The 70,591-nt window shown below is 47.9% G+C and overlaps 2 protein-coding genes across 14 annotated transcripts in view; both read left to right on the forward strand.

Annotated features, from left to right (window-relative positions):
• The first annotated feature begins 3,305 nt into the window (after positions 1-3,305).
• Positions 3,306-32,953, forward strand: RFT1 (RFT1 homolog). 6 transcript variants are annotated; one of them, XM_036430865.2, is made up of 13 exons: positions 3,306-3,449; positions 7,452-7,537; positions 9,833-9,949; positions 11,756-11,945; positions 12,510-12,611; positions 16,425-16,562; positions 21,823-21,901; positions 23,079-23,129; positions 24,061-24,191; positions 25,864-26,008; positions 28,889-28,994; positions 32,016-32,265; positions 32,547-32,953. In XM_036430865.2, exons 1-13 carry the CDS (start codon positions 3,387-3,389, stop codon positions 32,712-32,714), a joined length of 1,626 nt encoding a protein of 541 aa, XP_036286758.1. In that variant the 5' UTR covers positions 3,306-3,386; the 3' UTR covers positions 32,715-32,953. The 6 variants fall into 6 exon arrangements, with proteins under 6 accessions (XP_036286758.1, XP_036286759.1, XP_036286760.1 ...); XM_036430866.2 differs by lacking the exon at positions 12,510-12,611; XM_045579054.1 differs by lacking the exon at positions 7,452-7,537 and having other exon boundaries at positions 3,337-3,449; positions 9,833-9,993.
• A 24,451-nt stretch (positions 32,954-57,404) lies between these two features.
• The window catches only part of SFMBT1 (Scm like with four mbt domains 1), an 82,922-nt gene continuing 69,735 nt past the window's right edge, over positions 57,405-70,591 (forward strand). For 7 of the 8 annotated variants that reach the window (XM_045579060.1, XM_045579058.1, XM_036430874.2 and 4 more), the window contains exon 1: positions 57,961-58,211. The gene's annotated coding sequence lies outside the window, so the exon portion shown is untranslated. Of the gene's footprint in view, positions 57,515-57,960; positions 58,212-70,591 lie in introns of those variants that run through there. The other variant, XM_045579057.1, reaches the window with a different exon arrangement.

Genomic DNA, 70,591 nt, shown 5'->3' on the forward strand with positions numbered 1-70,591 from the left:
GCACCAATTATGGTCTGGCATCCTCCAAGGATCACTTGCTCCCCAAACCAGGTGACCTCGGGGGCAAAGAACCTTCTTATTTGTCTTTCTTCCTTTCCAAGTTCTTCATTATTCATTTTATCTGTGCATCCAGTCATTCAATATTGAAATGTCAACTGGGTGTCAGGCACTGGGGCTCGCCAGGATTGGCAAACCTTCTCTGTAAAAGGCCAGATAGTAAATATTTTCAGTGTTGTGGAGCAAACTACCTGCTGTTGTAGCAAGACAGTCGCTGTAGACAGTGTACACACAAATGGGTGGATGTGGCCACGTGCTAATAAAACTTTATTTGTGGACACAGAAATGTAAAATGTAAAACTATTCTTAGCTCATAGGTCATACACAGCAGGCCACAGCTCGTGCGTCATGAAATATTCTTCTTTTGATATTTTTCTCCCAACCCTTTGAAACTGTAAAACTATTCTTATCTCACAGGTCATACATTGCAGGCCACAGTTAGTGGGCCTTAGCTCAGCCCTGAGCTTAGCCCTCCACACAAAGACTATGCCCCATTGCGGCCAACACTGTTAACAGAGGCGAGGCCATTGGAGAGGCTCAGTGTAGCTGAGCCACTGCAGCCTCGCAGGCCCTCCCACTCGGAGCCACATATGTCCTCTGGGGTTTAGATATGGAGACACTTAGCCAAGTGTCCTTCAGGCCCAGGAGCATTTTGAAGACAGGAACATCACGCTTTTAGCATTTGCGGTCAGAAAGCACGGCGGTACACATGCCAGCTTGACCACTCCCAGCCTGAACGGCTTTGGGGGAATAACGTAGCATCTCCATGCCTCAGTTTCCTCATTTGTAGTATCTACCTCATGGGTTGTTGAAAGAATGATGGAGTCCAGACAGTGCTGATGTGGGGCCAGTGGTCCATGCTCATGGGCTCTAATCACAATTCCTTCTCCCCCATCAATCCCAGTATCCAGCCTGGCTCACAAAGTTCCTGCTCAGTCTCTCCTTGCTAAGTCTTAAGGTTCAGAAGGAGAGAAAAAGATCCCTGACTCCTTGCCCAGGAGCCCCTCATGGTCTGTACCTCGGTTCTGGGCCAGGCGGCTTTACCCTTCAGACATAGCTTGGAGCATTTCCCTTTGGCTTCTTGGTTCCCAAAGAAACGATTCTTTTGTCCCTCCCAGCCCAGCCCACTGGGATGCCCAGGGTTAGGAGCATGTGGACATGAAAAGCTCGTGGCTGGTTCTGTTCCAGGGATGAGCTGTGGAGGAGGCAGTTGCTTGGCTGGGGATAAAGGCAACAGGAGCCTACCTCACCTACCAGTCCAAGATCCATGGGCTGGGCAGGCTGCCATGTCAAGGCCTAGGGCATCTCAGCCCTTAGGTTGAGTACCTCGACCCTGCAACACTTTGCTCTCCTTTCCAAGTACACTCCTCTCCCCGGAGGGTGCCAGGTTTGCTCTGTTTTCCAGAACACCACCCCTTCCTACCCTCCAAGAGCCTCTGTTACCTTCTGTGGTTTTATTCTTTCATAGCACTTATCATTATGTGAAATTTTATTGTTTGTTGTTAGGGTCCCTCCCTCCCCCCACCCCAGTGTCCCTTCCACTACAATTTAAGCTCCTTAAGGGCCAGACTTTTTATCTACTTTAATTCTTATAATTACCCTCACAGATAATATCCCCTAGTTAATAGTTAAGCACATTGAGGTCACCCAGTTAGTAAGTAGCAGAACGAGAATTTAGGGCCTTTCTGACAGTCAAAAGCTCACATTCTATGCCTCCATAATAAGACAGAGCTAATCTGGCAAGAGGGGGATAGGAGGATACATGGGCCTTGAGCTCCATCATCTGTTTCCAGCAGCAGTAGGAGTTAGGAGCTATTTATGGGAGTCCTAGGAACCTTCTCTGCTATCTTGCAGAAAGAAAAGCCAGGTGGACTTTCACTCGTGCCTTCTTGTTTAGACAGAGGAACATAGGCTAGTCTCTTCATTGCAATGCAGGTAGTGCTAAAAGCTACAAAGGGTTACAAAGTGCTTTATAGGTTCTGGCCTAGTCTGCTCAGGCACCTGCAACAGAATACCATAGACTGAGTGGCTTAAGCAACTGGAACTTATTTCTTGCAGTTCTGGGGGCTGGGAAGTTCTAGATAAAGTACTGGCTAATTCAGTTTCTGGTGAGAGCACTCTTCCTGTTTTGAAGCTGGTTGCCTTCTTGCTGTCATCCTCGTCTGATGGAGAGCGAGTTCACCTCTCTTTTGTCTCTTCTTATAAGGGCACTAACCCCATTCATTGAGGACACCACCCTCATGATATAATTATCTCCCAAAGGCCCCACCTCCCAAAACCATCACACTGGGAATTAGGGCTTCAACATATGAATTTGGGGAGCACACACATCCTGTCCACAGCAGGAACTGACAGTGGTTCTCAGAAAAGTCAGGGCAATGGGGCCTGAGTGGGTGGGTGGGGGGCACCATCAAGGAAGGCACTTTGGGCAGAGAGGGAAGCAGGAGTCAAGACCAACAAGACAGGGCCTGCTTGAGAAACAGTAAGGGTTCCTGATGGCTACAGCCTAGTGTGTGTTGGGAAAGGGCAGTGATTATATTATGTAAGGTAGGCTGGGGGCAAATCACAGGAGGCCTAAGATAGTGGGGAAGACTGGGTTTCCAGAGTCTGCATAGCAGATAAGAAACCAACAGAACAGCTGACTGTGTGTGTTGGGTGCCTTACATTTCAGGAAGCTTTCTCCATCCATTCTGCTCTGGTAGCATTCGGGCAAGAAAGGCAAGTTTAAGGATCTGGAGCCTGGATCTGCTCCATCCAGGGACAAGGCGTGTAGATAGGAACAAGTCACTTCACACCTCAGGGTCTCTCACTAGACTCATCAAAAAACAAGGCCCAATTCTCTCCACAAAACCACTCTTGTGAAAACGCTGTATTTAACTTCTGGTCTTCAGTTCGTTCTCTGTTAAGTTGGATAGATTCCCGTCCAGCCTAACTCAGGGGCCGTGGCTGCAATTTTGTAGGCAAAGGCCCAAAGGCCAGAATCTTCTTAATGAAGTTAGGGGACTCAGTGTTCTGTGGGTGGTGAGGGGAGAGCCTCAGCGAAAGGGCTTTAGCTGCTCGACAACGTTTCTTCGTTGACGCTACTTAGCTTATTTGGTACAGACAGGGGTAGGCAGAGAAAGCACAAAGCGAGGCAAGCACAAAAGGGAGAGGAGACCGGCGCGGGAACATGACGCGCCCCAGCCCGCCCACTTACAGGGCCGGCACTTCCCGCGCCCCGCCTTCCGACCCTAAGCCACCAATCAGCGGGCGAGCCGCTCCGTGACGCTATCTTCTCGCGACGAAACGGCACGGCAGCGTTTCCTGGTTGACAGCCCGGGTGCCTGGCTATGGGCAGTCAGGAGGTGCTGGGCCAGGCGGCCCGGCTGGCCTCCTCGGGTCTCCTCCTGCAGGTACTCTCTGCCCGGCCGCCCCCACGCTGCCCCGGGCTGACTCAGTCCCGCTGCCGAGGGGCTGGACCGGAGGTGGTGGCGGCGGAGATGGGGCTCCTGGGCTCGGAGTTGGGAGCCAGCGTTCTCCAGGCTGGGAGCGTGTAAACAAGCCACTTTCGTTTTGAGAAATGCAGTTCCCGTATAGCAGCAGCAGGAGAAAGATCAGGTCGCCGGCGTGTTTGTGGTGCTGTATAATCTGAATGTGTTTTAAGGCAAGGGGTTCATTTTTCTCCATGCTTCACCCCTTACCCTCAAACACATTCCTCAAATCCTCTGAGTCGCCAGAGACAGTATGGCACCTGGGCTCAGGCAGGCCTGGACTGAAATCCTGCTTCTGCCAAGTTCTTGCTGAATGAGCCAGGACAAGTGACTTCACTTACTAAGCCTCAGCTCTTCATTTGGAAAACGGGGGTTATAATAGTAATAACAACAACAACAACAACAACAATAATAATAATAATAATAGTACCTAGCCCATAAGGTTGCTATTAGGCTAAATTGAAGTTATTCAGATAATTGCACTTAACACGTTATTCTTTGTAAGCCTTTAGTAAATGTTGGTGTGTCTACCTTCTGCCTCTGTGACCTGGAACCAATCATTTCCTTTTCTTGGGCCTAATATTTATCATCTGTCAGATAATATATGTGCCAGATTAAAACCTAGGAGCTGGTCATTCTAAGTCAAGCGGCTCAATTTCTGTCTGTCTCACTTGAGCCATTCAATCCTTTCTCATAAAAGTCCTGAACCCACCTTCCCCCTTCTTTTAGAGTAGGGGTGTCGAACTCAATCAGAGAAGGGGCCAAAATCTAGAATCCAGCCTAAATCGCGGGCCGAATGGTTTACTGAACAGTCATAAACTGTCATTGTGATGGAAACGCAGCGGAGTGCAGTGATGACAGCGCGGTGCAGGCCACATTGCAAGGCCTGGCGGGACGGATTTGGCCCGCGGGCCTTGTGTTTGACACATGTGTTTTAGAGAGTCAGTGTTTCACGTGGAGGCTAGGAGAAAACAGGTAGTCTTGGGCCGAAGTTTGGGTCTTGTCACTTGCTAGATGCCCACCCTTGGGAAGTTTGCTTGACTTCTTCAAGCATCAGTTTCCTCATCTTAAATGAGGACAATAATGCAACCTCCTCGATCATTAGGGAGATTAGATGGAATGTCTGTTGTATGCCTGACACGTTGTAAGTACTTAATAACTTAATTATTTTTGTTATGGTTTAGAACTTTTTAAATGGACATCGTGACTTTGGGCAAGTCAACTTTGCTCTGAGTCTTAACTTGCTTTCGGTGCATTTATTCACCCAGTTGCTCTTAAGAGTCAAATAATTAACAGAGAAGAAAGAGCTTTTTTAAAACTGTAAATTCCTTTACAAAGTGGAGACTTCCTCAGAAGGGCCTCTATGTGAGCAAATCCTGGGTAGAATGAGCAACTTTAGAGCTTCATTAGCTCAAACTTTTGTCCAGTTAAGCCGGGACCGGTTTGGCTCAATGGATAGAGCATCGGCTTGGGGACTGAAGGGTCCCGGGTTCGATTCCGGTCAAGGGCATGTACCTTGGTTTCAGGCAGATCCCCAGGAGGGGGTGTGCAAGAGGCAGCTGATCGATGACTTTCTCTCATCGATGTTTCTAACTCTCTGTCTCTCTCCCTTCCTCTCTGTACAAAATCAATAAAATAATTTAAAAAATATATATATATATATACACACACACACACACAAACTTTTGTCCAGTTAAGAGATAAGGAAAAGCCTGAGGCATTTTTAGGTATGTTAGATAAGGATAACTTTGACTTTGAAGTTAATATAAACTGTGTATGTAGTTTTTTTTTTTTTTAATAGCCATAGTCTTTAGATACCTTAGTGTTTTAATTCAGTCTTGTATGTTTATTTTCAATTTACAAGGCATACACTTGAGGCAGCCTTGCAATTATATTGTAATCTGCAAGAATTTGAGTTTATTCTCCGTCATAACTCTGAGCTGGCCATAGTGAAAGTATTAATGCCTTTTATTTGTATGCATTTTTCAAAAATGCTTTTACCTACACAGTCTTGTTTGATCCTTGTTATCAACCCTATGGGATAGGCAGAGAAGGAAATTGGGCTGGATGCTTTTTTCCATTAACAGCTCTCTAAATTGGCTTCAAACTTCTAAAACAGTATGGAGTTGGTGTGTATGGAGGCTGGTGGCAGAGCGCAGTGAGGGGCGACCAAACATCTGAGCAGCAGGCTGTGTGGGCGACCAGGCTGGTGGGAAGGGCTGTGAGGGGCAACCAAATGACTGAACAGCAGACTGTGTGGGATGATCAGGTCGGCAGGGGGAACTGTAGGGATGACCATGCCGACGGGGGTAAGTTAGGGGCAATCAGGTAGGCAGGCAGTTGAGCAGTTAGGAACCAGTGGTCCCAGATTTTGAGAGGGATGTCCTCAGAATCAGGATTAAACTGGCAGTTGGACATCCCCCAAGGGGTCCAGGTTTGGAGAAGGTGAAGGCTGCACTGAGGGGATCCCCCTGCTGTGCACAAATTTTGTGCACCGGGCCTTTAGTTAATTAATAATACAGGAATAAACTTCTGTGTACTCACAACTGTAAACCTACTTTTGTCTACCCTTGTACGAACCTGCATGTTTCTTAGAAGAGCTGCAGCCGAAACCGGTTTGGCTCAGTGGTAGAGCGTCGGTCTGCGGACTGAAGGGTCCCAGGTTCGATTCCGGTCAGTGGCATGTGTGTTGGTTGCGGGCACATCCCCAGTAGGAGGTGTGCAAGAGGCAGCTGGTCGATGTTTCTCTCTCATCGACGTTTCTAGCTCTCTATCTCTCTCCCTTCCTCTCTGTAAAAAATCAATAAAATATATTTAAAAATTTTAAAAAAGAAGAGCTGCAGAGCTTTCAGCAGACTCACAAAAGGCCACATTTGACTTCACAAATGTTAAGGTTGTGATACCGGCTTTGGAGACCTTGCCGCTCTGTGACACTTCGGAGCTAGATTGCGCTCTCCCTTTAGGCCTTACGTTTGCCCGGGGATCTTCGGACTTCTGTGGCTCGTTGGCTTACTTGGATTTACTAAGATTGCAGCTGTTCCTGGGTAACTCGGAGAGCGCTTGACAGAGAAGCGATTTGTCTTTTGGTCTCAAGTGCACTTGAGTTCCACCTGTGGTGCTGCTGGGACACAGCGGAAGTCAGTGAGTGAGGCCTGCCCCCCAGCCGCATCCCCATTTAGTAACCTCGTTTAATTGCAGCCTGTTCTTCTCTGTCTCACGGGAATAATTCTTTACTAAGGTGGTTTTCTTGGGTTGATATAGTCCTTCCAAATGGCGTTAGCTAGACTCTTGTCTCTCCCAACCACCCCTCCCCCTTATAAATGATCTTACTGAGTTGTCATTTAAAAGGTATTTTAACTCCTCTCTGGAAGGTGGCAAATAGTCAGCAAATAAATACAGCCTTTTCTGTTTTCTAATTGAAAACTGAAGTTCCAAGGGATTGAGTGTCATTATCAGAATCCCCAGATACTAGTAGGCACAGAGAAGAAAGAGAAATTAGACACCATTATTGCTAGTGAGTGTGCTCTACCCTGCAGGCTCCCACTTGCAGAGCACTTGCTGTTTCTCTCCAGGCTGGAAGGAGGGGCAATGGGAAGCACTAACTGAAATTCTCTTTCCGCCTCCTGGAGCGCCTGACTTTGTACCCAAGGGAATCCCCTGAGTGGGTAGAGGCCTCCCTCTTCTCATCAGTAAACTAGGGTTTACTGAGGGCCCTTTGACCACTGCCTAGGTGTGCCAGGAGATGCCAAGGAATGCCACTGTGGGAAGAAACACAGACAGGATGAGTGTTCTGGAAAGGGTCTCCATGGCAAGGGGGCTGCGTGTCATTACGTTAGGAAGAGCAGCCGCATTCTTTTCATCTCAGCAAAGTGAACCCTCCCAACCTAATTCATTCTTACGTCTTTTTTTCTTCTTTTTCTGTAGGTGTTGTTTCGATTGATCACCTTTGCCTTGAATGCATTTATTCTTCGCTTTCTGTCCAAGGAAATCGTTGGCATAGTGAATGTAAGGTAAGAAAGGGATGCACCCTGGCACCGTCCACAGCTCACATCCCTTGTCAGGTTTTCCTCTGTGCCTGCCTGCCTGTCACCCTCGGATCTTAGACGCAAGGAAGTTTACTGGAGTCGCAGGGTTTTTAGCAGTGGCTGAGGAGGAGCGTGCTGCTGGGGGAATGAGCGGGGGATGTTGCTCTTAATGGACCCATGGAGTGTTTTCCATTAGCAGCCTCCAAATGCACATTTCCCAGCCAGCTTCTTCCTGTTTGCCTGCTCTGAGAACCCAGCATAGGAGTGGGAGTAATTCACTGCAAAACCCCTTCTCAGGTATAATTCCGTGTTCTTGTCCTGCTGACGGCAAAGGAAGCAGGCATCCTCCAGATCATGAGGCTGTTCTTTGTAATCACACGGTCACCTTCCTTCCCTCAGTGGTTATTTTCTCTCACGGTGAATTGTATAATGGAAAATGGTAGCTGGGATAAGGGCTTGAGTCTTGTCATTCATTTCATGGCGGCTCTTAGCTGACTTGCTTTGTCTTTTTAGACTTTGTGTTTCTTCCCGTCTCCTCCTTTCTGTTTGAGGACATCCCACACATAGTCTGTATTCACAAATGACACAAAAGTATCTGAAGTGATGTGAGTGTGCAGAATAGCTCAGCTTCTCAGGTGTGTCTTCATGTCCTGATAAGACGGTATGTTCCCAGACAGCATTTCACATCTCATATTTACCAAACATATGCTCTTGGCTCTGTCCTCAAGGCTTAGTGAAGGTTCTCAAGCAATGACAGGCAAACTAATCGTCTGGGGAGCTTTGCACCAGGTAGGGCTGAGGAGGGCCCAGGAATCTGCATTTCAACAAGCTCCTCAGGTGATTGTGGAAGTAGGGCGGAACCATGCTTTGAGAAATACGTGTTTTTTAAAAATCTTTATTGTTCAGATTATTACAGATGTTCCTCTTTTTTCCCCCTATAGCTCCCCTCCACCAGGTTCCTACCCTACCCTCTGCCCTTACCTCCCCATCACTATCCTCATCCATAGGTGTACAATTTTTGTCCAGTCTCTTCCCATATCCCCCATGCCCCTTTCCCCCTGAGAATTGTCAGTCCACTCCCTTTCTATGCCCCTGATTCTATTCTACTCACCAGTTAATACTGTTCATCAGGTTTTTTATTCCCTTGGTTTTTAGATTCACTTGTTGATAGATATGTATTTGTTTGTTTGTTTTCCTTTATTGATTCTGTGAGAGGAAGGGAGAGGGATAGAGAGTTAGAAACATCCATGAGAGAGAAACATCGACCAGCTGCCTCCTGCACACTCCCCACCTGGGATGTGCCTGCAACCAAGGTACATGCCCTTGACCGGAATCGAACCCGGGACCCTTCAGTCTGCAGGCTGACGCTCTATCCACTGAGCCAAACCAGTTTCGGCTAGATATATGTATTTGTTGTTCATAATTTTTATCTTTACCTTGTAAGGAATACGGTTTTAAAAGCAGGAAGGAAAAGACCAAATCCTCTTAGGTGCTCAGACTTGAAAGCAGTTTGGGCCTCTCCCCGTCTGTTCTCCTCCAGATTGGCAGGTCCCTGCGTGGATAGCCCTTGTCTGGCCTGCCCCCTGCTTAACGTATGGTTGTCTCCTCATCCGCAGTGTTGGACAGAAGCCCTGGGGAGCAGGATGACCCTTGGACAGCCTCAGAAACCGTAGCCTGGGCTATCCCCACTCAGGCTGCATGTGGGCACGGCCTGCTGAGGAAGGGAAACCTCAGCTACTCCTCACTAAGGTGCAGGAGGGTCCGCCTTGGTGCTGCCGGCCTAGGGGGTGCACAGGCAAGCTTGCTAACCTGGCTGCAGTGGCCGCTGCCATCGCTGCCAGCCTCTTTGCCGTCCTGCGATTCTTGGCCAGAGCCTCCACTCAGTAGAGCCTCAGCTTCTCCCACAAGGGCCGTTGGGTCCCCGGTCTCAGAGTGGCCAAGAGGTCCCCTTGCTGGGTGGGGTCATATCTTGTCCTTTTCCTTATGGTCAGAGCCACACCTCTGCTTATAGCCACAAAGCCCGCGCGCTTTGGAGGCCACTGGGGCAGTTCCTACCCCAGGCATAACCTTGCAGGCACACATGCGGGTATTCCAGAATTGGATCCTCACTTCGTTGTCTGAGTGGGTGAGACAGTGAGAAGTCCTGTGAAAACTGTCTTCCTCATCACCACCAGTGACATATGACCAACACTTTTTTCATCCCAGTTGCTGGTAAAAATCTCAGAAATTCTCTCTATAAAAAAACTAGAGACCTTATGACGATCTGCGTTCCCTTCACAGGCTGACGCTGCTTTACTCGACCACCATCTTCCTGGCCAGAGAGGCCTTCCGGAGAGCGTGTCTGAGCGGGAGCACCCAGCGAGACTGGCGCCAGACCATCAACCTCCTGTGGCTAACGTGAGTTGTGCTTTGCTTGTCAGGAGACAGTTTCAAAGGCAAAGGTAACAGATATCACAAGTTAAACAGCAGTAGTTTGACGGTTAAACAGCCAAAGCCTTGGTTTTGCAGTGGGTTTCTGGGGACCTGGCACCTGCTGTTTTCCTTCCGGTGACCTGGAGCCAGGAAGAGACTCCAGGCAGGGGCTTCTGGGCCAGATTTCCAGCCCTGGCTCTACCCTTTCTGGAGGCTGTTTCTGCTGTTCCTGATCCCCAATTTGCCCCCCACAGCCACCCCCCCAAGCCTGGGCCATCTTTTTTATTCCTGATCTTTCCCCCCTGTGGTATTTTCTGAGTTTTTAACAACCACTTAGCCTTAGTATTTTTTGAAAGCCTCTTAGGAGTTTCATTATATCGTTCTTCAATTTTGTTATGTTGATTCCAGTTCTGAGCCTTTTAGAATTTTCTTGAAGATCAAGTACATTAGCGAACAATGGTAATAGCTTTTCTGCAGTTAAATCCCTGCAGGGAGGGCTGGTGGTTGAGGTTGTTTCCCAATGCTGCTCTTGCATAACTCCCGTTGCCTCATGGAAAAGACTATCATAAGGCTGGTAGGTTTTCATTTTGTTAGCGGAATGACCTAACTACCCAGTCATATGTGAGCGCCCTGTGGTACCCACGGGAAGGGATACTGCGCGCTGCACTAGTGGTCATTTGGGTGTCAGTGCCAGCCGTATACTGTCTTGTAGGAACAACAGGCACACACTTTGGGCGAATTTTGCTTTTGGAGTCACTGTAACACAGTGGATAGATAGGAGTGTAGCCTGGCATTAGATCAGAATTGGGCCCTGCTTCCGCCCTGCACTAGCTGTTCACAGTTTTGTTCACCTTAGTTGTCTCATTATTTAAGAAAGATACTGATAGGCCCTAACTGGTTTGGCTCAGTAGATAGAGCATCGGCCTGCAGACTGAAGGGTCCCAAGTTTGATTCTGGTCAAGGGCATGTACCTTGCTTGCAGCCACATCCCTAGTAAGGGTTGTGCAGGAGGCAGTTGATCAATGTTTTTCTTTTATCCATCAATGTTTCTAACTCTCTATCTCTCTCCCTTCCACTCTGTAAAAAAAATATATTTTTTTAAAGAAGAGAGCGATAATGATAGGATCACTATGAGATCAGTGAGACAAAGGGGGTGAATCATAATACCTGGCATGTAGTAAGTGTCTTAATAAGAATTGGCTTTTTTTATGCTTATAACTATATTTCTTTTCTGTTCAGTGCTACTATTTTTGTTTGTTTGTTTGTTAATCCTCATCTGAGGATATATATATATATTTAAAATATATTTCTTTATTGATTTTAGAGAGGAAGGGAGAAGGAGAGAGAGATAGAAACATCAATGATTAGAGAGAATCATTGATCGGCTGCCTCCTGCATGACCCCCACTGGGGATTGAGCCTGCAACCCAGGCTTGTGTCCTTGGCTGGAATCGAACCTTGGACTCTTGAGTCGGCAGGCTGATGCTCTATCCACTGAGCCAAGTTGGCTAGGACACCTGAGGATATTTTTTTTCCATTAATTGAGTGGAAGGGAGGGAGGAGATAGAGAGAAAAACATAAATTGATTGCCTCCTTCATGCTCCCTGATGGGTTAGGGATTGAACCTGCAATCCAGGTATGTGCCCTTGACCTGGAATCAAACCTGAGACCCTTTGGTGCTTGGGCCAATGCTCTGACCACTGAGAACACCAACCAGGACAGCATCACTATTGTAAAATATATTTATGTTTTTATGCTTAGCCTATTAAAAAACATTTCCCCCCATTTTTAGAGTCCCTCTGGGTGTGTTTTGGTCCTTGTTCCTGGGCTGGGTCTGGTTACGGTTGCTTGAAGTGCCTGATCCTAATGTCGTCCCCCACTATGGAACTGGAGTGGTGGTGTTTGGTCTCTCAGCTGTGGTGGAACTTCTGGGAGAGCCCTTCTGGGTCTTGGCACAAGCACAGATGTTTGTCAAGCTCAAGGTCAGTATGCCTTCTGCTGTGAATGGGAAATGCAAAGAATAAGGGAAAGAATGTTTTTTGTTTTTTTAAAAAAATACCTTTATAGTAGAGAATGATATTTTTCAGACTTGCATCTCGAAAGGTACTATCATAAATTTAGTTCATTCACTTGAAATTTGGCAGGAAGGCTGAGCTGAAGTTTACTTCTATTATGCTATTAATGAAAAAACAGGTTTATTAATCAGGAAGGTTTTTGTTTAGATAAGAATTTAAGAGGACTCTAAAGGTTTTCCAGTTAATTATATTTTTAGTTATATACTTATATTACCTTTTTACCTTTTAAAATATATAACTTGATATGTACAAAAGAATGTCTATAACATACATGTAAATCTTAAAGCATGATAACATACTGGAGATCCCTGAACCTGCCACCCATTGCAGTTAGGACATTACCAAAACTATCTATGTCCAGCCACATGCCTCAGCCCCGTTGGCCCAGATTTTCTGTTTGTCATTTCTTTGCATCTTTTAAAATAGTTTTTAATAATGTTTTAAGTAACACTCTTCACCACGTGTTTGCAGGTGATTGCTGAGAGCCTGTCGGTAATCCTCAAGAGTGTACTGACAGCTTCGCTCGTGCTGTGGCTGCCTCACTGGGGGCTGTACATTTTCTCTTTGGCCCAGGTAATAGTTACAGCCTTTCACTTTTGTATATGTTTTTCCATCTGAGTTTTTCTTCTTGTTCCCTTTATCACATGGCTTAATTTAAATATTTATGCACGTGAGGAAGGCTGGAAGTTCTGATGGTCTTGATACTGCTCCTCTGCTGCCATGTTTCTCTGTGCCATGCACTGACCCACCAGGCCTCATTGTCGAACATAAAATCTCCTGCAGGCATTCTGTCAGCAAGCCCAAATCTAACTGATCTCTGATTGTCTGACTGTCTTACAGAGGATAAAAACAGCTGTACGGGGATGATATGGGAATCAAATTGCATGCGTGTTACTTTGCTTAGATTTCAATCAGTTGTTTTCAAATATAGGAGGAAACTCTGCCAATCCTGTTTTTTTTGTGTGTTTTTTTTTTCCGTAGTTTATCTTTTAGAGAGGGGAGGAAGGTAGGGGAACCATCTGAGCCACATTTTGTTTTAAGCTTAGATTAAAATCTTCACCCTGGCCATGTGGCTCAGTTGGTTAGAATGTTGTCCCATGCATCAAAGGGTCACGGTCAGGACACATTATCCAGGTGTGAAGAGGTAGCCAGTTGATGTTGATGTTTCTCTCTCATTGATGTTTCTATCTCTCCCTTTCCTTTCCTCTATCTCTCTAAAAAAATAAATAAATAAAAACATATTTTTAAAAAAAACCTCATGTAATTCAGAGGGCTTGAACCAAGTCTTAGTAGATTCATTTTCAGTTTTGTTAGTTTTGGTTTAATTTCTATTTTATCTTCCCTAGTTCCAGTTCATATTTCTTTTTTCTTTTTTTAAAATATATTTTATTGATTTTTGTACAGAGAGGAAGGGAGAGAGATAGAGAGTTAGAAACATCAATGAGAGAGAGTCATCGACCAGCTGCCTCTTGCACACCTCCTCCTGGGGATATGCTCACAACCAAGGTACATGCCCTTGACCGGAATCAAACCCCGGACCTTTCAGTCCCCAAGCCGATGCTCTATCCATTGAGCCAAACCGGTTTCGGCGGCCCTCAAACTTTTTGATGCACTCTCCCTGATAGGACAGGAGGGCCACACAGACACCCAGTTATTGGTTGCCTCTTCTTGGGAAAGGCATTTACATTGTGACTTTCCGATGATCAGAGCTCCCTCCCAGGATATGTCATGTGTAGGCCATAGACAGCAAGACCAGTTCTGAATTTATTTGCTTCCTTATCAGAGACTTCTGAGAGTTCTTCACTGGTACATTCTCTGTCAATTTATGTATCAGAAGTCTAAGAACCATCAGCTCCTCATATCAGTGGGCAAGCCACACCAACACCCTGGGATTCCGTCCAACCCCCTTCCAGATTCCTCCTCAAATAAACCCCTCACCCCATGGCATCAAATGTCAAATAATAGGGTTACTTTGGAATATATAAAGAATTCTTATAGCTCAACAACAAATAAACAAACCACCAAAAGTGGTAAAGGACTTGAGTAGACATTTCACCAAAGAAAACAGACAAATAAATGGCCAAAAAGCCCATGAGAAAAATGTACAACATCATTAGTCAATAGGCAAATGTAAATCAAAACCACAATGAGATATCACTTTATACCCATTATGATGGCTATTATCAAAAGAATGCAGAAAATAGCAAGTGTTGGTGAGGATATGAAGAAATTGGAATCCCCATAAGTTGCTGGTGGTGAAGTAAAATAATGCAGCCTTTGTGTAAAGCAGTTTGGCAATTTCTCAAAAAATTAAATGTGGCTTGGTCTGCACGGCTCAGAGGTTCAATGTCAACCTATGAACCATGAGATCATGGTTTGATTCCTGGTCAGGGCACATGCCCAGGTTGGGGGGCTCAATCCCTAGTGTGGGTTATGCAGGAGACAGCTGATCAATGACTCTTTCTCAAAATTGATGTTTCTATCTCTCTTATTATACCTCTCCCTTCTGCTCTGAAATCAATAAAAAATATATATTTTTAAAAAGTTAAATATAGAACTACCGAAAGACCCATCAATTCCACTTTTAGGTTTATACCCCAAAGAATTAAAAACAGGTATACAAACAACTAGTAACATGGATGTTCATAGCAACACTATTCCCAATAGCTGTAAGGTGGAAGCAACCAAAATGCCCAACTGATGATGAATGGGTAAGCAAAATGTGGTGTATCCATACAGTAAAATAATGTCCAGCCATAAAAATAAAATGCACAATGAACTTTGAAAACATTATCCTAAGCGAAGGCAGACACAGAAGGCCACCTAGTATACGATTCCATTCATATATAATACCCAGAATAGGCAAGTCCAGAGGCAAAGCAGATCAGTGGTTTCCAGAGGCTGGGGGAAATGGAGAGTGACGGCTTAATGGGTACGGAATTTTCTTTTGGAGTTAGTGGTGGTGGCTATCCAACGCTGTGAATGTACTAAAAGCCACTGAATTGTATGCTTTAAAATGGTTAAAACAGTCAGTGCTATCAATATGTTGCGTGAATTTTCCTCAATAGAAATAAAAGGGAGGGAGCATGTAGTTAGGTTAGCTGCAGGAAGACCTGCCACAGGTTGTTATTGTTCCCCCAGGTTTGCTCAGTGGGAAGGTGAAGCGAGGTGGGAAGGGAGCTGGAAAAAGGATACTTACCACAGGATGCTGGCAGCAGGGGGTGTGGCGCACAGCAGTGCTGCTGTGTCTTAGGCTGGCTTGCAGCATGAAAGAAGGATGGGGGAATTGGAGGAAGGTGGTCAAAGGGTACAAACTTCCAGTTATCTGTAATGTCTAACATGATGAAAATAGCTAACACTGCTGTCTGATATATAGGAAAGTTATTAAGAGAGTAAATTCTGAGTTCCCATCACAAGGAGAAATTTTTTTCCTTTTCTTTTTATTGTGTCTATACGAAAAGGTGGATGCTAGCAGGACCTATTGTGGTAATTATTTCACAATATGTGTAAAACAAACCGTCATGCTGTGAGACTTAAACTTATACAGTGATGTATGTCCATTATTTCTCACTAAAACTGAAGGAAAAAAAGGGTAGTGGGTGGTGGGCTGTGTTCTCAGGCGTGGATGGGACAGGCATGGATAGCAGAGGAGCTGGAAACTGCTGACGGAGACGCCTCTGTGTCCTTGCTCTGTGCCTTTCTTACAAGTGTTTCCAGATTGAAAGGGGGCCTGGAGGCCCCATTTTTTCTTGAGCTGTTTTCAGGGGGAAAGAAGGGAGAAGGGAGCTTGCGAAAGGGGCCACTTAGAATATTCCTCCCCAATCTTCAAATAAAACCCCAGGCTGCTGCTCCGGCCAAAAGCCCAGGTGTGTGGGCTCTCTTTCCATCCCACCTTTCCCTCCCCACCCTCTAGCAGCTCTTGCCCTGCTCATGCGCTGGGCAGAGAGGGGAGACCCAGCAGCTCAGATCTGCCTTGTGACCATAATGTCACAGGCTTCCGGGGTCTGTGGAAATTCCCCAGTCCTAGATGATGGCCGGTCCCTGGGTGTGCCCAGGCAGGACACATGGACCCTCACAGTGTGCTGTCAGGTGGGAGAGCCGATTTTTGGCCAAATGCAAACCCTTCGAGAACGTGTCTGACATTGGTTGGCACCCGTGGGTGTCTGTCTGGAAGCTGTGTTCTGCTTGCCCGGTCAGGTGAAGTGCGTGGAACACTTTCCCTGGTGATGCTGCTGCTGCTGGGTCTCAGTGGACAGACCAGAAGGTGCAGTTAATTAAGACTGTTCTCTTTCTTGATTGACCTTTGAGGTCAAATTTATAGGCATGTCTTAATTAGGCCTGTATTAAACAGTGCAATTTAAACCCGTTATTTTCTTCTCCCCCCAGCTTTTCTATACTACAGTTCTGGTGCTCTGCTATGTTGCTTATTTCAAAAAGTTACTGGGTTTCCCAAAGTCAGCCAAGCAACAAATGCTTCCTGTCTCCAGAATGACAGACCTGCTACCCAGTATTCTGAGAAGTAGAGTAAGTAATGAATTTTTGTCTCATCATTTTAACCACAGATGCTCGTTATCCTGGAGGGAAAGATACTGTAATGTAATTGTTTATTATTATTAGAGTAGTAAAGATAATTTAATAGCTCATATCTTTTGAGTGCTTGCCGTGTGCTCAGCCAGGGATTCTAAATCTTGGCAGTACTGACATTTTGGGCTGGATAGTTCTTTGTTTAGGAGCTGTCCTCTGCATTGTGGGGTGCCGAACAGCATTCTTGATTTATTTTTAATTTTATTTACTATTGATTTTAGAGAGGAAAGGAGAGGGAGAGGGAGAGAGGGATAGAAACATCAATAATGAGAGAGAATCATCAATTGGCTGCCTCCTGTACCCCTTCCCCCGCCCCTGCCCAACTGGGAATTGAGCCAGCAACCCAGGCATGTGCCCTGACTAGGAATGGAATAGTAACCTCCTGGTTCATAGATTGACACTCAAGCACTGGCTGGGCATATTCTCAGTTTTTACTTACAAGCTGCTAGTGCTACCACCCCCCAGTATAACATCTACAGACACTGCCAAGGTCCGCAGACACTGCCAAGGTCCCCTCGGAGACAAACATTGAGAACCCACGTGCTAGGTCTTATGCCGAGCACTCTACATGCCTTTATATGTAATAACTCTGTGAGGCTGACACTGTTGTTTATATTTTATGGTTGAGAAACTGAGGCTTAGTGACTGCCTGCCCAAGGTGAAGGTCAGAGTGAGGACAGTAGCCTGGAGTGGCTTGGATCCCAGCAGACCACAAGCTATAACCACTGTGTCCCACTCTCTGTTCGCTGCCCCTTGGTTTCCCCCAGAATTGACCTCTGGGACAGACATTCCGGAGTGCTGACAAAGCAGGGACAATGCCTGCATAGTCCCTCAGCTAGTGTCAGGCCTCTCTCAGGTGACCCACTTCCCCTCTGAGGATGTGTAATCCTCTGAGGATGCTAATGTGTGGGAGCCAAGCATAATTTTTTCCTACTCCTTCTCCTCTTTTGTGATTACTTTATTATTTTTTAAATATTTTTATTGACTTCAAAGAAGGGGGAGAGAGTTAGAAACATCAATGATGAGAGAGAATTATAGATCAGCTGCCTCCTGCAGGATCAACCCACAACCAACGCATGTGCCCTGACAGGAATCAAATTGTGACCTTTTGGTTCATAGGTCAATGCTCAACCACTGAGCAACACCAGCTGGGCTACTTTAAAAAGCTATAAAATATTTGGGACTTTAGTCTCAGAACTTACGGAATCTTGCTCTACAACTTTTCAAGAAAAGCCACTTCTAGGTAACAAAGCCAGATATGTTCTGATTTGCTAGATAGGAGTTCTCCATTCTGATCTTACCTTTAATCTAAATTAACGTGATAATTTGGGGATACCACAGTGCCTCATCTGTAGCCATAGAGCTTAGGACTCGAGATGGCCCCTCTCGTCTGGAGCTTCTGCCACCTGCCTCAGCGGGACTGAGCATGCAGGAAAGTCCCTCCCTGACGCTCCTGGGAGCCACCTGTCCCAGCCTGGCCAGCTGAGCCACTGAGCCGGCTCCTACCCCTGGCAGTATTTTGGAAAGGAGCATTTGGACCATTGATACAGACAGAAGAGGGTGATGAGAGGAGTCTGTCCAGTGTGTAACTAACCCTGTGATGGGCTCAGAACTCCAGGTTTCATTTCCTTACCTGTCAGATGGTGATAAGAGTCCATCCCTCCTAACGTGATTGATGAGATGGGGCGTGTAAGGTGTATAACCTGGCCTGGCCCAGCTGGGTGACCATAGTGACAGCTGATACCATCATCTGTCACTGCTGCCCTGAGAGCAGAACTAGCTCCACTGAAACGTCCTCACAAGGCAAATATGGTGGCACTGGTGTGAGAGCTCAGTGTGTTAACTGCCGTCTATCCCCATAGTACCCATGCTCGTACTGCTGGGACAGAGCCTGGGCCACGAGAAGGTTGTGTGTACCTGTCATACACCATGGCTCTGTTCCTGCTGACAAACAGCACAGCCCGTGCTGGCTGCTGGCCGGGATACAGACATAGAGGGAGGTGGTTGCTGGGCCTCAGAGGCTCCTGTGCATATGGCAGGCAGTACCTGCAGAGTTGAAGCCTGCAGGGCTCTGCAGACCTTGAGTCCCCATGTTAAAGGTGAGGGTGTTGGGCTGCATGGACTGTGAGGCCCCTCTGAAGACTTAAAAAGTTCTGTGAAAGTATTTGAACTTTGGCAAAGAGCCAGATATGTAATAAAGGCCATCGACTGCATGTGCCTGGCTCTGTGCTGAGCACTTTACACGGTTCTCATAGTGCCCTATGAAATACATCCTATTGCTTCCATTTTACAGATGAGAAAACAGGTCCAGAGAAGTTAAGTAACTAACCCAAAATCACACAGCTGGTTTTGGACCCATTTCTCTCTAACTTCTGTTTGTGGACTAACTTTAGTCTGTGTGTTAACCTCTATACTATGCAGTTTTGCAAAAGAAATGGCTGTTGCCCCAAATATTTATTTACTTAAAGATTTGGAAATTTCAGGTAAAAGTATTCAGTATTCAAGTTTGTTGTGTGTGTGTGTGTGTGTTTTTTTCCCAAAGAGATGAGAAAGAAGATGAATTTCTAATTCAGTGGATGACATTACCACTGGCAATATTCCTAACCTGACTCTCTGGAGTAGTTTTCTGCACTTAGGAGTTCCCTCCTATGAAACTAGTCAAACTCAATTTGACCACGTTGGGAAATTTCTTTCCAATTCTTATAGAACTCCATTTTTTAAAAGGTACTTACTACGACTTAAATTATGATCCTCAAATAATGACTGCCAATATATATCTTTTATACTCTCCACACTTCTGAGTGATTTAACACGGGAGGTCTGCTAATACTTAAGTAAAGCTGAGGAATTGAACACAGCAAGCATGTATCTAGCAGTATTCTGTGTTAACCACTGTACTAGGGGTCCTCAGTAGGGTTCCTGCCTTCAGAACTTGCCTTGTGGTGGGGAGTTAAGATGTGTACTCAGCTAACTGCACTGCAAGGCAGACAGTGTGTGTGTGTGTGTGTGTGTGTGTGTGTGTGTGTGTGTGTGTTCGTCTGGTATTAACAAAATAGAGGCACAGAGAAGAACTGATAAACTCCATCTGGGAGCACTGAGGAACGCTTTATGGAGGAGGCTGCTTTTGATCGGGGCCTTGACATGTGGGTGGGCAGAGGTGAGTGACTCAGATTAAAGCAGAGTGAGGCCCAGAGTTCTGGTCTCACACCTTCCCTGGAGGCACTGCCTCTATGTTTCACCATCCACGCTTCAGTGTCTCCATCAGTGCAGTGAGGCAGGGGACTGGCTTGTTGGTCAGGAGGCTGCAGGGAAATTCACAGCCTGTGGACCAGCTCCACAGTACCAACCCACCTCTTGTGAAATAGGCCTCTTTTCACCGTCCCATGAGACAGATCCATTCTGAACAATGCTAACAGCCCAAAGAATGCACTTCTTTTCTATTGCTTAGCAGACACCTCTGAGAAGAAACCTAATCAGACTTCCTGCCTCTTTGTTCTTAATGAGCATTTTGGACATAGTAAGCAGTGTAGCCATTCCTTCCGAATCATGGGTTAATTTATTTGTTTTATTTTTTTAATCCTCATCCAAGGATATGTTCTCATTGATTTTTATTTTATTTATTTAATTTTTTGAGAGAGAGAGAGAGAGAGAGAGAGAGAGAGAGAGAGGAAGGAAGAGAGAGGGAGAGAAACATCGATGAGGGAGAAACATTGATTGGTTGCCTCCGGCAAGTACCCTGAACTGAGGCGCTCACTGGGCCATGGGTATGTTTAAATTGAAGGCGTTGGGAGAAAGAAATGCTAAAGTACGAGGTATCACATAGAGAGTCATGATTTCACTCTCCTAAGAAATTTTTTAAGTAACTCGGTCATCTTCCCATTCACAATCTACCAGCAAGTAGGCTTCAGAAGAGCCTCGTGGGCCAGCTGTAACTGTTTGTTTCCTGTAAAGAGCACGGGTAGTGCTGGGGGGAGCCCCCCCAGAGGATCACCTGGCTTGGGGAATGTGAGAGAGGTGTCCTGCCCCAGGCTCCTAGAGCAGGATCAGTGCCCAAACATGATGTGGCCCACAGTGCCCCCTAGTGGTGGAAGGGAGTCTGGTGCTCTTTGTTCCGGGGGGGAAAGGAGAGACCCAGTTTCCTTCTCACTGGGGAAGATTTATTCCTGAACTAGAGCTGCCCCTGGCATCTGCTCCAGGTCCAGTGGTGCCATGAAGGAAGTTAGTTTGGGAGGGTCAGGCCTGCCCTTTCAGTGCCTGGAAGAAAGGCTGGAACCAAGGGGTGAGGAGATTTGAGGGCTGGAAATGACCCCTTTTTCAAGGGGTACTCCAGACTTGTCCTGCGCTAAATGGTAAACACCACCACGTGTGGCTACGGAGCATTTGGAATTGAGGTGAGCTGTAAGTGCAAAATACCCACTGGACTTCAAACTAGGTACAAAACATAATGTGAAATGCCTCCAATCTGTTTTTACATGATGAAATGATGAGATTGTGGGTTAAATATATTTACATTAATTTATTATATATAAAATTAACCTGTTTCTTTTTACTGTTCACTGTGGCTGCTAGGAAATTTAAAATTATGCATGTGGCCTGCATTATATTTCTACTGGGTAGCGTTGCTCTACACAGGTGGGCTTTGGGCCAAGAGGAGGGGCCCATGTGACTGGGACAGGTCCCAAGCTTGCTCTCACGTTAACTTCTGTAGCTGTTAGTAAAGCTACCCTCTGGAGAGGTGGAGCGGGCCTGGCCTTTGCGCATGAGTCCTGGGCAGGCCCCTGACAGGCATGTGTGTGCAGGGGGACTGTTCTACCTGGACACTTTGTCTTCGTGTGTAGGAATGTGAATTCTTTGCCAATATTTGTTGGATGTCTCTGTGTGCTTAGTGTTAAATGAAAATCGAAGTTGGGATTTAGAGTAAGGTGACCAGACGTCCCACTTTTGGCAGGACAGACCCGATTTTTAACAATTTGTCCCGCGTCCCACGGCGTTTTCGGGACTACTTTAAAACACAGTGGGACGCAGGACAAATTGTTAAAAATCGGGACTTTTTAAAAACGCAGTGGGACAAATTGTTAAAAGTCAGGACGTCCGGTCACCTTATTCTAGGGACCAGATGAATTTGCCTCTCCTGTAGCATTAATGTACTCTTAGAGTTGCAGTGCCTGAGATATTTTTGTTTGTTTGTTTTCTCTTTTAGGCTTTTGTGAATTGGGAAGAGGCTAAATTGACTTGGAGTTTTTTCAAACAGTCTTTCTTAAAACAGATTTTGACAGAAGGTAAGAAAAAGGTTATCCTGAGCAGTTAGGAAGCCCATAGTATAAGCAAGGGGATCCATCCTGACCACCTGCTGTCCACAGCCCTGGGCAGAGGAACCTCAGAGACGGGGCTTTTCATGTAAGGCCAGGGAAACTGGCATCTCCTTTGCCTGATCCTTTACTTACTTGTCTTTGTTTATTTTGGATGAAGAAACGGAGGGTCAATGAGGTTATGCAACCTCATTTGGGGTCTTTCAGTAATGAAAAATAACTTAATTTTGAGTCCAGGTCTATCTCCAAAACCCCATGTTATGTCACTTTAAAAAATGTATTATAAAAGGATTATATCAATTATAGAAAAATTTGTAGACTCATTATTCTATTCCTTTTTATACAGTTTTTTTTTAACTTTGTAAACAACCAGGTTTTCATTTTATTTTCTTAAACAGTAAGACTCACCTGTGTAATAGTTGGTCAGCCTTCCGCCTTCCTAAGCTTTCCAGGGTAACAGTGACGCGCTCTCCATGCAGAGGGCCACCAAGGAGCTAAACACACATCTCACTTTTCTGTGTATGTGCATTGGTTTACTTATACCCAGCTTCAGTTCAAAGAATGAGATTTGAGGTAACTGTAAGCTGCTGAAAGTAGTAGTTTCTCTATATAAGTTTCATATGTCTATATACCTACATACCTATTATTAATACTGAACATATTTTTAAATCTTTTCAAAAATTGTCTTTTAATTATAAAAATAATATAACTCCATTATAAAAATTTGGGAAAATAAAAAGTTTCCAATAATTCTAGTGCTCTACAACCATCATTATTATTATCTTACTAGAGGCTTGGTGCATGAAATTTGTGCCCAGCCTACACCCTCTTCAATCAGGGACCCCTTCAAGGATGTCCAACTGCCTGTTTAGACCCGATCCTTCTCACAATCCAGGACTGCTGGCTCCCAACCGCTCACCTGCCTGCCTGCCTGATTGCCCCTAACCACTTTCGCCTGCCAGCCTGATCAACACCTAACTGCTCCCATGCTGGCCCAGTTGCCCCCAACTGCCCTCCCCTGCTGGCCATCTAATTTTTCTCCTTTCAGATATTTGCCAACAGGAAAAGTTGATAGATGATAAGAGAAAAGGAAACAAGAAAATACTATACAATAGAAATGCTAATTATTTTGCTATTCTATCTGCAGGGGAACGATATGTGATGACATTTTTGAATGTGTTAAATTTTGGCGATCAAGGTAAGAAGAAATCTGGTAGTGTTTTAATTAAAGGGGAATACTGTTAGTAGATACTGCCTAATATTTTTCTCTGCACTTTGATATGATTAATGAAAATGAACCTAGGAATTATATAAAAGGAAGATTATAAAGACATGAGTCCTGTAGATTGAAAATTGTAGGCCTTTATAAATAGATACAGTGGCAGGTTCTCTGTTGAGATCCCACCTTACCCTGCTTTCCACAGAGCTCTGATGCTTATTTTGGGGGTGGGAAGGTGCTAAGAGAAGAGAAAAGGGAGTTTATCATCACAGTCACAAAGATACACCCCATGTTTGTGTGGCTACCTATAATTTTTTCAGATATGTTTTTAATATAACCTCCGAGTGGTGGAAATAAAAATAGGAAAAAAATCCACGTGGTATTAATGACGTTTATGGAAAAGTGCTGGTGAAGGAAGTATTCTGTGTCTGTTGTTAATCCTCACTGGAGGATATTTTCCCATTGATTTTTAGAGAGAGTGGAAGGGAGGGAGAGAGACAGAAACATCGATGTGAGATAGACATCAATTGGTTGCTTCCTGCACATGCTCTGACCAGGGCTGGCGATTGAGCCTGCAGCCAAGTTACGTGCCCTTGACCAGAATTGAGCCGGGGACACTTCCTTCTGTAGGCTGATGCTCTATCCACTGAGCCAAACTCACTAGGGCTGTATCTTAATTGTCACTATCAGTACATTGTACTAGAGTTTTGTACTAGAGTTTTGCAAGATGTCACTCTTCAGGGAAACTGGGCAAAGAGTACCTGGATTTATTATTTTTTTACAACTACATGTGACTATAGTTATATCAAAAAGTTTTATTTTAAAAATTGAATTAGATAAAAAGTTAATAGTGCTGAGAAAATTCAGAGGAAACCCAGTAGGATTGCTGTTTCTTCCTTTTGTTTTGTAGGTGTGTATGATATAGTGAATAATCTTGGCTCCCTTGTGGCCAGATTAATTTTCCAGCCAATAGAGGAGAGTTTTTATATATTCTTTGCGAAGGTACTGGAGAGAGAAAAGGATGCCACACTTCAGAAGCAGGTAGTCCTGGTTCTTATGTCACCATCTCAAATGAACTCTCTCTCTAATCGCAAGATAAATAGACAAAAATGTGGACCAGTCTGTTTCCCTTCTGTCTGATCTGAAATTTTCTTCTAGATTTCATTTTTCTACACTGTACACTAAGCCTGTCAAACTCAAAGGCTAACATGGGCCAAATAAACAAGGTTTAAGTTGATGTGGGCCGCAAAAAAACAAAAGCTTCAACTTTCATAGGAAGGTAGGTTTATTTTGATAGAGACATGCTGAATACGAAGGGCTGAAATAAATGAATAATCATTAACATAAAATAATAGAAATTTTAATAAAAATTAATATTTTTTCTTGAACATTAACTTACCAGACACTGAATAACTGCATAAATTAATAAGCGTAACGAAAATAAGCCTATTTTTCTTGTTCTCTGAAAGTGAAATAGTTCCTTTTGCACACACCAAACAAGTCAGTGATGTGGCATTTGGCTGCTCAAAATTCGCTGCTAGTATTAGTGGAGAGAAATGGTGCGCCTGGGTGTAAGGTGTGTGAGGGAAATGAATGCAACACCATTATAGTAATCTAGTTTCTAGCGAATGTTGTAGTTATCAATAATTATGTATAACAAGATATTGCAAAAATTAAATTACAAAATTTTTATTAAGACGTTTCTTACATACCATGTTGAAACATTGGCTGGGCCACAAAAATATTTGTTGAGAGTCGAGAGTTTGACATGCTTGTTTTCCACTCTGCATGCTGGCAGAACCCTGTGCTCACGTCTTCTTTCACAGTATCTCCCTTTCTCACTGGCTGGCCCTTTCTTTTCACCTCATGTCCCTCTTAGTGACCTTATTCTTGACCCAGCCCTCTCAGAACTCTCGATCGCTGTCCCCAACGCAGCACAGACCCCTCCCTGGTCTAGTCTTGGGTGTAAGACCAGAGGTGAGCCAAGGGACCCAGAGACTGGGGCAAGGCTGACCGAGAACCTGGGGAGGGAAGGACCTGGTCACTTGGTTTCTCTCGCCACACCAGATGTTTAAGCTTCTTAAGTGAAGTGCCCAGAGCCACATTCTGACCGTGAGAATCTACCTATTCCAGTTGGTAAATACAGAAGAGATTTTAATCCAGAGTATTTGGTTATATAAACTTCCCCTTTTCTAAAACCATTGAAAATGTCTGGATTATTTTAGAATGAAAAGCAAGCTAAGCCGTCCTCTTACATGTTTTAGAAGACATTTTGCAAAATATCGTTTAAGCACAGCATCTCACGATGAGCTAATCTGGTTCTCCATTTGATTTATAAATATTTTCCTAAGTACACTAACAGGAACCTCAGGATTTGGAGATGTTTGTCAGGAGAAGAACACTGGCAAAGGCAGAGCTAGCTGGCAATGTAAAACATGGCCATCCCACTTAAGAGTAAATATCAGAGGGGACAGTGAGTGTCTCCTAAGAAGTGTTCGACAAGTTCGACACGAAGGCGCCCCTGCACTCCCGAAGGAGGCACACATTGTCCTTCCCTCCCTTTTCTGGTTGGCAGACAAAGCCCGGGCTGCAGAAAGCGGTGATGCCCTTACCAGCTGAAGGAGTGGCCAGGAAACAGCACAGGGGAGGCCAGATGTGAGGTCTTCCTTCAGCTCATGGTTCATCCAACTTCCTTCCCTCTCCCCGGCACCAGGAGGATGTTGCTGTGGCCGCCACGGTTTTGGAGTCCTTGCTCAAGCTGGCCCTGCTGACCGGCCTGACCATCACTGTTTTTGGCTTTGCCTACTCTCAGCTGGCTTTGGATATCTATGGAGGGGCCATGCTTAGCTCAGGATCAGGTATGCACAAGAATTGCCAGATGTGTTCTAATTTCTGAACAGAAATAAGGGAGTCTTATGAAATTCAAGAGCTTGTGCACACACATTGAAATCTGTGTCATGACGGGAGAATTGGTGGTGGCGGGGCTGTGGGTGGGACTCTTCCCCTCAGAGGAGGTCAGACCAGGTGGATCTGTTCCCCCACTCACTTGAAGAAGTTGCTAAGAACCCTTGGCTTGCCCTGGCGGGGGTGGCTTGGTTGGAGTGTGGTCCCATACACCAAAAGGTTTCGGGGTCAATTCCATTCAGGGCACATACCTAGGTTACAGGATCTATCCCAGGTCAGGGTGTGTACCTGAGGCAATGATTGATGTTTCTCTCCCTCTCCCTCTCTCTAAAAACCAATAAATAAACATCCTCAGGTGAGGATTAACTTTTAGGGGGAAAAAAAATCCTTGGCTTTCCTCTTAGGCCTGAATTGGGTTTGCCAAGTGCTTCCTTGTGCACCCTCTAGGGCAGGGGTGGGGAACCTTTTTTTGCCAAGGGCCATTTGGATACCATTCACTTAATATAAATTTATGTTGCTATGAAAAAAGCTCTTAGATTTATTGAGTTTTGAGTCCCGCCTGCGATTGCCTTGGCAGGGCCAGATCAAAGGATTTCTCGGGTCTTATACGGTGAGAGTGAAGGAGGAGGGCAGAGAGCAGTACCTCCACTTGGTACTGAACACACTGAAGATAGTCCGTACAACATAAATCTCACGGCCTGATGCATAAAAGCCTTTGAAGGGTAACGCAGAGCCACTGCAGAGAGTAAAATTGATCTCGGCAAATAAAATTGTACACACAGTCCAGTGTTTGAAGGGGGAAAGTATTGACTGCGTCGAGCTCTGACACACCTGGAGCCAGGGCCACTATGCACCTCGAAGCACTTGCTAGGCACCGCTCTCAGAATGCACTGGGCATAGGCTGGCAGTCCATTTGCAGTGTTTCCTCTTGGGTTTCGAAAAGGTGTTGTGCATCCCTCAGGTCACTAGACAAGGACCCTGAAGACTTCTTTCTGCTGTGCCATCTCAGTTGCCGTTTTATACGTTCTCGGGCATGTTTTAGTCTCCGCTGTAGCTTTGGTCTCCGTGTAGTGAGCCCAGACTTAAGAACAAAGGCCATTAAGTTCGGAGAAACTCCTGCTGTGAAACCAGGGCCAGGCGTGCAGCGCCTGGGGCTCCCGCTGGGAGAAGTGTGTTCCCATCAGGCAGCTGCAGGAGGCCTCAGTGGGAAGCCGGCAGTAAGTTTGTGCAGAGACCCGGGCTCAGCTGTTCCACAGCAGCTCTGCCCCTTTAGGAATGCGATCACCCAGGAGCAGCCTTTAATGTAGTAATTTCAGGAGCTGCCGGGAGGAGAGGGGTGTCCCATCCATGGAATGTTCACCCCGGGGAGTCGTCAGTCACAGAAGATACATAAAGAAGCGACTGTGACTGTGTAGTCCTTTTACTCCAGTGAGATGCCGGTGCCAGGTTTGAGCTTTGATAATAACATTGATCCATCTACAGCACATGTGTCAAACACAAGGCCCGCGGGCCAAATCCGTCCCGCCAGGCCTTGCAATGTGGCCCGCACCGCGCTGTCATCACTGCACTCCGCTGCGTTTCCATCACAATGACAGTTTATGACTGTTCAGTAAACCATTCGGCCTGCGATTTAGGCTGGATTTTAGATTTTGGCCCCTTCTCTGATTGAGTTCGACACCCCTAATCTACAGGGTCGGTGTTAGTTGATTTCAAAGGTAAAAATGCCTCAGTGGTTTATGTCACAGTCATTAATAACTTGAGACTCAAAAAGGTATTCTCAGTATCTCTTCACAGAGGAGAGTCTTGAGAATGGTCTGTGAAAAGAGTCTGTGGCTGGGGGCGGCCACCAAGTTCTTCAGGGCCATGGTCATCTTGCCTGGCCAGGCTGCACCAGCGTCATGTCCCAGCAGGGTCTTCTAGTCTTGTCTCCGCATTAGAGCTGCCTCTCATTTTGGCCAAACTTTAGCCTTTTAAAGCCCATTGTGGTTTCTGGTAGTCAGTGTGTCTACCTGGGGGCCTGCTAGCTTTCCTTCCCTCCTTTCCCCTCCCCCTCGTCTCCGCTCCCCTGCTCCTGACTCTGAATGGATGGCTCAGTTAGTTTATCCTTTCTCCTATTAATGTTGGTCTGAGTTGTTATATGTAAAACTGCTGAGGACATTTATGTACAAGTGTTTTTGTGAACATGTGATTTTTCTCCTGTGGGAAGTATACCTAGGGGTGGTATTGCTAGCTCATAGATTGGGCATGTGTTAAGTTTATTAACAATTGCTTGGCTGCCTCTTAAACTGGGGGCCAGTCCCATTTTTAAGGCTTCTGATCTTTTGATAGCAGATTTTTTCAGAGCTAGTTTTAAAATTGCATTGCTATGTTATAGAAAAAATAACACTGTGGGTTCTGATTCTCCCTGCAGATTTGTGGGTGTTCTCACCCTGAAGCTCCTGTTCTCCCCAAGATCTTTTCTTCACCGCCCTTTCAACTGAGGTTCTCCTAACGCAGCCCTAGTGCCCCGAGTGCTCCAGCCAGCAGGCCTCTCGTGCTGGTTTAAAAAGCGAGATTTGCTTGCTGGCCAGATAAGCTTTTAGCTGTTAAGCAAGAGATCTATGTATTTATTCATATGTATCCTTTTGTTTTTAGCCGTTTATTTTAGTCAGTGCCATGGAATGCTAGGAGTCCTTCCAGGTCATTAAGACCACAGACTTGAGCGTGCATTTGCCCCTGATGATGCCAGCAGCGCTCATGACCCCCTGCTGGTGTTCTCTGACCACCGGCCACACTGAGAGTGGGTGGGGCCCCCCTTTTGGCCTGTGGCAGCTCAGTGGGTTGTTTCCTTACAGGTCCTGTTTTGTTGCGAACTTATTGTCTCTATGTTCTCCTGCTGGCCATCAATGGAGTAACCGAGTGTTTCACCTTTGCTGCCATGAGCAAGGAACAGGTCGACAGGTAGGTAACCTTAAAGACACGCCTCTAATCGTGGCCTTTCTTTTCATTCTGGACCTGCCCTTACAAAAGGCTTTTGGAGGTGGCGCCTGGCCACTAGTACATCCTTCCCCAGGCTCTCAGTGCACACCCACCACTGGTGGAGGAAGGAATCTGGGCTTGAAGGGCTGTTAGTCCAGGTTTGCAGAGACGTGCAAAAGACAAGCTCTCCTCCCCCACTTCCTTGCTTACTGCTCCACAGGGTTACCAAGGGACGTCTCATCTGATTTCTGGGTCTTTAAGAATCTCAGGATCTGTGACATTTCTCTCAGAGAAAAGCTCATGTGAACATACATGTTTTTGCCCATTTTTCTCATCCATTGACAGCAGACCAGAACCTCTGCCCTGGAACCTCAAGCAGTGGTTCTTCACATTGGTTGTGAGTCAGGATCCCCCATGGGGCTTGCTAGAAATGCAGATTCCTGCCCACCTACTCCCAGCACTCTCTCCTACCACACCTACAGAATCAGCAGGCTCCTAACTCTGTGTGTGTGTGTGTGTGTAAAAGCTCTAGTGACTTTGACATGAACTGCTCATGAATGAACCCAGGATCTTTCACCTCTTGTGTCCAAATACCAAAAGTAGCAAGCCTGTATCTTAAGATATCAATACAGGATGAGGTTGCAGAGAGCGATGAAAGTGATAGGGAGAAGGAGAGAGAGTAGAAGGGGTGGGCGCAGGTAATGGGAGAGGGGCCCTCGTTATCCCTTTGCCCCTGAGGCCTGGTCCCTTGGGAGGGGAGGGTCATGCTGCCTCTAAACTGCCTTGAGTGCTGCTGAAAGCCCTCAGAGGCCAGTTCAAGGACTTGGGGAGCCCTTCCTCTCATTCAGAGCAGCCTCTCTTCCCCTGTTGGACTGTCTCACAAAGAAGCTTGTGACTTCGTTTGCTACACCATCGTTTAGAACTTGAATCTAGAACAGCAGTCCCCAGACTGACCAGGTTCCCTTGGGAAGTTCTAGCCACTCCTAGAGCAACAGAACTAGAATTGTAGGGGCCTGGGCCAGGGGTCTGCCATTACACAGCTCCATGAGATCTCCAGGACAGTTGGGGCCCGAGGAACTGCTGGCCCAGACCAGCTTTCACAGTAGAAACTACATTGGGCACTGTGACCCGATACTATTCAGGTGGCCATGACTGAAACTTTCTTTCACGAAGCAGTAAGTTCGCCAGTTATGCACAGGACACGCTGATAGTTTTTAGTAGTAATTCTGTTGTTTCATTTTTATTAGTATTCTTTGTTGTTAATCCTCACCTGAGAATATATATATACATATATATATATACACACACATACACACACACACACACACACACACACACTGAGTGGCCAGATTATTATGATCTCTGAACACATAATAATCTGGCCACTCAGTGTATATCCTATATAATAAAAGGCTAATATGCAAATTGTCCTCTCTATTAGGAGTTCGACCAGCAGGCAGGCCGGCTAACCACCCATGTCCCCTCACCCATGCACAAATTCATGCACCGGGCCTCTAATATATATGTGTTCAGAGATCATAATAATCTGGCCACTCTGTGTGTGTGTGTGTGTGTGTGTGTGTGTGTGTGTGTGTGATCAGGCCCAGATTCCTTCCTCCACCAGTGGTGGGTGCGCACTGAGAGCCTGGGGAAGGATGTACTCTTGGCCAGGCGCCACCTCTAAAAGCCTTTTGTAAGGGCAGGTCCAGAATGAAAAAAGGAGGTGGGCACATTACTTCACTTTGGCTATTTTAGTGAGAGTGGAAGGGAGGGAGGGAGAAGGATGAGAGAAACATCAATGTGAAAGACACATTGATTGGTTGCCTCCCACACGTGAAACAAACCTGCAATCCAGGTATGTGTCCTTGACTGGGAATCGAATCCAAAACCCTTTGGTGAATAGGCTGACACTCTAACCATGGAGTAACATTGGCCAGGGCTGTTGTTTTATTTTTAAACTGCCATATCATGACCCACTAAATCGATTTTCCATCATGCTTTTAGAACACAACATAACAGTTTTCAAATAATGGTCTTGCATGGTATTTACTTCAGGTAGTTAAGTTTAATTTTGAAATACTAAATATATATTTATATATAACATTTCTATTGATTTCAGAGAGGAAGGGAGAGGGAGAAATAGAAACTTCAGTGAACTCCCCTCCCCTACCCCCCCCCTACACACACACAGTTAGTTAGCCTTTGTATATAATCGTTACCTGTGTCATATTCTCCTGCCTCACATTGAAAACTTGGGCTGAAAAAGATTATTTTGTGTTTTGATTACAAAGTGCCCCTTAAACGAACCAATTATTATCCTTAAAAAACCATAACTATCTTGAGTTGCTCATTTTCTTCAATCTTCACCTGAGGACATGCTTTTATTGATTTAGAGAGAGAGGAGGGGAGAGAAAGAGAAACATCAATGTGAAAGTGAAACATCAATCGGTTGCCTGCCATACATGCCCTGACCAAGAACCTAGGTATGTGTCCTGACTGGGAATAAACTGGCTACCTGTCCATGCATGGGATGTCACTCCAACCCAATGAGCCACACTGGTCAGGACAGGAATTGTTCATTTTCTTATCTTCTGTTCAGGGTTGGGGGTGATAGTGACATTTGCATGTTATCTATAGAGCATGAAAATGTTATGAAAACCAGCTGGATTATGGGAACTCGGAGGTGCTTTCCATGACTTCATATTCACAGCCACTTATTTTTATTTTTAAATATATTTTATTGATCTCTCATAGAGAGGAAGGGAGAGGGATAGAGAGCTAGAAACATCGATCAGCCGCCTCCTGCACACCCCCCACAGGGGATATGCCCGCAACCAAGATACATGCATGCCCTTGACCAGAATCGAACCTGGGACCCTTCAGTCCGCAGGCTAATGCTCTATCCACTGAGCCAAACCGGTTTTGGGACCACTTATTTACTGCAGGAGTTCTGTCTTAGGGCAAATTGCCACTGCCCTGCTTTGCTTGTTTCCCTCTCTCCAGGTACAACTTCACAATGCTGGCCCTGTCATCTTCATTCCTGGTGCTGTCCTATCTCCTGACCCGTTGGTATGGCAGTGTGGGCTTCATCTTAGCCAACTGCTTTAACATGGGCATCCGGATCATGCAGAGCCTTTACTTCATCCACCGCTACTACCGTGAGAGCCCCCACAGGCCCCTGGCGGGCATGCGGCTGTCTCCCGTCCTCGTTGGCGCGTTTGCCCTCAGTGGTGGGATTACTGGCGTTTCAGAGGTGAGAGTCCCTGAAACAAGCTGTCCCCTGTTCCTCCCTCTAGGCTTCCCCTCCCAGCTCTGCCTGAAACAGCTGGACAAGTATTTCCCACCTCTGTCCCTCCCCCTAAGCCTCTAGGACAGCATCTTAGGACAGCTGTCTGCAGTGGGGACAGGGTAAGACCCTCAGTGCAGAGTTGTCATGCCCTTGATCGGACTCAGAGTTGGAACAACGGGGCCTCTGCTTCCCCCAGCTTGCCCCACAGGAGGAGGCCAGGGATGTGATGGCGGCTTCTTCCACAGGCGCTCCTCTGCTGTGAGCAGGGCTGGCTGTTCCGGCTGGCGCACGTGGCCGTGGGGGCCGTCTGTCTGGGAGCGACGCTCGGGACCGCGTTCCTCACCGAGACCAAGCTGATCCACTTTCTTAGGACTCAGTTAGGTGTGTCCAGACTTGCTGACAAAAGGACGTGACCTTCGGGATTCACTGACACCTGTGCTCCTGGGCCAGCTGGGGGCAGAGCGCGTTTCCTGGGCAGAAGGGCCCCCGCAGAGGGGTCTGCGGAGTGAGGCCCTCACAGGCAGGTGCGCATTGGAGAGAACCACCCGACCAACGTGGACTGTCCCTCCAAAATCTTCCTCAGGAAGCGGGAGTTCCATGTTTAAGGGAAGACAAAAGCTCTTTTAAAATAAATACGATTATTTTTTCCACCGTTTTATTCCGATCAGCATTTTCCTTTTGAGCCATGTATTCATTCCTTTTGGGTGTCATTGACCTTGGGAGCTACATTGCTCCAACAAACTACACCTTGGATGTTTATGGTTAGTCATCTGTTAGTGCAGAGAAAGAGAAGCGCCATTTCGCCCCTCACCGGGACATTTGACTTATCCTCTGAAAGGAAGGAAGGAAAGCTGATGTTAGGCACCAAACAAGAGCAAAGGTGACCCTGGAGTGTGGCTTTTTCCATGTCAGCCCTCTGCTCTGGGTTTTTGGAGAAAGAGAAATGTTGCTCAGTAGAAATCCAAGAAATGAGAACATGACGTTTTTTGCATTTCCCCAAGTTCACTGGGGGATCCCATGTCATTCTGTGTCCCCTGGGCCAGCACATGCCTTCCCAGACGAGGTGCAAGCTGGCTCCAGGCCCCCGGCCTGGCCACCGGAGAGACAGGGTCTGGAAGGACACTGACCCAATGTGAGCTGCCTTGTCCTCCGAAGGAAACCTTGCCTTGCAGCTGCGTGACTTCCCACAGGAGGTTGCACAGAAGACAACCGAAGCTCAATAGATGTATCTTTCTTTCTTTGTGTGATAAAACAGGGTAAATTCTCTGTGGTAAGTACCACAGGCCCTTCTACTGACCCATTACTTCCAGCACTGGTCAGTACACCCACATTCCAGCCCCAGGACGGGAGAGACAGGCTCCCAGGCTGATCCTCCAGGGTACAGTGGGTGTCCAGGCTAAAGCTCACCTCTCTTCACCTCCTGCCCAACAGGCAAGTTCACCAAGCATTGTTCCTAGGCAGCAAAGACTTTTTCTTCTTTCACCAATGTACCAATTTCTTTGCATATGGTTGACATTTGGAGCTATGTATGCGAACTGTACCTTGAATGTTAGCAGTAACCATCCAGCCCCGATGTCCCCACCCTTCCTGTGTTTACATTCAGAGCAGGCTGTTCACCTGGGCCAGCCAGGGCAACTGGCACCAGGCAGTGACTTGGCTAAAATGCAGGCATTTCGATCAGGGGTGGGGAATGTCCGGCCCGTGGAATCATTTGGTCTGGCCCTGCCAAGGCATTGGGGGTGAGTTAAGTAAATATTGGACCAAATGTAGCAGGCTAATTTTTAAGTTGATAGTTTTGTGTGACCCACAAATGATGTTATAAATATTCAAATGGCCCCTGGCAGAAAAAAAGGTTCTCTGCCCCTGATTTAGATCCACGGGCCTTGAGCCAGGCCGAGGGCCGAGGGCCAAGACCCAACAGCACACCCAGTTAGGGCCCAGGCACCTGCACACCCTTTTATCTGTTCAAAGGGAGAGTGGGTTTTTTGTACTAATTGGGGGGAGGTAGCTAAGTGCAAGGTGTTACTGAGCAACCGGAGGCCCTTTAAAAGCAGGGTCTTCAATGTGCTTTTGTGTCAGGCTGGCTCAGAAGAGCTGGTTGTCCCATGAAGCAGGGCAGGCGGCACGCACAGAAGGCAGCCCTCTTCCGGGGCACATTTTTATCCCTTGAGTGTGTGGAAGTGGGTCTTTGGCCTTCAGAAGTTCCCTCCCTGCTGCCACTGACCACCCTCATCCTCTAGGACCTTGTCACCCACCCCAGGTCCACTTGACCCCAGACTCAACGCATGGTTTCTGAACTACCTGCCTCAGAATCCCCTGGTCACCAACTGGTGGTCCACAGACCACTGGTGGTCTGTGAGGTCACTGCCCTGGATTGCAGTATAAATGAGGGTTCCCAGGACCTATTCCAGACCTTTGGAATTGCATCTTTGGAGGCAGGTTCTGGGATCAGCTTTTTGGCAAACAGGTTGGCTCACCATTTGTCCTCGCAGAACCCAGGACCGGTCAGTCGTGCACACGTTCACCGTGTCCGCTCTGCTCCAGGAAGAGGCAGCAGGCCGACTTCCCGGCTCCTCAGGCGCTCAACCACCAAGGCTTCTGTCCGCCTCCAGAGGGACAGCGAGCACCATTCCCTCACCTTCTCCCAGAGAGCGTTTTTGGAGGGAATCACACTTGTTTTGAAGTGACACTTAAAATACAGTGAGGTCCCTTCTCCATGGAAACAAGGCTTTAAAGCACATCTTTTTAGGAAACGAAGAAGCCTTTGGTGGTGAGAATAACACTGTGTGTGTGTGTGTGTGTGTGTGGCCACAGATGTGTTGGTAACTTCAGACCTGGCCTGTCAGATCCCTCAGGGAGGGCTGCTGCTGCTGCTGCTGCTTGGTGCTTACTCAACAGCGACTCCTGTTGGGGGTTGGAGGGAAAGGCTGTTTCTACCCCACTCCCTGCCACTTCCCAGCCTCTTTCAAGCAGGGCCTGTTCTGTCATTTTCTTTTTTTAAAATTTAAATTCTTTATTGTTTAAAGTATTACATGTGTCTCCTTTTCCCCCATTGAGCTCTCCCTGTCCACTCCCACCCCCCAGCTGTCATTTTCTTTACTCAAGTATTCATGTTGCTGATTGCATGCCAGCTTTCTTTCATACCCCTCCTCTTTCCAAACAGGAAAAATATTTTTCTTAATTTCAAAGGGAAAGTAGGTAAATAGCTTTGAGTATGTAAACCATTCTGTTCCTCACCGGATCGTTTCTCCCTGCACTAAACCTGACTGGACCGTGATTCCGCCTGACGGTCTGACCGGGTGGTTTCCTGGCCTCTGCATCTGGGACTGAAACCCCTGGCACTTTATTCACTGCTCCTCCCTTCCCGTCTCTGCGTTCCCATTGCTCATTGCATTTTTCTCTCTCCTGCCTTCTGTGTCTGGCCTGGCCCTTGTCTTGGTCATGTTTTTAAACTAAGCGGCCATCTTTGGTGGGTCAGGACCAATATCAGAAGTAGGGAGGCCAAGTGTGATTTTAGGCAGTGTGATTTTTAGGGAGTTCCCTCCCCCCTTATATCTTTCCGTCATCGGTGCTTCACGTTCCTTTCACTGAAATGAAGGCTGTTATTGCATCCCCCACCACACGGAGGTGTACAGTAACCCCATCAGGGATTCCTTCCTGAGCAGCACAGGCGCTGAGAGCATCAGCACCTGAGGGAGAAGGGGCTCAGGTGGGAGGCTGTGCAGGCCCCAGAAGGTAGGGCTCTGAGTGCTGCTGTGTGGCTTCTGGGAGGCATAGACTTCAGTTACAGGGGTGGGAGGCAGGGGCTGAGGAGGGGACCAGGGAGAAGGTGATCCCTGGCACAGTCTTGGGGGCTGTGACTGAAGTGGGGCAGGCCTATGTGGGGACAAGGGAAGGCAAAGCAGCTGGGAACCCCCTCACACTCTGCCAATTTCATAAATTCCATATTCCATAACACTAGGGGAGGCCAGGCCAGAGGCGGGGGCGTTGGGTGGGGGGCACTGGCATTGCTGGCAAGTGAAGAGAACTCCCACCAGGAGCTCATTTAGAGAACCTTGGGGAGCTGACCCACGGGCTCGGTGCTGCTTGCTCAAGGTTCTAGTGGCTCTATGAGAGAGTTCTAGAAGACAAACCGGAAGCCAGAAAGCCTATGAGCCTGTCAGGAAGGACCCGGTTTGCATGGAAGATAAGCTGAGGCATGAATGTCAGGGAGCCCCTAGAAATGTTTCTAAGGCTAGATCCCCTAGCACCCTCTGTAGGCAGTTCTCCTACAGAGAACTGGAAAGAGCAACCAAACAAGAATTCTGCTCTGAAACGACGCTCTTTGCTGACTATTCCGTGAGGCTCCAGGGAGGAACTTAGATTCAGATATTTAATTTGGAAATGAGACTTCCAAGCCAATCAGGTGCAGGTGGAAATGATCTGTTTTACTGCGACTTACTGCACCTGGGAGAATTAGTCCTTAATGCTTTAAATACTTCACTTGCTAATTAATCTTTAGGGGTAGCAGAAAAGATGTTTTATCTGATGAAATTAAGAAGGAAGACTCATTGTTTTGCATCATCAATCTGACCCCAATTACTGTAGCATAATGTCTCAATGAATTTAGCGTCATTCATTTTTAACCAGAATTGCTTGGTATATCAAACCAAAAATGGAAAAATGGATTCCTGATATAGTCCCTCCTTTGGGGACCTGATGAGGGAAGTCCTGTAAAGCTTCTTACTCACCCTCCCGATGAATTAGGCGTTGCTGGGTGCCTGTACCTTCTCCATCCTTCTTGGGCAGTGTGGCTGAAACCGCAAGCGCTGGAGGTGAGATGGAGGGGCTAGTTGCGTTCATAAGAGACCCTCAGCAGGTAAGTGTGCCCGAGCCCCTCCCAGCCGCTGCAGCTCCTGCACACACTGTTGGAGACACTGCCCACAGCTTGTCAGGCTGTTACAGAGCGCCATCAAGAGCTGTGGTTGGCTAATTAGCACCACGTTATTTTCTATAGACATTTGAACATCAATTTTGAAGCTTCATGTATATTTTGGAGCCAGTAAGTTTTGTTTTCATCTCAGTCATTTCTTGAAGGGCCCTGGAGGCCGCACCTGTGAGGCGGAATGAACCAAGGGCCTGGGCGTGGAGGAAGGAGGCATGGGGCCTTGAGGCTCCTCACTGCGAGGCTGGCAAGTACCTGGGCACCTGGGCAGCTCCTGTGCCTTTCGACTCCCGGCTTTCTGCAGCCCGGGGGCTGGGGGGAGGGGATTCTCACCTCTCTCAGGGCCCAGACGACTGGGCAGGCTGCTGGGCAGTGAGGAAGAGTTCCCAGACCGGCTTTCTCTCCACCACCTTTTCTCTTTAGCCCCCAATCTCTCCTCTCAGCTTCAAGCTCTGTTCGAATGTACAGCCCCTAAAGGAGAAACGGAACTGTCTCTGGTCTTATTTATTTCTTTATTATTGATTTCAGAGAGGGAGAGAGAGATGGAAACAACAATGATAAGAGACTCATTGATCGGCTGCCTCCTGCACGCCCCCCTACTGGGGATTGAGCTGGCAACTTAGGTATTTGCCCTGACCAGGACTGAACCATGACCTCCTGGTTCATGGGTCAACATTCATGGGTTGGGTTGTGGTCATCTTTATAGGGCAGCTACTGTGGGGTCATGGGTCATAAGTGAGCCAGCGGACAACAGCCTTTGTTTCAGGTGAGCCTGCTGGTTCAATCAGCTCTCTCTGGGTAGGGGCTGGGCCCATGACATACTGCTCGCTGACTTGTGAAGGAACCTTCTAGATCACCATTTGTTTGTCTCATCTCCCTCCCGCTCTCCCTCCAGTAAACATGCCCCAAAGTATGACCCTGTTGACTCTACTGTCACAGGGTTGGCCTGGCCTGACAGATGCAGTTGGCAGAGGCCACCTGGGTTCACAGTGTTCGTTGGAAAGGGACCCAAAGAAACAGGCAAATCTCTGTCCTTCAGTCTCATCCGCACCGCCTCTCACACAACGGCATCAGTCCTGTTGGAGGTGACGAGTGGGCAGCAGGTTCAGTTATATGGAACTAAGAGCATGTGGCTTCCCTGCAGATGAAAGACCCCCAGAGGGAGACCTCACTCTGTCCCACGGACAGACGGCGACCCCAATCAACCGCAGGAGGTGTCACTTGATGCAAACAGCAAGAGGCTTTATTCCAGCGCGCTGGGGCTCAACTCGTAACTCACGCAGGAGCAGAGGAGTCGAGCCCCGAGCAAAGAATCTTACAAGTATATATAGGCAAAAACCGTATATCGGGAGGGGTTACACACGAGGGGAAGAGGGGAACAAAGGAATTCTAAAAGGGGTGCTGGGCTCGTTAATAACATATTCTATGACAGGGCTTGTGCTAAGTCAACAGTCCTGTCTGGTAATCTCATACCCTATTTCACTTAACTGTCAAAGCAAAGTTTACTCTGTTATCCTGTTTCTCTTATCTTGTTGGAGCAAACATTGCTCCCTTTACTCCCTGCTCGGGGCTGTTTCCTGAGACAATTTTAAGGGTCCTGTTCCCGTCACTGGCGGAGGGGCCTTGGGTAGTTGAGATAACACAGATAGCTTTTAAACATTTTTATTCTTTCACAGCCACGTCGGGTGGGAGAGAAGGGGCACATCTGAAGTGGAAGCAGATCCACGTTGGGCAGCACTGGTTTTGTTCCCAGCTCCCCTGCTCCTCACTCACTCTGCAACATCACGAAGGGTGATACCCGGGCCATTGGGGGCCCCTGAGAGCCTGCCTCTTCGGAAGGCCTTTTACTACCGTGTTTCCCCGAAAATAAGACATCTTCTGAAAATAAGACCTAGCGCATGGAAAGATAAGACATCCCCTGAAAATAAGACCTAGCGCAACTTTGGGAGAGAAAAAATTAATATAAGACACTGTCTTATTTTCGGGGAAACAGGGTAGCAGTTCCACCACTGTTGCCAGGAAAATTAGAAGTCCCAGAGGATGCGGGGTGACACAGGAGCCTCTGGCCTTTCAGGGAAGAGGGTGGGTGTTGAAAACCCCAACGGTGATTGGCAGGCTCCCGTGGGGCTGCAGGGAGAACCAGAAAGACCAGGAGAATCAAAACAGGGTGGCCACAAGGAAAACAGAATGTTCTCCTCTGCACACAATCCCAACCAAACTAGGGAATGCTGCTAAAATAGCTGCCCCTTCTGTTTCCCCGAGGGCCTTAACACAACAATTTTCTGAACTAACCAGATCAGCATAGATAACGCATGGTCCTGAACAGAGCTGAAGACTGCTTCCTTCCTCACTGGTTTCTGGACGCCCCTCCCACACACTCCCCACCCCCCACCCCTGGCAGCTCGCGGGCAGGAGAGTGTTCCTGCAGGTGTGCAGGTGTCGGACTGTGGGGGGCAGGGAAGGACAGGGCCTCGTGCGCTTTTTCTCTTGTAACCATGAGTGAAATCCTGTGGTGCCCTGGCTCCCCAGCAGATGGTGGCATGGTGCCCGGGCCCAGTGGCGACTGTCCTCCCTCCTCTCGGCGATCCTGCAGCAAACCTGCAAACGCGGGGCTGAGAGCCAGGCCCGGTGGAAGGCCCCAGAGGTGTCCTGCCTGCGCGTGTCTTCCATCTGCAAGGTCTCTGGGAAATCCGCCGCCTCCATGTCTGCCTTCGGAGGCACATGGGCAGGGCCTGGCTTTCTGAACGGCACCTGGCGCTGCACCCATGCTGCTACACGGCTGCCTTCTCGAACTCGCTGGTCACCGCTGCCTGTGGGCCAGGTACTGTGCGATGACACTCAGCACTTGGTGGTTGTTGAATCCTTATAGCAGCCCCTCTAAACACTGAGACTCAGTGTTCCCCAAAGTATGGTACGAGTACCCCCAGGGGTTCGGGAAGAGTTTGGTGGGGGTACACGTTGCACCGGAGTTTGGTGGGGATATGCACTGCACCGTGCTTACCTGCGCCTAATTCTACGTTCTCATGAGTATGAGGGGTACTCAGTGTTACGAAAATTATAGAAGGGGTACACATACGTCAAAAGTTTGGGAACACTGGTCTACATGTTACAAGTGAGGAAACGGAAGCACAGAGAAATAGTTTGATTTGCCCTCGGCCACCCAGCTAGGAAGGCAGTAGAACCTGTCTGCCTGATTCCTGACCCTCTCTCTTTACCTCCTTTTCTCTGGGCTCCTTCCTCCCGATTCTACAAGAGGCTGGATATGATCTGTGGTGTTAACATGTGAGCCTGGCGGACAGAAGGGCCATCCCACTCCTGCCGCTGCTGCAAGGAATACGTGAGGTGGTAAAGCACTGACAGGGGGTGTCTCGTGCCAGCCCCCCACTGTTTGCTCTTGAGTAGAATTACGTATGTGCCCGCTACCTGCTCCCACCCCCACCCCCACCCCGGACTCCTGACCACAGAAGCTGGCCGAGAGCCTGTGCTTCCTTCTGTAGAAACCTTTCCCCTTTCCTTGAAGGCAAGGCCACAGGTGATGGGGAAATGAAAGCGCCCTTTAGCCAGCTTGCCAGGAGGAACTTAAAAGGTGGAAGATGTGGTCCGGAGCCCGGCACAGGCCTCCTGCACTTGGCGCCCGGCCTGAACTTGGGACCAGGCGGCCAGGCCCAAGGAATTGAAGGGCAGCTCTGGAGAGTCTCCCCCTATAGCCCCCTGCCCCCAGCAGCTGGCAATGCCCTCTTCCAGGCTCAGCCGAGCACTCCCAGAGCCAGAGGGAATGCGGCAGAAGCGCCTCAAATGGTTCTCAGCAATTTCAGAAATTGCCTCGACCGATTGCTTAGGTGTCTCTGCAGCCTTGATTAAAGCAGAAAGGAAAAAGGCCCCGGTTAGAAGGGAAGGCAGCTTTGTCTGAGGAAAGGGAAGGCCGGCGATAGCCCTGCCATGCGGCAGGCGGCCGTGGACCCGGCGGCTACAGAACACTCCCGCACGCCCATCCACTAATCTGTTGCTCTGGACACCTGAGTTCCCCCTCCTCACCCCACAGAAGGACGGCAAACAGCCACGTCTCTGCACTCAGCCCCTTGGACCTAACCTCTGCGAACTCTGCTGTAGGTCTTTCCTTCAGCGAAGGATCCAGGCTCAGATCAAGGCTTTCTCCTTGCAGAAGCGGCTGGAGGAAGACAGGTCAGAACTTAGGTGCCCGGAGGGTGCCATCGTTAGTGGGAATTTTGCTGAGAAGGGAAGTATGCTTGCCCACGGTTGGGACTCTGGCCCTGATACCGATCCTTGGGGAAGGCGTAGGCTGTTGACATTTGGTGTCTGGGTCATATCTGAGTGGTGGGGGTCTATCCTTGAGGGCTCCCTCGTGCTCCTCTTCTTCCTCCTGCTCCTCCTCCCAGAGCTGTGGCCTGGGGTGTGCCTGATTCTGACCCACCCAGCCTGCTGCTCCAGGCCTCCCCCCTCCCATACGCCTCTGTGGGCCATTCCCCAACCTCTGCCGGGGCTTGGTGGCCTTCATAGCTTGGGAGATGACGTTTTGGTCCAGGATCAGCCGTTGATCCAGACAATCACATTCTAATTCCAGCCCTGCCTTTGTCTCTTCATGAGATGCTGGGAGGTGGCACCCAGGACAGAAGGTGGCCGGTGCATTGCGTGGAACCCCGAAGACCACGGTCTGCTCACCTTAGAGGCTGTACACCAGGGTGTTGGCCTCATGTATTCCTGCAGGGGGAGGACTGACCGCATGGGGGCCCTGCCACCGGCCAGGACCGTGGTCAGCAAACTGCAGCTCGAGAGCCACATGCGTGCCAAAACCAGTTTGGCTCAGTGGGTAGAGCGTCAGCCTGCAGACTGAAAGGTCCCGGGTTCGATTCCAGTCAAGGGCATGTACGTTGGTTGTGGCCACACACCAGTAGGGGGTGTGCAAGAGACAGCTGGTTGATGTTTCTCTCTCATGGATGTTTTAGCTCTCTATCCCTCTCCCTTCCTCTCTGTAAAAAATCAATAAAATATAAAAGAGCCACATGCTGCTCTTTGGCTCCTTAAGTGTGGCTCTTCCACAAAAATGCCACGGCCTGGGTGAGTCTATTTTGAAGACGTGGCGTTAGAAGAAGTTTAAATTTAAAAAAATTTCAATTGTTGTACTGTTGATATTTGGCTCTGTTGGCTAATGAGTTTGCCAACCACTGGGCCAGGACCATCCTAGGGCAAAGGGAGTAGGGTAGGGCACATCTCCCTTGCTTCAGCCATCAAGAAACAAGGAGTAAGCCCTGGCTTGTGTGGCTCAGTTGGTTGGAGCATTGTCCCATGCACCAAAAGGTCATGGGTTCTATTTTTGGTCAGGTTGTAAGTTTGATCCCTGGTTGAGGTGGGCAGGGAGGCGACTGATCAATGTTTCTCTCTCACGTCAATGTTTCTCTCTCCCTCTTTATTCCTCTCTCTTTAAAGCCAATAAAAACATATCCTCAGGTGAAGATTAACAAAATAAAATATTAATTCTAAAAAAGGAAGGAAGGAAGGAAGGAAAGAAGGAAGGAAGAAAAGAAGAAAGAAAGGAAGAAAGGAGTGAACATCAGAGGGAATTGGGAAATGATACACAGGCAGCCACATGCTTTCTAAACAGACAACTACCAGGATTTAATCTGCAACTCAGATTCAGTCTAGTAAGAAGGGAAGAAGAAAGTGTGTAGTTGTCATGGCAACACCAAATTGCCCAGGACAAATTGGTCTCTAGGCAGGGAAGGGAGAGCAGCAGAGCCAAGCCTTCTCTCCCTGCCTGTGGGGATGTTCTGGGGCCTGGGGGGCAGTCTGGACACACCTGCCTCTTCCCTCCGCACTCCCCTTGGCCGAGGGCCTGAGGGCCGAGCTGGATGGTGTAGTGCGAAGGGCCTGGCTGGCTCAGGGCTCTCACTTGGGTGCCTGGGGCCCAGGCTACTCGGGCATTTGTGTTCCAGAACCAGTCACTTGCCGAGGGCCAGTTCCCACTGTCTGTCAGGCCCAGTGCCCACCCCACAGCAGCTGACTTGAGTCCACTGCTCCTCCTGCCCCTCACTGTCTCACCCAGAGAGTGCCAACCCAAGGCACACCCAGGAGGACGCTGGCCTGACCTTTCCACTGAGAAAAACGCCACGCTGCCAGCCTCGCCTCCTCCTCCCACCTGCAGTAACACGGAGCCAGCCCAAGGGGTTGCCCCACATGGCCTATGCCAACGTGGGCCCAGGCCTGAGTGTGGTAGAGCAGACAGCTGCTCAGGTCGAGGAGTTGGGCACCAGGAACCACCGCTACCTTCAGATCCACTTTGTGACGGTCTATCTTTGACCATCCAGTTCCCTTAGGACCCGCTGACCAACTGCATGTCCATCTCTGTGGTCCTAGGGCCGTGGTCGGCAAACTGCAGCTTGCGAGCCACATGCGGCTCTTTGGCCCCTTGAGTGTGGCTCTTCTACAAAATCCCACAGCCTGGGCAAGTCTATTTTGAAGAAGTGGCATTAGAAGAAGCTTAAGTTTAAAAATTTTGGCTCCCAAAAGAAATTTCAATCGTTGTACTGTTGATATTTGGCTCTGCTGACTGATGAGTTTGCTGACCACTGTCCTAGGGCCTGGCTATGGGAAGGGCTCCATGGAGGCCTAATGCATGAATGAATGAGTGAATGAATGAATGGGTGTCACAGAGAGTGAGGACTGGGAGCAGAGGAGATGGGAGAGGCAGTCAGGCTGAGGAGCAGGTGGGAAGGCCTCAGATACCAGGCTGAGAGGGGATGCTTGTCAGGCCCTCCACCCCCAGCTTCTGCCCTGCCCTGGGGCAGTTCCCGTCTTCCCAAGGGACCCTGGTGTCTCCGGCAGATGTGGCCTTGTCACTTGATCCCCCCTCAGAAAGACAGGGGCCCCAGGGCCCACCCCCCAGATCATGGCTCCCCTGGCTGCCCTGGCCCCTGGTGGGTGCTTCCCTGCAGACCAGACTGCGTTTGCTACACATGCAGGGTTCTCTCGTGGCCCAATTAATACTAATTGGGAGCAGAAGTGTGTGCGTGTGGGGTGAGCCTGGAGCTCTGATTGCCTTGTCAGAACCTAGAGGCTTCCTGGGGTAAGTCCCTCTCCAGAGCAGGGAATGGGGGTGTTTTTGTGCAGTGGGGGTGGCATGGGGCCCTCTTGAGCGCTCGGTGCACTAAGTCCTTCTCTGCAGAGGGCTTGTGCTGTCGCTGGCCAACTCCTGCCCTGGGTGCCAGCCGCCCGCAGGGCCAGGCAGGCCCACCTCGTTCCTGCTGAATGCTCAGGCCTGGCCCAGAGCCACGGCTCTTCACAGGAAAGAAGGGGAGCGTTCTGGGCTTGATTCAGAGGCACGGAGGGTCTGGGAGTCTCCTGAACCCTCCCTGACCCTCCCTCCACCCTCGCCTCAGCCCACAGCCCAGTAACAGCGAGGAAAGATGTGCTTTATCTGACTGGGCACACATGCGCGCCTCCCTTGAGGGACAGGAGGTGTGGGGCCCTCCCTAGAGAGCTGGGACTTCCCCCTGGCTTCCCCTCCTCCCCCATGTCCCCCGCCTTCTATCTCTTGGGGCAGAGATGGGGGTGTCCAGAGGCAAAGCACCTTTTGCATCAAGCCCTAGACCCGGTTCTCAGCTCCTGTGGTGCTCCCCCCACCCACGGGCACTGGTCACAGCCTGATGACAGAGGCTGTAAGAGGGAAGCATAGGTGTGGGTATGCGGTGGGGGAGGGGGAATCATGAGTGCCCTCATCCTGGGTACAGTCAGCCCCACCCCCCAATCTTAGTGGACTCAGACCCTGTGACCCTAGGACCACCTAGAGCCTTAGGTTGGGGGGAGCTCATATCTGGAAGCAGGGCCCTCGGGGCTCAAAAGCACACAGAAATGAAGATTCCTGCGTGCCATTCCCCGGGCCAGGCTCAGTTCCAGCCCCTGTGAAATGGGCTTATTCGTGTGCAGCAAGCACTACAGGAGGTACAGGGCCAGCCAGCTCCTTTGAGGTCCAGGAGCCCAGCGGAGAGGCCTGGCCGCCGGCGGCCGCTAGAGGGCAGAGCCCTCCCGTGTTTCCTCCGGAGAGATGGCGCCCGGGAGCCCCGCGGCAGTGTGCGGCGACACCTCCTGGTGGTTTAGATCTGCATTTCTCCGAGGACTAGGGATAGCGAGCATCCTTTCATGCACTTTGTTGCACACTTGTTCGTGTTCTTCAGATAAATGTCTATTCAGGTCTTCTGCCCATGTTTTAATTGGATTGTTTGCTTTTGGCTATTGAGTTATAGGAGTTCCTTAAATAGTCTGGATATTAACCCCTAATTAGACATATGGTTTGCAAATGTTTTCTCCCACTCCACAGTTGCCTTTTCATTTTTGTTGGTTCATCTTTTATTATTTAGTGATCGTTTTATTTTAAAAAAATATATTTTATTGATTTCAGAAAGGAAGGGAGAGAGGGAGGGAGAGAGCGAAAGAAACATCAATGATGAGAGAGAATCATTGATTGGCTGCCTTCTGCACACCCCCTACTGGAGATAGAGCCCACTACCCAGGCATGTACCTTTGGTTGGAATAAAACCTGGGGCCCTTTAATCCACAGGCTGATGCTCTATCCAGTGAGCCAAGGCAGCTAGGGCTGATCATTTTATTTTCTATGAAGAGTCTGTTCATATCCTTGTCCGTTCCCACCCCAGCCCCCTGTTTTTATCTTCTTCTCCTATTAATCCAGAGCACTCTATGTATTCTGGATTTTAATCTCTTGTTATATGGGTGGTTATATTTATTTATCTCTTGTTATATTTATTTTTTCTAGTCTTTCGCTTGTATTCTAACTTTGCTTGTGGTGCCACTTGTCACATAGACACACACCTTTTTTTCTGGAATGCATGCCTGGAATTTCCTCACTGAAATTGTTTGCTGTATCCACAGATTATAATCCGGGCCGTAGTTGTCAGGAGAGTGCCAGGATGAAGGCACAGGCTCCAGCACTCACCCACGGCGGGGCTCAGAGCGTCTGTGCGTAGCTGTAGTGCAGCCACGTCCCACCTCCCGCCGTTGCGGTGGAAGTATCGCAGCAGGAGTGATCCAGGCCCTTCGTGATCAAACCCCACACCCTTTCCAGTCTCATCCCGCACTCCAGCCCCGAGAAGCTGCTCCCTGTTCCCCACACTTCCCACATTCCCACCGCTCCACCCTTCCACACCCAGTCCCTTCCTTCCTCTCTGCTTCCCTCCTAAACCCAAGCCTTTAAAAATCCTTCAGTCTACCCCCACCAAATTTCCATCCCCCCCACACACACTGGCTGAGACCTGGCCCCTCTCACCCCACCCATTCTGGGGTCCCTCCTCCTTCTCTCCCTCTTTTGAGTCTCACTCCTCAATCTAATCCCAAATTGCTGTGAGTTGGGGCCTGGCTGGTCTTCCCATTGGCAGTGTTCTCCTCAGGAAGGGAAGCTGGATCTCACTCATCTTACTACCTCCCCACCACCACACACACATACACACACACACACACACACACACACACACACACGCACACGCACACTGGCCCACCCTGAGGCTTTCACTGGGGCCTGGGGCTCATATCTGCTCTCCTGTCCGAGTTAGGAAACCAAGGAGACACCTCCCACACAGGTCACATGGAGGGGCCGGGGCAGAGCTGGGAAGATCACCCAAGGACCTGACCTCTGCCCAACCCCACAGAACGTGCTCAGATGACAGAGGTGGGCGCACCTGGTCCCATTCCCAAGGTCTCTGTGGGGACTGAGCAGGAGCTGTCTGGTGAGGCCGCTTCTGAAGCAGAGCCCACCAGTTCCTGACTCCAGCTCCTTCCTCGAACCCAGGAGATCCATGAGGTTAAGGTCAGCTGCCTGCCAGGCCCCCTCCTCCCAGCTGGACAGGACTACTCCCTGGCTCCAGGTTTCTGCCTGACATTGACCGCAGAGCTGGCGGAAGGCATGGCTATCTGAGTCCTGCTCGGGCTAAATTTAATTAACGGCCCTCTTGGAAGAGGTTGACTTTTCCTGGACCTCTGACTGAATAAGCAAATCCCAGTCTCTCTCTGGCTTCACTTTCTCTCCCAAGAAGATGAAGCCAGTGGCTGAAGGAGGATCTGGAAGGTCAAGCCCAGGTCCTGGGAGCTCGGGATGGCTTCCAGATCCTCCAGGCCCGGTGCTGGGAGAAGCTCAGGGTCAAGTTTGGGGTTTCCCTGGCCTGTCTCGGATGTTTCTGCTGGCCCTCCCTGCGCTCACTGTCCCCCTTCCCTGCCCTCCCACAAAGAGCACTGGGGGTCCTGGGGGTCTTCTGGCCAGAAGGCATTAAGGGACCCAGAGAAATAGAGGGCAACCCCGTTGCTGATGGAAATGGCTTTTCATAAAAGCCCACGGTGGGAGGCCCTGCGCTCTGCTCCCTTTGACCAAAGAAGGCCCCACCTGGGACAGAGGCGAGAGTTGGGGAGGGGGGACAGGGACAGAGAAAGAGTGCAGGGCAGGCCAGGACGGGGCTCTGCCTGGCTGCGCTCTGGGCGTTATGTGGGAGAATGTCTGAGTGCTCTAATCATGGCCAGGCAACTTTACTCTGAGCTTCTGTTTCGTCATCAAAATGCTGCCTACCACACTGGGCTGTGTTGAGAACCGATGAGTCCACACCTAGACAGACCATCTCGTGCAGGGTGGTCATGTGTAGAATGGACCACAAGCAAAAACCGCCCAGCATTTGTTAGGTCCCAATCAACGGTGACGTCATGTCATCAACTGTTTATAGACCCACGCCCATGGGCACCCGTGTGCATCTGTAAGTCCATGCCTGTTGCTGTGGGTCCCCCTGGGGTGTGTGTGTGTGCCTGTGTGAGGCGTGTTTCCACATGTAGACAACTATGGTTGGCACAGGGGTGGGGTGGGTCCCTGGGGGTTGTTTCCTCTGCAGAACCAATGCTTAGCATGTAAGAGGTAAGGTATGGTCTGAGGAAGGGCTGGTGCTTGGATGGAGGGAGGAGTGGACAGGCTGAGCTTAGGGTAAGGTGACCAGACGTCCCGCTTTTGGTGGGACAGTCCCAATTTTTAACAATTTGTCCCAAGTCCTGTGGTGTTTTTAAAAAGTACAAAAGATTTAAAAGATTCTTTCAAAAAATCAGGATTCTTTTAAAACGCCGTGGGACACGGGACAAATTGTTAAAAATCGGGACTGTCCCGCCCAAAGCGGGATGTCTGGTCACCTTAGCTTAGGGAGAATACCGGGCAAGAAAAATGGGGTCGAGCTCAGAAACATCCGAGGCAGGTCAGTTGCTAAGGTCTATTAAGGTTAAGCCCTGTTGCCTCCTGCACCAGAGCTGCCCCCCGAGATGGCTGGGCTGAGCTCCTCCTCAGCAAGGTTAGCGACAGCTGACCCTCCTGCCCCGTCCCAGCTGGGCCTCAGCCCAGCCCAGGTGCAGTGGTAACAGGTGGCCCAGGGCATGGCGTGGCCGGCATTCAGCAGCCAGTGGGCTAGGCATTCACCGAGACCAGACCCCGGAGGGCCAATCCCCAACCAGGGCCCTGCAAGATGGGTTGGGTAAAGGGAGAGCCAATGTGCAGGCACCAGCCACTGCTAGCTGTCCCTTCCCAAGGGGCTGCTCATTTTGCAGCGCCCCCTGGAGGCTTACGTTCCTATGGAGGAATAACGTATCTGGTGAAGTGCACTAAGCACAACTTGATGACTTCCACACAGATGGACACCAGTGTAATCGTGACCCTGAGCAAGGTTCAAGATCCCAGGAAGCCCCCTGTGTCCCTTCCCAGTCAATAGCTCCCACCCCAGAAGTGGCCACAATTCTGGCCAGAAGCAACCACGATTCAGAGGTGAGCTTTGCTGTTATAGAACACACAGGATGCTCTTTTTGTGTGTCTGGCGTCTTTTGATCAGCGAAGTATGTCTTAGGTTCATCCATGTTGTTATGTGTAACTTTTGTTCGTTCCTTCTGATCACTGAGTAGTATTCCGTTGTATGGATGCAGTGCTCTGTTTATTGTTCTACTGACGGGAATCTGGGTTGTTTCCTGTTTCTGGCTACTAGGAATAAAGCTGCTCTGAATATTCTTGTGCAAGTCTGTGTGTGGGGACATGTATTTATATCTGTTGGGTAAATACCCAACAGTGGAGAGGCTGGATCACAGGGTGTGTAACTTGATGAGAAACTGCCAATAGCAGTGTCTGTGCGTTCCCGTTGTTCCTCACCCTGGAGGTCCCTCTGGAGATGGGCCTGGCTGCCGAGGTGCAGGCATCCTCCAGGGGCCCAAAGGGCTGTCCTCCTGGACCCAGCAGGGGAGAAGGAAACTCACCTGGTGAGCACCAACTACCAGCCAGCCCTTACATACATGACCTTATTTTTTTTTAAATATATATTTTATTGATTTTTTTACAGAGAGGAAGAGAGAGAGAGAGTTAGAAACATGGATGAGAATCATCAGTCAGCTGCCTCTTGCACACCCCCTACTGGGGATGTGCCTGCAACCAAGGTACATGCCTTTGACCTTTCAGTCCGCAGGCCGACACTCTATCCACTGAGCCAAACCAGTTTTGGCTACATACATGCCCTTTATTTAATTCTTTGGGTGCTGAGTCTTGCCAGGGACGGCAGACGGGACATTTGCCATCTGCAGAGAGCCCTAGGCTGCCATGTCTAGCAGCTGCTCCCTGGCCACCATGCTGGGTCTGTCACAGGACCCACCCCAAAGGCCCTGGGAAGGTCTGCAGAGCCTTTCTCCAAGCCCACTCTGCACAGAGAGGAAGAGCAAAGCCGTGGGAGAGAAGGACTCCATCCCACAGTTACAAGCAAGGCCGGGCTACAACTCAGGTTTCCGCCTCCTGTGGGGAGAGGGCCTTTCTATGTTCCCGCTCTCATCAAACTGATCCTGTGTCCCCATCAAGCTGGGAGTACCTCTGGGTAGACCGTGTCTATGAGCCTCCATCCCTATGTGCAGGCACAGAGCAGGCCTGAAGGAGAGGAAAAATGAATGAGTGGTTGAATCTGGCTCTGCTGCTTGGGAAAATGCTGAAGACGCCTTCTCTGAAACATCCACAAGTGAATGCACAGCTTGATCTCAAACCTTAGAGTGGAGAGAACCTCTAGACATCTTCGAATGCTCTGCTTTCAACAGCCCACACGTCACTAGCTGACTTTTAAAGATAAAGTAATTGATATTAGGAAGTTACCGTAAGTGGCTGCCTCAGGATTTGTACTCCACACTGGACCGAATGCTGGAGAATGGAAACGGGAGGTCTTAGGAGCAAGACCCAAATAGGAATGAGGATCGCACATCTCAGGAATTATAAAGTAAGTAATGAGGAAATTAGGATTCCATTGAGCACACTTCATTTTGCACAGAGCTACTGGGGAAAGCAAGGTCCATTGGCATTGGTCCTGATGTTGTCTGTACTCAGCAGAATTCTCTTGTCTCCCAAATCCGTGTCCAGTGCTGACATGTGGGGACATGTTAGGGGCCTAGGGGTCACTAGGTGTGCAGCTGGCAAGCCCAGCCTGGTATCTGTGAGGATCCTGTTTACCAGGGAGATTAAGCTGGCCCGCTGCTACAACAGGCACCAAACTGACCCATTAAACGTTGACTGTTTTTGTCAATGTTTACAGACTCACACCAATGTCCTAACAGTCACTGCGTGTAAGCTGCTCCTTAATGAAAAAGGAAAAATGGCAGCCTGGGGAGAGGCAGGGAGTGGGAGGGGCATGGGACAGGCGGGGACTGGGGCCCTCCATCATGGCAAGCAGACAGGGTGTGGAAAGAGGACTCTGAGCATCAGAGGAATGCAGGCTGTGCTTGCCCGACCCAGCAGGTGTCTGGAGGGAGAAACCGGGAGGGTCCCTTGGGTTTGCCCTTCCAACTCCCTTCTAGGGACCGATAGCCAGCCTTCTTCGTGAACCTCCCACCCGTGACCTATAAAATGCAAACTAATTTGTAGATCAGTGGCTCCAGGGGCTGGTGGCAGAGGAGGGATGGATTGCAAAGGGGCTTGAAGAAACTTCAGGGCTGATGAACGTGTTTGTCCCCTTTAATGTAGTGATGGTTTCAGGGTCTATGTATTGATATATGTCAAAACTAATCAAATTGTACAGCTTAAACATATGTACTTCACTGTGTTTCAATTATAGTTTAGTAATGTAAAAAAAGAAGCATTTTCAATCTTATCTTGTTAATAATATCAGTTAATGTTTTAAATTTACTTTAATACCATTTAGCAGTCATTTAATATAACATGTTGTGAGGGGCAAAATGATGATTGTCTTTTTTTATATAATAAATCTTTATTGTTCAGATTATTATAGGTGTTCCTCTTTCCCCCCTCTTCCCCCAAAGCTCCCCTCCACCTGATCCCCAAGATGATTGTTTTTTAATAAAGAAAATAGCCCTAGCTGGCTTGGCTCACTGGCTAGAGCTTTTGGCCCAAGGGCTGAAGGGTTATGAGTCCTGATCAAGGGCATGTACCTCGATCCCAGCCCTGGGAAGTAAATGGTCAAAATGTCTCTCTCACATTGATGTTTCTCTCTGTCTCTTTCCCTCCCTTCCACTCTCTCTAAAAATCAATGGAAAAAATGTCCTCAAGTAAGGATGAACAAAAACAAACAATTTTAAAATAGTCTATATCATCTTTATCTCTTCCTTTTAAAATTTCTATATTTTGTGTTTTATAAATGCATGTGATTTTTTACTAGAGAAATATATATATGTATATGTATAAAGTAATATGATTTAGACATAAAAAAACATACTGCAGGGCATATGCTGAAAACTCCATTGATATGGGTACAACAGTTTGAAGACCAGTCGAATAGAGAGCCGCTGAATCTCCATTCTTTGGGCATTCTGTATCATCAAAATAATACTGTTTAACCTGAAATAGAGAAGGGGTTGAACATTAACAACAACAACAAAAAGGAATAATATCAGATACATGTAACAATGTGGATGAATTTAAAAACCAGATACAACATAGTTCTATAACTAATTAAAAAAACAAACAAACAGACAAAATGAATCTGTGGAGATCAAAGTCAGGTCAGGGGTTGCCTGTGGGTGAGGCAGTCACTGGGCGGGACTGGAGGAACTTTCTGGGCTGATGGAACACGTTGTGTCCTGACTGTGGTGGGGGTCACCCTTACCAGCACAAAGGTGTTTATGATAAAAATCCTCACGGTGCTGGTCAAGCACAGCACCATGTGGGCCTCATTGGACTGAGCTACCAGTCTGTGTTCCCATGTCAGTCCCTGTAGACTTTGCTTTTCTCATACAATGTTTAATTGAGCTGCTGTTCACACATCATGAAGTTCACCCTGTTAAGGTGTACCGTCCTGTGTATCTCGGTATATCATGAAGTTGTGAAACCATCACCATGTGAACCACCCTGAAGAGAGCCCCAGCCCGTTTCCCCTGCACTGCTGAGTTCCACAGCCTCGGTGCCTGTGAGCTGGTTAGCAGCGAAGTGGAAGGTGCCAAAGATTTAGGAAAAATGCATGGCCCAATAAGATAACACGGAGAACACTGTGCCGGTTGGTTTATTTTTTCCTCCACGAATGGGGAAAAGAGTGCTGTGGAGGCAGAGAGCTCCCTGGGAATGAGGGGGGCATGGCCCCCGGCTGGTGGCACCCAAGGATGGGAATGGGGTGGGGTGGGAGGGACTATGCCTTTCCCAAGGTGGACGGCTGGGGGAGGGGAGAGGGGGAGGCAGTTAAGTGCCTTAGGTAGATCTAGAAGGAAGTGGAGGGGTGGTGGGAGGTGGGAGGCTCCCTGGGGAGGTGGCTTTGGGAGGTCAATTATTTATCATAATTCTTTTTTAAAAAATATATATTTTATTGATTAAAATTTATTATTATTATTATTATTATTATTATTATTATTTTTACAGAGAGGAAGACAGAGGGATAGAGAGTTAAAAACATCAGAGAGAGAGAAACATCTATCAGCTGCCTCTTGCACACCTCCTACTGGGGATGTGCCCGCAACTAAGGTACATGCCCTTGACTAGAATCGTACCTGGGACCTTTCAGTCTGCAGGCTGACGCTCTATCTACTGATCCAAACTGGTTTCGGCTATTTCTCATAATTCTGCTGTGCCTTCCACAGTTTGCAGAGTTTATAGACATCATGTCCTTGGATGTTCAGGGCCTGGCACTTCCATGTTATAGCGACGAGGACACTGAGGCTCAGAGAGTAAAAGGGTCCCCTAAAGGTGTCACAGAAAAGTGTGGCTAAATCTGGACCTGACCCTACACTGTCTGCCTCTTCACTGGCTGCTTCTTTCCCTGACAACATGGCAGAGGCAAGAGAGGAAGCGAGGTGGGGAGGTGCACAGGAGCCAAGACATGGAGGAGGCAGAGCCGGGGTCTGGGAGCTGGGAGACACGTGGCCACCAGGCAGCACCGTGGACTGGCCGCGTGGAGACTGGCACTGGGTGGGCAGCGACTCTTGCGGGGGGGTCACTTGGATAATGAGCTCTGAGGAGTTGCTGTGTGACGTGCCTCACTTGAGCTGGCTGAAGGTGGCTGGGACACTCGCCTCAGTGGCAAGGAGGGACACTGGTTGATGACAGGGCCTGGAAGTCTGCAGAACTTAAGTTCTTCTTGGTTTGGAAATCGCCCAGGTCCTGGCCAAGGCTCTATGGGCCCCCAGCGTCCGGGGCTGGCCCTCACGTTCTCACTCAGACCAAGGCCCCGCGCCGACTCCCACTGCAGAGAGCAGGCCTGATCGGAAGTAGAAGGGAAGGCTTCAGGAAAGAGGGATTCCTAGGGGATGGTCCAACACTGACGAAACTTGGTCAGTGAGGAGAAGGGATCTAACCCCCACCCCACAGAGACAGTAGGAAGTGGAGCAGAGATGGGAGTGGCCAGGGTGACTCATGGGTATGCCAACCTGTGGTCCTGGATGCTGCCAGCTGACCTGCCAGGGAAAGGGTCAGCCCCGTGGTGAATGAGCCAGGCACTGAGGGGTCAGACAGGTGACACAACACAAATAAATTATAAATACAGCTGAGAAGGGAGGGAGGTGCGGTGGGCAGGGGAGTGTCTCTGAGACACCTCATTAAGCAGATACTGGAACAATGAGAAGGAACCCGCTGTCGGCAGGTGGGAGCAGGTGGGGTGGAGAGCGAGCCAGGCAGTGGGAACAGTGTGTGCAAGGGCCCTGAGGTGGGAAGGACCTTCGTATACTGATGGGACGGAAAGGAAACAGGGCCGGCTGAGCCATAGTCCACAAGGCAGGTGAGCGGTGACAGGTGGGTTTGGAGGTGAGCAGAGGCCGTCTCACAGGCCAGAGTCCGTCTTTGGGATGCATTCACAACGCGACAGGAAGCTGCAGCCAGCTTTCCAGCAGGGGTGGGCCATGACCAAAGGTCCGCTGTCCCCACGCCCCTCTGGGGGCTGCCTCTTCTCAGGAGAACGCCCACCTTGCATTTCCAAGTCGCTCAGTGGTGGAGGCACGGGCACGCCTGGGCTTCGGCCTAGCTCTGCCTCTCACTGGGGTTTGCTGGAAGCACCCAGGTTGCTCTTTGTCAGCAGGGAATGCCATAACTTAACCTGAGGGATGTCACAGGGGCTGGAGGAGATTTCGTGCACCAGTACACACCTATACCTAGCCGGCCGCAAAGCAGACTCTCAAACAGTAGTTTTCAACTATTTCCCTGTGGCCCTCTGCTCTTCCTCTTCCTCAAGGGTCACAGAGGTGAGCAGTGGAGAGGAGCAGGAGTCCACAAGAGAACTGGCTTCTGTCTAAATTTAACAATAGTTGAAGCCCTGGGGGTTGGAGTGTAGTCCCAGGTTGCTGGTCCCATTCCCAATCAGGGTCCATACCTAGGTTTCAAGTTTGATCCCCAGCTGAGTATTATCAATATATTTCTCTCTCACATTGATGTTTCTCTCCTTTCCTCTCTCTCTAAAAAAATAAACGAAAACATATTCACGGGGTGAGGATTAAAATAAATAAATAAAAATAAAATATTTGAATTAAAAGATAGCACATGTCCCGGTTGGGGAAGTGAAATATTATAGAAGACTTGACCTGTTTTAAATTAATTTCGAAATATAATGCAACTCCATGTACAATGTCAATTTTGGGGAAACTAAAATTGTGGCTAACCTGTGGCGCATATTTACTAACAGTAAATATTTAGTAACAGTAGCGCATATTTACTGTGTGCTAGGTATTGAGCTTGTGCTGCAGTTGTTATTCTTACTCCCATTGTTATAGACTAAGACCCGAAGGCCCACAGACAAGGTAAGGAATGTCCAAGGTCAGAGGGCTGGTAAGTGTTGAACATGGATGGCCCCATCTCCAAAGCCATCAATCTTAACCTCTGAATGTGACAGACACACAAATCGGTGTAATCATCTAGTTTACACTAAATAAAGGAAGTCTCCATGAAGGGGAATCTGGGCATGTTTGATTCTATCTTAAAGAACCAATATTTAGATCCGTATGGTATCTGCTCAAACTGAGGTTTATGAAAGGAAACGGAGACTTCACAAATTGATCAAGCAACATCAAAAGCCTAGCATAAAAGTAGATTTTACTAAATGAAGGCTAAGGGAAGGGTTATTTAATGAATGAGGGCTGCATAAGCAATAAAAACTGGTGATGCTGAGGTTGAGTTAAATCCATATTTTACCCCACACAGTAAACCTGGGGTGGATGATCATCAAAAAATTAAATGTAAAGTGAAATTATAGAAAACTAGCAGAAAATAAACTGTCAGATGGGTGGAAGAAAGCTCACTTTGTCACAGCATTGAGTCAATAAAAAAAAATCACAGAGGACTAGAGTGACAGATTGAACGTTAAAATAAAACAATGAACAACGGCTGGGAAATATTTGCATCGTTGATGATGCAGGAATAATAGCTATAATATAAAAAAAAAAATACTTAGTCACTGAAGAGGTTTGAATCCCCAACAGATGAATGAATATGAACAGATGATTCACAGAAAGGGGAATATAGGTAGTAAACGAATGAAAAACACTAATTTTTAAAGTCATCTAAGAAACGCTCAAGCATTTTAGACACTACTAAATTCTAAGGAGAAACGAGACGGGACCCACTGTTTACAAATAGATAGCAAGGTCCTTACACTTGTTCGTGGGAGGTGGCAGAATGGGTGGGCAGCAAGACCACTCTGCCCTTTCTTAGCTGAACTTTCACTTGGGTATTTGGCTGCCAGGAATTTGTCTCCAGTGCAGAATGAAAGCATATATTAGCAAACAATTGTAAAGTACCCAAATGTATCTTATTAGGAGACTGACTGAATGGAGGATACCTGCACTTTAAAAAATGCATCAAAAGAAAAACGTGAGAGTAGCAAAGAACAGAGAATGTGTAGTTGCAACAATGTAAACGCGCACTTGGATGGGATGTTTTATAGGTGAAAGTTGCATTCTGTAGCAGTATTATGGATACTTTATTCTTTTTTACATTTTCTTTCTCTCTGGTTGGTCACGTCTTCTTTTTTCAGTGGTGGTAAAGTAGAATAAAATATCTGGACTTTGAGCAAGTTTTTCAAGTGGGGTAATACTTCCCAGCGCAGAGGTGAGGGCAGTGGGAAGTGGCCTGAGCCCGCGCCTGGCATCCAAGACCTCCCCCCCCCCCCCCCCCCGTGGGAGCCTCCTCCTTCCAGAAAGGCAAAAGTCATCAGCACCCCCTTCAGAGACTTCTCCCCACCCCGGCCCTCCTCCCCCTCCCCCGGCAGGGCTCGGGAGTCCGGGCATTCCTGGATCGGGCCGTGCTGGTGCTCCCTCCTGGAGGGAACTTCCCAGAGCAGGTGGAGATGGGGATGTCTGACCGACCGGCACCTGCTCTCCCCGGGTAAGGGGCAAGCTGAGGAACAACTACCCGTGGGCACCTCCGGTTTCGGGCCGGTTTGCGGCCACTTCGGAGCTTCTGTCCCGGACCCCGGGGTCCTCGGCTCTCCTGCCCGGATTCGGCCTCCGTCTCGTGCCCCCTCGCCGAGGCCCCGAACGGCCGGAAAAACTCGGATTCACAGGGCGCCTCCTGCGGAAGCCCGGAGACCGCGGAGGCGCCGAGGGCCCGGGTCTGCCTTAGCGGACGGGGGCACCGAACGCCCTTTCGGGTCTCAAAGGAACCCGGACGGGGGCCCAGCGGCGGATCGGCGGCGGCACGCGCTCCTCGGGGACCCGGCCGCCGCTCCGTCCGTCCGCTCCCTGGCTCATGCCATCTTGCCGGGGCGGTCACGTGCGGACGACAGCAGTCAGCTTCGCCCCGGCCCGGACGCCGGGACCGACTCGGGGACGCCAGTGGGTTTTCGGGGCTCCGTCCACACAATCGAGGTGAGAGCTCGGGGGGGCCCTTCCCTCGGGGGGTCGGAGCAGGGATCGGGGTGGGCGCCGGCTCCCTGAGGGCGCGTCTCCCCGTCGGGGCCGGTGCTTGCAGGGCCGCAGCGCTGTCGGGTCCCAGAGGCGCCGCCGCGAGCGAGCCCTGCGCCACGGCCTGGGGGGGTGAGGGGGAAGGGGTGTCCGCCGCAAGTTGTGGGCTGGTGACAAGAGGGGCGGGGTTGGCTGGCGGCGCTGGACCCCCCGGCACCCAGTCCGCGGGCGCCTCGCACCCCGCGCGGCCCCCGCCGGGCGGAACCACTGGCGGGCGGGCTCGGGGACGGCGCATCGGGGGGCGCCACGCGCGCGGCGCGAGGGGCGCGGGCTGCCGGGAGGAGCGCGGTGAGGGGGGGGGGGGGCGCGGGCGCATGCGCCCTGCACCCGTGCCATATTGGAATGAGCCGGAGCGCGGAGCGCCGCCGCCGCCGCCGCCTCCGCCGGAGCGCGGTGGAGGGGGGCGGGGAGAGCCGCCGGCCGCCCCGCTCCGCCGAGCCCAGCAGGAAGGAGGGCGCGAGCGGGCGGCGAGCGCGGGCGGCGTGAGCGGAAAAAGCGCCCGTGCCGGGGGACGGAAAGAAGGAGAGAAAGAAAGAAAGACCAGCGCGAGAGGGGTAAAAAGAGAGCGATCGGGGAGCGCGCGCGCGAAAACTCCCGGCAGGTAAAAAAGCGGGGCTCCCGGCTGGGCCTTCCCGCGCGGCGGCGGCGGCCTGAAAGGGGGGCGGCGGCGGCGGCGCCGGGCGGGGAATCGAGCGGCGCAACTTTGCCTGCGGAACGGCCGGCGGGCAGAGGCCGGGGGCGCGCGGGCCGGGGCGCCAACGGGCGGCGGCGGCGCGTTGGGGGCGGGGGCGGCCGGGGGGGGGGGGGAGAGCGCGGCGCCCCGCGCGCGGCCTCGCGCGCCCCCGCCGCTCCGCGCGCCGGCCGGCCGGGCTGCAGGAGCGCGCCCGGGCGCCTCGCCGCGGCGGGGAGCGGCGGATGGCAGCTCCGCGCGGGCAGCCCCCGGGACGTGGAAGGAAAGTGGCGGAGCGGCGGCCCCGGCGGGCGCCCAAGTTCCAGGCGCGCGCCCCGCCCCGCGGGTCCCGCTCTCCCGCCCGCCGAGCCCCCGCGGACCCGCCCCGCGGGCTCGCTCCGAGGCCCGGGCGCGAACCCGCAGCCGAGGCCGGGGGCGCGCCGGTCCGAACTTCGGAGGGCGGGCGAGGTGGCCCCGACGCGCCGGCGGAGCGGCTGCAGAGGCCGCCGCAACCGGTGGCTTCGGGCCGGAGAGGCGGACGAGGAGCCGGGCCTCCCCGGGCCGCGCGCAGCGGGCTGTGTGCTCGCCGGCGCCCGGGCCCGGACCGGCCGGCCACTCGGGCGTCCGTGACCGTTTCGATTTCTGTTCTCGAAGTCTCTCTTTGGAGACCGAAAAGGAGGCTGTGTGGAGGCGATCCGTGCCCCGAGGAGCTAGGCCTGCTCCGCGGGGAGCAGGAACGCCTTCTGAGAGCAGAAATAAATTCGCGCGGAAAGGATGTAGGTTATGTTAAGTTTTCCCGCAAGATGTCAGCTGTTCGCTGGGGTCTAAAACTGAGCGTAAGGCACAGGCCGCCTCCCGCTCTTGTAAGGTGCGGGGAGCGGGGCAGGGCATTCCTGCCAGGGACAGGCAGGGCTTTCATTCAGTGGGTACACCCCCCCTCCCCCCTCGTCACGTACAGCGCTGCCGGTGAACCGCCCCGGGCCATGTTTCTTGAGCCCCCCCTTACCGGCGATGAAGTTTGAGAACCATCAAAGAGGTTGGGAAGGAAATTAGGTGGACTTTGTCAGCCCCTGCATTGTCTCCTTGAACTGCGTGTTAAAGGTGTCATGCTTTGCATCGGAAGTAAAATGCCTGAGAATGTAGTTGTTTGTTTTCCAGCTGTCTGGAGAGGAGGAAGATGAGTGCGCCTGTGCGTGTGTGTGTGTGTGTGTGTGTGTGTGTCCGTCCGTCCTTTGGGGCTTGTTGGCCCCGCGTTTTGAGAGAGAACGTTCAGTCCTCTAGGCGACAGATAGGCTCAGTTCAGATTTGTTTACAGTGTCAGAAAAAGTAACGGCCTGGTGGAAACGGGGAGTGGCCCCGAACCAGGAAACAGTTCTGTTACTATAGTTGCCATTGACTAGCTGCCTTATCTTGGGCAGTCCCTTACCTTTTATAGATAGAGGTTTCCTTATTTGCAAAATTAGAGGATGAATAGATTATATTTCTGTGTGCTTCAGTTCTAAAACTCAGCTAAAATGCAAGATTTAAAAAAATCAGTCTGCATTTTGAAAGGTTCTATATAAAACTGTTCACACACAGTATGCATCTTTATTAAAATACGTTTGGAAAAACATCTAGGCAGCTATATCTAGGGTGATTTTATGTCATTGTTTGAACAAAGACATTTAAAAATGTATTTCAGTCTGTTTTTTAAATTTTCTGAATTTTTAAATTGAGCTCTAATTTATAATAAGATTGTTAAATGTACAACCTGGCTGGTGAGGCTCAGTGGTTGAGCATCGATCCATGAACCAAGAGGTCGCTGGTTCCATTCCTGGGGCTTGGGCTCTGTCCCCAGTAGGGGGCGTGCAGGAGGCAGCCAATCCCATCGATGTTTCTATCCATCCTTCCTCTCTATAAAATAAATAAATAAATAAAAACATTTTAAAAAAGAATACAGTTCACTCACTTTTTACATATGATAACCATACTCAGATCAAGGTGTAAACATTTTCAGCCTTCTAAAGTGCTCCCTTGACATTTCCCCCGATTCAGTAAACCCTTCCTGCCTCTCCGAGGCAACCACCGACTTCTACCACCTTTGATGAGTTTTGCTTCAAAACAGGACCCTTTTGAGAGTGAAAGGGGGTGATATTAATAATTAAGCTGAAGGACAACAGGTGGTAAACCTGGAATTATGGTCATTTCACCATGACTAAATGCTTTTATAACCATTCTTGACAGTTTTTATTATCTAAAATGACTATAAATTCTGCCCTTGGAGACTTTGTAATTAGAAAGTCACTTTTTAGCTTGAAGCAATACTTTCCAGGTTTGGCTCTGTGGCTCTTGGGAGTCCTTGTGGTCACAGGCTCAGTATTAATCTTGTACTTCCCATTTTTGGAATACAGGTTTATCTGCAGACAGTAGGTCTGAATCATGAACTTTCTCAGCAAGTCAGTAGATGAATCAGTTCCTTAAAGCCAGGGATTTGCTGAGAAAATTGATTTTTTGAAAGTTCAGTGAATTAAAGAATGTAGGTATAAAGCTTTTAACAACATTTTAAGTGACAGCAATTAATTTTATTTATATATGCAGGATATTTGGTTTATCAAATTATTAACATTTTAAAATAAAAACAAAGGGTAACTAAAATTATGTCAGGTGTTTTTTTTGTTGTTGTTTTTTTAAATTGCAACACGATGAAGATACCTTTTGTATTAGGCTTCCAGGAAGTTGGGTGTTCTATATTCTCCACTGAAGCAAGTACTTCAACGATTTGCTTCTCCTTCCCCCAAAGGCCTTTTAAAACATTCTTGTGCCTTGTTTCTCCTGCTGGAAGGATGGGAGGTTATGAGTGTGCTTTGCACTGTGAGGACACCTACGTCATGGAAGTTGGGAGCAGTGGGAGCCTCTGGTAGGGATGTGTGGGGCATAGTCCACAGAGGTCAAAGGTTCTCTTTTGTGAAACGCGTGTTTTCCTGGGACTAAGCTAGCCTGTTGGCTAACGACTAAGCTGGATTTGGTCACTCTACCCCAAGATTCGTATCTTCCTTAGCCAAGAGAGTGTTTGGTTATTGAGTTATTTATCCACCTTTGTGTGTGTGGCTCTTTTTAGATTTCTTAATTTTTGCATTGTTAAATATTGAAAACTTACTAATATTTTAAGACTGCAACTAAAAAGATGTGCAATGAGAAACACATGTAAAAGCAATTTTTTTCATAGGGAATATAGTCAATATTGTAATAATGGTGTGGTAGCAGGTGGGTACTGGAAATATGGGGGGAGCACATTGTAAAGTATATGGTTGTTTAACCATTATTCTGTACACCTGGAATTAATGTAAAATAATATTAAATGTAAACACTAATTGGAAAATAAAATTTCAAGCACTTTGAAAAAAATAATTTCTCTTTTGATATTTATTTCCTTGTAAACTCTGATTTTCCTCTTTAAATACACTTTGCCTATTCATAATCTTCTTGCTACTGTAGAGTACTTCTGCTTTTACAGTGGTCACTAGGCTGGGCTTAGCCATAGATGGTGATGTCTAGGCAGATATAGTTTGACTCTAAAGTCTGTAGAAAAGGTGAACTGACTAAGCTTCATTGGCTTTTAAAAAATATATATTTTTATTGATTTCAGAAGAAAGAGAGAGGGAGGGATGGGAGGAGGGAAGGTAAGATGATTTCAGAGAGAGAGAGAGAGAGAGAGAGAGAAACATCAATGATGAGAGAGAATCATTAATTGGCTGCCTCCTGCACGCCACCCATCAGGGATCGAACCCACAACCCGGCACATGCCCTGACCAGGAACCTAACTGTGACCTCCTGACTCACAGGTTGATGCGCAACCACTGAGCTACGCCGGCTGGGTTTTATTGGCCTTTTAATGATGACTTCATGTTATGTTCACATTAAATAAATGATTACAATTCAGAAAAGCAGAAGACCATTATATAGACAGGCAATTTGAATGCTAAATGTTTTTATGTTAAAAATTTCCTCTTATAACTTCCTGAAACTCTCTGGAATCATTTGGCAGTTAGCCAATATTTCAAAATAAGAGAGACTAAAAGAACCTTTTCATCAGTAAATGTACCTCTTTGTTATAGGCAGGGATTTTTCTTTCAGTAAACAGCATTTGTTATCTAATTGTGATGTTTTATAATTGAAGAAATATATTTCTCATTATACATAGTTGTTAAATTGGATGAAAGTCTCTGGGGATTTTGGTTACTGGGAGATTTGAACCATTAGACTTTGGGGAGTGGGGTTTTGATTTGAATTTATGCTGCTTTTAAGTGGTACTAGCCTCATTGGAAAATGATTTAAAATATAGAAAGGAGCAGAAACCGGTTTGGCTCAATGGATAGAGCGTCGGCTTGGGGACTGAAAGGTCCTGGGTTCGATTCTGGTCAGGGGCATGTGCCTTGGTTGCGGGCATATCCCCAGTGGGGGATGTGCAAGAGGCAGCTGATTGATGACTCTCTCTCATCGATCTTTCTAACTCTCTATCTCTCTCCCTTCCTCTCTGTACAAAATCAATAAAAAATATATTTAAAAAAATAAAATAGAAAGGGTATGGTCAGGTTGCAAGTTCATTTTTAAACTTCACAAGAGTGGGAGAGAGGATAACAGACAAATTATTAATAGAAAAATGATGACTTCACTGTAGAAAATTGAAGAAGTTTGATTGTAAACCTTTACCTACAACTCAGAGTCACCTGAAGATGTATATATAATTATTTCCTAGTCTCTTTTATTTAAGAAGATTTTTGTAAACTTATTCACCTCTTTAGATGATCACTCAAGGACATACATAATTGAAAAACAAAAAATGTAGTCTATATATTGTGCTAAACGATATGAAGTCCCTCTTGAGCTGTGTGGTGTGATAGTTGAGTAACTTCAAATCCAAGCCCTTCGCTGTGCCGGGAGAGGCTGTAAGGTGGCGTTTCTAACACAGTACACAGTGCTGCATGTAGGTTCCTTTTGCTTAATCTAGAGAAAGGTAATGACAGACCTGTTTGGGACAGATAGGGCAGTTGAGAGTAGCTGCTTGGTGTTGGTCTGGGAACGTTGGTTCTGGTCTGAGATGGCATGGGGGAGAGTCCCAGATGAGAGACGGAAGAGGTTTGTTGTCACTTGCAAGTGCAGGGCAGTCACGTATTTGGAATGACGACATGAGATGGGCTGAGAAATTTAGGAGTTACTAAAACATCTCAAGAGTTTTTCCTGATGAAATTCAAATGAAGTGTTAAGCGTAGTCAAGAGTATTGTGATAAGTTTACACAGTGACAGATAATGAATAGAATTGGTGGAGTGATCACATTGTAAGGTACAAAAATGTTGAATCACTATATTGTACACCTGAAACTAATATAACCAGTAAAAGATTATATACCAACTGTATTTAAATAACAGTAATTTTTTAAAAAGAAAAAATAAATTGTTAATCAACAAGTACTTTGATTTGAATTCCAAATTGTATTTTTTACCCTGAATAGTTTATTTAAGAAGTGTTTGAGCCGGGACCGGTTTGGCTCAATGGATAGAGCGTCGGCTTGGGGACTGAAGGGACCCGGGTTCGATTCCGGTCAGGGGCATGTGCCTTGGTTGCTGGCATATCCCCGGTAGGGGGTGTGCAAGAGGCAACTGATCGATGACTCTCTCTCATCGATGTTTCTAACTCTCTGTCTCTCTCCCTTCCTCTCTGTACAAAAATCAATAAAATATATTTAAAAAAAAAAAAAAAAAAAAAAAGAAGTGTTTGAGATGGTTGCTATGTAATATATACTGAATAGTAAGGCCACTGGTTTTTCATTTCTTTACACATTAATTTGCTACCTGGGCTAGGATTCTTCTCTCAGTTTCTGCTAGTTTTCTATCTGATGGATCAGTTTCTATAATACATTAGCTTTCCACGTTAAAAATAGTACATGTTAATTTGGAATCATGAGAAGCCAGTTGGCTAATTTTTATTAATGCCATTATAAAATAACCTTGGAGTGATTAGGTGATGATAACACAGATACATTTAGCATATTACACCTGTCTAGAACATAGTAGATAATGAGGAAGTAAGTTTTCATTATTTAAATTTAAAAAGATTTTATGATAAAATATGCATAACACAAAACTTACCATTATAAATTGTACAATTCAGTGGCATTAGTACATTCACAATGTTATACAGTGGTCACCACTATTTATTTGCAGAACTTTTTCATTTTCCCGAACTGAAATTTGTACCCATTGATAATGACTCCTTATTCTCCATTTCCCTCAGCCCTTGGCAACCACTGTTCTACTTTTTGACTCTGTGAATTTGACTACTCTGGCCACCTCATATAAGTGGAATCATATGGTATCTGTCTTTTTGTGAATGGCTTATTTCATTTAGCATAATGTCCTCACTGGTCACCCATATTATAGCACGTGTGTCAGAATTTTCTTTTGAGGAAATACATTTTTAAAAAAGATTTCCATAGTTGGTAAAATGAAGATCGCAGAGCCATGTGCACTATTTAATCTCCCTTGGGAGAGCTTTGTAGGTGTCCAGTAAGGCTCTGAGGACCAGGTACTCTTTTCTGTAGGTGTGGTTTCTACAGTTATTGGAATGAAAGAGAGAGATGGACGCAGAATATGACATGTGGAAAACAAGGGAAGCGTAAAATAAAAGCAAAGGTTGCCAGTGGCCCAGGATCTGGATAGGGACAGAGAGTCTTGTGGTCTTAGCTTACATCTTACTGTGTTATGTTGGTCTGAGTCAAAGCATTTTATCCAGAACTGTTCACAAAAAAAAGTTTGTGTATTCAGAGTTGTAAATAAGCCTTCAGCTATCTGAGAGACAAGATTATTCAGTGACTCATTCCCCAGCTGTCTGGTTAGTAGAGGTTTTGCCGTATTTCACTCTCATTTCTGTATTAATGGAAAACTAGTGAGTATTTAAAGAGGCTCAATAGCCTACATAATAATGATAACATATAATTAATGCTTAATATTTTAGATTTATTATATTACTATAACTGTATTTCTGAAATACAGATGTCTAGTCATAGGTGGAGAGAAAGTAGGTTGACAAAATTAAGGATTATGAGTTGAGTAATCTACTATGAGAACGGCTAAAGAGGTATAAGTTTTTTCTTTTATTATTGTTTTCTTCTTTTATTTCTAACTAGAAGCCCAGTGTGTGAAATTCATGCAAGGGGGAGCGGGGGTCCCTCAGCCCCGCCTGCACCCTCCCCTTGGGGGATGTCCGACTGCCGTTTTAGGCCTGATCCCGCCCCCTGACTGCCCTCCCCTGCTGGCCTGATAACCCCCTAACGGCTCCCCCCTGCCGGTTTGATCGCCCCTGACTGCCTCTGCCTCGGCCCCTGCTACCGTGGCTTTGTCTGGAAGATGTCCGGTGTAATTAGCATGTTACCTTTTTATTAGTGTAGATATCTACGTTAGAGAGGTAAACATGGGGTGAGTGTCCTGCATACTGGACGTTGCCAGGGGAAGATGTCCGGTGTAATTAGCATGTTACCTTTTTATTAGTATAGATATCTACGTTAGAGAGGTAAACATGGGGTGAGTGTCCTGCATACTGGACGTTGCCAGGGGGAGGGCACCTCTTGACCGCCTCCCCCCCACGCCCCTACTTCCCTGACAAGGGTACTTTTGACTAACTTGAAGCCCTTGCAGAAGTGACAGTATCATGAAGCCTGATTGTGTGTGTGACAAATTCTACTTAGTTCTTAAGGAAATCAGAGTGATTAGTAGTTTCCCAGAGTTAGTCAGGCTTTTCTGAAAGTATGTTAGGCAAGATATTATCCTTAGGGTACTAGTGAGTACCTTTTTTACACCATTCTGTCCTAAATATTTTGAAAAATCTAGTTTACATACCAGAGGCAGTTTGTTAATTTGTAAAATATGAATTGGAGTTTCTAAGTAAATTGTTAAAAGAGACATCCTTTTTCTTTTTTTCTTTAAGAAAAGAAGTTAATATGTAGTGTTCTTTGCAGTAATATTGTTTCCTTTTGGTGAGTTTTCATTTTTATTATTGAGCAAAATGGGCAGAAGTAGGTGTCTAGAAGCTACAGTTAGAAATTTGAAAAACTTTGGGTGTTTTATTGTTATAGTCACTTATGATACCTGAACCTCTTGATCTCTTACTGTAATTAATTATTATTTAATTTATTATTTTTGTTTTGTTTAAGTAACGCTGTATACAAATTGGGAAATAAACTTAGATCTGGCCGAAACCAGTTTGCTCAGTGGATAGAGTGTCGGCCTGTGGACTGAAGGGTCCCGGGTTCGATTCCGGTCAGGGGCATGTACCTTGGTTGTGGGCACATCCCCAGTAGGGGGTGTGCAAGAGGCAACTGATCGATGACTCTCTCTCATCGATGTTTCTAATTCTCTATCTCTCTCCCTTCCTCTCTGTAAAAAATCAATAAAATACATATTTTTTAAAAAGGATGGAGAAATGTTAAAAACAACAACAACAACAACAAAAACTTAGATCTGCCCCTAGATTTAACTGCATCTGGTTTTCCTTAAGGGCACATAGTGGCCCCTGGTGAACTGAGAGAAGCTTTAAATGACTCTGTTGCCGAACCCCATGCCATCAGTGGCTGTGACAAGGGAAACAGAGGCGGCTCCTCTGGCCTCCCTTTTTTGAGTGGGTCTCCCTCCTCTGCAGTGAGTGCCTCCTGCAGCCAGAGCTGGGACCTTAAGGCATAACAGGGTTTCTGAAAACATGCTCCCCTCTCAACCCCCCACCCCCTTGGCCTTTACCCTGATTTTGACTTCCTATTTTTTTTTTTTTTTTTGGTTGTTGTTAATCCTCACCCGAGGATATTTTTCCATTGATTTTTAGGAAGAGTGGAAGAGAGAGGGAAAGATAGAAAGAAGCATTGATGTGAGAGAAACACTTGGATTGGTTGCCTCCTGCAGGGCCCTGACCAGGGCCCCGGGCTGGGGAGGAGCCTCTAACCAAGGTACATGCCCTTGATCAGAATCGAACATGAGACCTTTTGGTCCACAGGCCGATGCTCTATGCACCGAGCCTCACTGACTAGGGCCGGCTTCCTGTTAACTTCAGCTGAAAGGAGTTCTTTCCGGAGCAGCTCTACCCGTGAAACCTTAGGTTCTGATGCTGTGTTTTCACCAGCCTCCTGGAGGGGCTTCCCTCCTCTCCCTGTCCCATCTTTGACCTCCTTGTGACCTCTTTTTTCCCCTCAGAGTTTCAGCCTCTTCAGGCCTGGACCCACTGTCTAAAATTTCATTTGCTTCCTGGCCAGTGTCCTTTGCTCTGGCCCTCTTGCCTTTCTGAGGCCTCCGTTCTGTAGAATTCCACCCCCAACCTATGCCTTCTCTGCTTCTGGATACACAGTACCCAGCGTCAGGGACTCCTCCACTGGTGGCCCTCAGTGGCTCCAGCCAGTCCAGTCTCGAGGCAGACCCTTTTCCTTTTGCTTTCTGCAACCTTTTCAAACCTTCCCTCACCCTCCCTTTGCATCTCTCGGTGGATTCATCCACAGTTGGACCTCACGAGCTCTCCTGCTCTCCTGCACCTTTGTGCTGAGCTTTGCTGTGTGGGCCTCTCCAGTTTGGATGCCCCTGGCCCGCCCTGAATCCCTCCCGCTACCCTAAAGCTGCTGCTCCTTGCCTCCCTGGGTCTCTCTCTATGTTCCCCCTCAGTGACGGTGTTTGTTTTGTCCCCTTGGCCGCTTTCCTGTGAAACTTGGAATCTTTCTCTGACTGAAGAACGTGCAGTTCTGACTCCTTGGCTTTCAAATATACTTAAAGCTATGGAACTCTTTGTTCCAATGCAGTCTTTCTAGGAAGCCCAGAATAAATAGAGCTGGAGTCTGGTGGAGGGTCTGAAGGACGCGTTTGCCAGGAAGGCTGCCTTGGCCACAGCCTCCCCCTGGACACTGCAAATTGGAGCTCCTAGGAGTGCTGTCTGCGGCGCCCTGAGGGCACTCTGCGTTTCTGAAAACTGGTATCCATTCTGCGCCCCACCCATTTCCCATTGGTTTTCTCTGGACATTTTATTTTCAGTGTGACTGATAAACATAAAATCAGTGCCAGTGATGAATCTTGCCAAGGAAAAAGAAAAGCCACTTTGGAAAATGAAACTAGGTATTTAAAAGAGCCAGCTCTGCTCTGGTCGGGTGCTCAGTTGGTTGGAGTGTTGTCTTGTTCACCAAACAGTTGGGAGTTTGATACTACTTGGTCAGGGCATATACCTGGTTCGAGATTCAATCCCTGGTCAGGGCACGTAATGGAGGCAACCGATCAATGTCTGTCTGTCTCTGTCTGTCTCTCTCTCTCTCTCTCTCTCTCTCTCTCTCTCTCTCTCTTCCACTCTCCTCTTTCATCCCTCTTTCCACCCCCTATCCCTGCCCCACCTTCACTCAAATCTTAAAAAAATAAATTAAAAAAAATAAAGCCAGCTTTATTAAATGCTTCAAAAGTGCTCAGGGTTCCTTTTAAAATTTACGTGTGTCTGCTGACTCTCTTTAACACTGCATTCCTACAACATAAACATTCAATTACAGATGACAAAAGCTGTAAAATGTTACAAAATTCCTGTTAACTTGTATATATCATTAAAAGTGAAAATATTTTTATTCTTACAGCGTATCCTAAGAAAAGAGATAGAAGTGGAATTATGAATTTTTAGAAACTTAAGTTCTAATTGGGTTATCTGCTCGTAAATCTAGTGAGTTACAATATGAACATTCAAGGTAAACTTAGTTTGTTTTTATTGTTTTTGTTTTGTTCTTTTACCGTCATCTCAGGTTTGTTCAACATATAATATAACTAAAACACTATATATTTTCTGTGAAAAAAATATAAACCTTGTTTGGTTGCCTTTAGTTGCCCCCATCTCTCCTGTTCAGTCTATCCAACACACTGGGACCACATAGATTTTTCTAAACAAACTTGATTTTATCACAAAAAAATCCCACTGCTGGAGAGTAAAGTTCAGAATTCTCAGGAAGACGCACAGAATGCTTGAAGAGCTTCTCCCCAGGCACCTGGCCAGCGCATCTCCTTCTCACAGGGCCCTCTCTCCGCTGCCTGAGGTCACGCTCCTCTGTAACCCTTTCCTCAGTGTCCCTCTGCCTGGAGTGTCCTGCCCCCAGCGCACTGCTCCCAGAATGCCAGCCTGGCATGTACTGCTTTCATACTTTTGCCATGTTTTATTACAATTATTTTAATATTCTTAAAATTAACTTTTAAAAATCTGACTTTCTAACCTAAATTTTTATAAAGTATTATCACATTTAAAAAAATGAAAGTAATGGAATACAAATAATAATAAATCTAATCAATTTAGGCAATGATTTTTTTTTTTAACTCTGACCCCAAAAGCAAAAGCAACAAAAGCAAAAGTAAAAAAGTGGGGTTACATCAAACTAAAAAGCTTCCATATAGCAAAGGAAACCATCAAAGAATGAAATGGAAACTGCTGGCCCTGGCCAGTGTGGCTTGGTTGATTGGAGTGTCATCTGTACACCAAAAGGTGGTGCGTTGGATCACCATTCAATTGGTGTTTCTTTCTCTCTCTCTCTCTCTCTCTCTCTCTCTCTCTCTCTCTCTCTCTCTCTCTAAGTTAATAATAAAAAAAGGCAACCTACTGAATGGGAAAAAATATTTGTAAATCATATATTTGATAAGGGGCTAATATTTAAATATATAAAGTATTCATACAACTCAATAGCAAAAAAAAAATCTGATTTAAAAATGAGCAGAAGATCTGCATAGACATTTTTCCAAAGAAGACATACAGATGGCCAACAGGTACATGAAAAGATGCTCAAGATCACTAATCATCAGGAAAATGAAAATCAAAACCACAATAAGATATCAACTCACTCCTGTTAGAATGACTATTATAAAAAAGACAAGAACCCAGACTGTGTGGCCCAGTGGATGAGCATTGACCTATGAACCAGGAGGTCAGGGCACATGCCCGGGCTGCAAGCTCAACTCCCAGTAGAGGGTGTGCAGGAGGTAGCTGATTAATGATTTCCTCCCTCCCCTTTTCTCTCTCATCTCTCTCCTTTCCTCCTTCCCCTTCCCCATCCCTCTGAAATCAGTAAAAATATATTAAAAACAAAGGAAATGTGTTGTCAAGGGTATGGAGAGAAGGGAACCCTTGTGCACTGTCGGTAAATGGTGTAGCCACTATGGAAAAAAATATGGAGGTTCCTCAAAAATTTAAAAATAGAGCTACCATATGATCCAGCAAATCCACTTTTGGGTATTTATCTAAAAGAAACAACACTAACTTGAAAAGATGTCTGTACCTCCATGTTCACTGCAGC

The sequence above is a fragment of the Pipistrellus kuhlii genome, unplaced genomic scaffold (genome assembly GCF_014108245.1).
Source record: "Pipistrellus kuhlii isolate mPipKuh1 unplaced genomic scaffold, mPipKuh1.p scaffold_m20_p_11, whole genome shotgun sequence".
Lineage (NCBI taxonomy): Eukaryota > Metazoa > Chordata > Mammalia > Chiroptera > Vespertilionidae > Pipistrellus > Pipistrellus kuhlii.

What these genes read in the sequence shown, in the direction of transcription:
- RFT1 (XM_036430865.2), top strand. Translation starts at nt 3,387, where the DNA reads ATGGGCAGTCAGGAGGTGCTGGGCCAGGCGGCCCGGCTGGCCTCCTCG. An exon ending in CCTCGGGTCTCCTCCTGCAG is followed by an intron (nt 3,450 to 7,451) that starts GTACTCTCTGCC and finishes CTTTTTCTGTAG; the next exon opens with GTGTTGTTTCGATTGATCAC. An exon ending in GTTGGCATAGTGAATGTAAG is followed by an intron (nt 7,538 to 9,832) that starts GTAAGAAAGGGA and finishes TTCCCTTCACAG; the next exon opens with GCTGACGCTGCTTTACTCGA.